The sequence below is a fragment of the Mya arenaria genome, chromosome 15, assembly GCF_026914265.1.
Source record: "Mya arenaria isolate MELC-2E11 chromosome 15, ASM2691426v1".
Classification (NCBI taxonomy): Eukaryota; Metazoa; Mollusca; class Bivalvia; order Myida; family Myidae; genus Mya; species Mya arenaria.
In genome coordinates this window covers 55385853-55457941 of record NC_069136.1, presented here as the reverse complement: position 1 = coordinate 55457941, position 72089 = coordinate 55385853, and the positions used below count along the sequence as shown (strand labels likewise).

Sequence of the window (72089 nt, the reverse complement as noted above, 5' to 3'; positions counted from 1 at the left end):
ATACATACCTATTTATAAAAAAAACATTATTCCTGATGACTGGAAAACCCGGTTGAAAAATGAAGGCATATCATATAACACACCAACTTACTTTGTAGATAAAATGGAGGAAAATACAAAAATTAGTAAAATAGTCTACAAGAATCTTATTATACAACTTAAACCTGAAAATAGAACTCGAGAAGAAAACTGGGAATCTCAATTTGATCTTAACTCTATACAATGGAAAAATGTGTACACACAGGCGCTCAAACTAACAATAGATACGAAACTTCGGGAATTCCAATATAAATACATAATGAATATCCTTCCAAACAATGATAAGCTTTACACGTACAATATTGTTGCATAAAGGTTATGTGATTTTTGTGTAATGAACATCGACTCAAACATCCATATGTTTTGGGAATGTTATATTTCGCAGACGTTTTGGGGTGAATTTAAAACATTCATAACAAATTCTTTCAATGACGTGAGCTTTAGAGAACTATCATATAAAACCATTAGCTTTTGTGATTTAATGCCAAACAAAGAAAAATTTGGTTATCAAATAAATTTTATGATACTTCTAGGAAAATATTTTATTTTTAAATCAAAATGTGAAGGCAAAATACCAACATGTGCCATGTTTGTCCAATATCTCAATAAACGACTAAAAATAGAGAAAACAATAGCAACAATGAAGAATAAAATCAACACGTACTTTATAAGATCCATTTACTTTATAAGATCCATTTTTTTTAAAGCAAGTAGGTTTTTTAAAGTTAGTAGATGTTGTTTTTTGTTTTTTTCTTCATTTTTAAATTTACCATTTATATTAGGAACACTATTCGGAAACATCAAATACACACCACCTCTCCCATTTTTTTTTATTTTTTGTCTACCTTTTTTATTTGAAAAACAAGTCCCAAACGCTAATAGGAGTTTTCAAACAAAGAGTTATATCAATATTTATTTGTTCACATTGATATTATTTAGTATAACGGTTTGTATTAAATGGTATACATATATAATTATGTCATTTATAAATGTTTGTATGAATGAACATTTGGGCAATAAAAAAACAGAAACCAGAAAAAAACATTTATAAAGGCCATATCAAATTTGTTTCTACTTTAAGCGTTATATTTCAATTTCAAAAACATACATACCAGGCAGGAAAAAAGAAACAAAGGTCGAGAGAAAAAACCCAAGTCCATAAAACTCTCTATAAAAGCACATAGAAATACACCATACTTTGTAAACGTGCATATGGCATATATACTAAAATAGTCGGTTAACAAGGACTCATTTTCAGCCCCGCTAACTTAAAAAATAAAATAAAATATAATTTGTTCTTGGCACATATATTATGATAACTAATGACCCTTGCAGAAATTAAATTTAAATATCGTGTGTTCTGTGTTTAGTTACCAAAGTATTTGCAAAACGGCTGAGAAGGTAGAAAATGTTTTTTGCACATTTTGCCATTGTTCATGAATGGGATAGAAAAAAATGAGCGCTGGTGAAGGATAAGGCCACTTCGAAAATAAGTTTTAATTGACTGGTTAAATTTCATGGTAATTCCATAAACTTGTAAGCCTTCTTCTTTAAATGAGTAGTATGGGAGGCAATTTCTCTGGACTGTTTTGAAAATTAATGAAAAATGGCAAATATAATAGGTATCTAATTTTCATCTGGAATGACTGGCTGTTGAGAGAGAAAATAGTATTATTCATATTGGTTTATGGGAGCCTTACACTTCATTTAAGATATGCTTGTAACGTAACAATGACTTAATATTTTGGAAAGTGTGCTCGGTCCAAAATGTGCCCTCGTTAAATTACCTCTTAAAGTAAAAATAAATACATAAAAACATCATTAACATATGAGGAAACACACATATTATTATTATTCATTTTCTCACTACGCATGTTGACAATGCAGATGGTATAAAAAAATTATAAACATACACTCTTCATTAAAACGCGTAACAAAGTCTGAAAAGCTTCTCCGCCTACCATGACAACTAACATTTTTAGAACGAATGTCACTACACGTACGATATAATCGAGAAAAATCGTCAGCCTGTGCATTTTTGTTAAAGTAATCGTGTTATCATGACAACTTAACACCGTTCGATAATCAAATATATTGGTGAACAGGAACAATTCAGACGCATGATGAAGCCAAATTAAGCAACATATATTAGTATGTGACTTTGTTTTAAATGATGTTCCGAAACTTGTTTCAATTTTTCGAACAGTGACCAAATCATATTTCTTGAGATAATGTCTGGGGTAAGATTGTTTTGTCAAAATGACAGTACATACCCATGTATAATGACAGCTAGACATCAATCCTTGTTTACTTAGTTCTTCATTACTTCCCAAACTGAACATTTCATCACGAATTTTATCTAGTATGTTTTATCGGTCATTTATTTTTGAAAACAGTAACCTATACCTCTTCAAACGATACGTATGTGAAGCTAGCAGTCTGGCAGTACCTCAGTGTAAATTCACTACTATGCGGAAACATATACTCAGAATCATGAAATTAAAACACTAATGGTAATAGTTTTTTAAAGTTTATTACATGTAAACTTATCTAATTATAAAATTTATTTATATAATACTGGCATGCTTTCCAAAACAGTACATGACAATGCAAGGAATATGGACTGCGCTGGTGCTTTGTGTGACTGGGCAGATTTGGGGTGCTTTGCACACACTCTGCAGTTTTGCATTAAACCCGCATTTGAATTACCCAGCGTAGCCAGTGTTCTCAGCAAAGCCCGCAAACTAGTTGGTCATTTCAAGCACTCGACAACCTTGACTGCCAAGATGAGGAAACAGCAGGGGCCACTTAACCTTCAAGATCATGAGCTCGTCCAAGAAGTGATCACACGATGGAATTCTTCCCAGATGCTGCTGGAACGGTTGGTTGAGCAGAGGTGTGTGGTGATGGATATCATGTTAGACAGGAAAGTGAGCAAAAAGGGCGATGCACATCTTTTTCCTAGTGAGAAAGAGTGGGACACAATGGCTGATATTTCGGACGTCCTTACAGTATTTACTAAGGTTACCACGTTTATGAGTGAAGAGAAAAAAGTATCTGTTAGCAGTGTGTAACCTGTGGTATGCGGACTGACTTGCAAACGCCTTCTTCCCAACGCCAGTGACAGCACCACCGTTTCCAATGTGAAGGCCGTTATCAGCAGTGAACTGAGTAGACGCTTTCAGCCTACTGCCGCTGAGACAGCCTCATCACTTCCAATAATGGCATCGTTGCTGGACCCCAGATATAAACGACTACCGTTCCTGACACCACAACTACGTTTAGCAGCAGAAAGTGCGTTGGAGTCCCGTGTCGAAGACATCCCGTTGAAGCTACTGGACAGAGATAACGGAGAGCCCCCGTCTAAGAAAGCTCGAACCGATGACTTGGATTTCCTTATTTACTTCATCGGGGAAAGACAAGTGTGACGATGAACTAAAAGACTATTTGGTGGAGAAATGCGTTGATGTGTCCCCTCTCACATGGTGGAAGGACAATGAGTCCAAGTATCCTCGGATTGCCGTTGTCGCAAAACAAATCCTTTGCATCCCGGCAACATCTGTGCCATCGGAACGAGTGTTCTCAACGGCCAGTATTCTCGTTAGCAAGTTGAGAAACCGCTTGTCACCGTCTTTAGTAGACAACATCATTTTCCTGAACAAGAACATTGTCCCCGAGTTTGAAGTGCTGGACGAATAAGAGCAATTATTTAATGTACAACGTAGTGCTAGTTATTCGAATGTGCATTTCGCTATCATTTGAATACGTGTGTAATGTATTGAACTTCGTAATGAATTTCGTTCACTATTTTTATGTATGCAATTAATTTTCGTTCATTGTCATTCTGAATGTTTTCATTACTGCAGTGCATAATTGTAGGTATGACATCACCATTGCGTCATATGTACTTCCGTTGTGTGGAAAATTCTCAATAAAAAGATAATGTTTTTATGACTGATAGACATGTTTTCACATGCTCAATACACTGTAAATCAAAAATATCATTATTCCTGAAATTTTTATACCTTGAGTATCTATTATTGCTTGATTTATCATTTAGAATAGAGATTTAAGCATAAACTGCTGCCCTATAGTTGAAAGGTCATTTTGGAAGAACTGTCATGGCGTAATGTGCAATTTTTAGAGTTTGTTTTTCAAGTGGAGAGATTTTTCTTAGGAATAACTTGACCCCCCTTTTTATTGGCTTAAAAGGTAATTTATGGCTTGTACTTTAAGAATATTTATGTTTATCATAGTCTGCATTCGCTCGAAATGCCTTTAAATGATGTCTAAAAATAATCATTTCACATTGAATTATAGAGGAAATGACAATGGTGGTGTGTAACCCGTATAAAATGAAACGAATAAGCAAATTAAAAGCCTGAAACAACATTTGTTTTCTTTTTATATCATTTTTTTGTTAAAATACGTAATCGAATTTTACTTTAAAGGTGAAAATGACCAATAATACGACCAACGCGCAATATACGTCATTAACGATACATGTATACACAATCTTGTCTTCGCGAACACATTTCTTTCACAAGTGTTTTCTAATTATTACATACTTGGGTGAACATTATATAAAATATATCGGCTTTCGGCAGTGCATTTTACTGATGACTAATACCACATCTAAGCTAAGTTGTGAATTGTAATGATTAAAGCAGATAGTGACAAATATTTTAACACGTAAACTTTAAAATAAAAATACAGAAAAGCAAGTAAAATTATTATAGATAAAGTTAGTCTAAAAAAGGAATTCATAGTTGATGATTATATCTCTTTTCAAATTGTTGAAATGACGACAACAGATATGACAACTTCATGTTGATATAATTACAGGAAATATATTGTGAATGAAAGTCAACTACGGACTACAGTGCTTGTAATAGATGGTTCTTACATACAGTTTCACATATCATCACTTGATAACAGATGTTCATTTTGCTATGTAGCTGTATTTGAATCTCTAAAAAGATTCTTATGTTCTAATGCACCAACCATTCTCGTTTATACTCTATGTTTTTTGTAATACTTGAAAATAAGTACTTTTGAGTACTTTTCGGGTATATAACATGTCACAGCGAACCTTGCACAAAAAGACGCACATATTTTACTTTCTAGAATCTAAACACACGATGTACCAATCTGCATTTGTTCCACGTTTCCCTACTTGTTAAACTGAAAGAAAGGCTATAATAACCGTTTTCCTTAAACTCCCTATTAGTTAGTTAAGATATTGAAAAATTGTATTTAATTCATTGACTTTAAAAACGGTTTGTTAATACAAAATTCAACTGATGATGATATACGAGTCCAGTAGTACGGGGCGAAAAGGGCCCCAAGAGCCAAAATGCGGGGTGAGTATGGTCAAATTTGAACGTGTGTCACAGCCTTTAACGAGTTTTCCCCCAGCAGTATGATAAACTGGGTGAAAGCCAGTGACTAGTAGAGCATCTGGATATAAGCACATTAGGAATCAGATGATATACGAGTCCAGCAGTACGGGGCGAAAAGGAATTATTATTACTATTACTACTTTTATTATTATTATTATTATTATCATCATCATCATCATCATCATCATCATCATCATCATCATCATCATCATCATCATCATCATCATTATTATTATTATTATTATACTAGTAATAGTAGTAGTAGTAGTAGTAGTAGTAGCAGTAGCAGCAGCAGCAGCAGCAGCAGCAGCAGCAGCAGCAGCAGCAGCAGGAGCAGTAGCAGTAGCAGTAGCAGTAGCAGTAGTAGTAGTAGTCAAAATCACCAGAAAGAAAAGGAATATAATTTAAAAATGTATGTAAAACTGAATTTCACCTCAATGCAGAGATCTATTCTGCATGACAATGGAGAACACAATAGATTGATAAATACCGGCCAGCAGACAACAGGTGTAAAAACCTGCGGATTTATTATTGAGGGTGTGTCCAGCACAGCACAAATTCGGATAAAAAAATAAACAAAACAGTAGGTAAATAGTACCTGTTCAACAAAAACCAATGCCTTAATATATTTTAGAGTGAGAATATATCAAATTTAATTTGAAAGGTCTTATTAATAAAATTTTGGATCCCTGATTCGCATCTGACGATGAAATATCTAATGGTGATCAAACTATTGACTGCTTCGGAACATCCGAATCAACGAAGTATACAATGGGTAACATTTGGGATGGTGTAAGAGTATATCGGAGATTGGTGTATCGGAGAGTAAACAGGGGTTAATTTAAGGGAAACAGAGGGGTTTTCGTTCAGTAGTGTTAAGTATCCTATATGTTTACTTATATTTAAAGTGACGTAACCTTTATGTTTAGGTCTATAAACGTATGTTACAGATATGTAAAATCTTGAATAAACTATACTTAAAAAGAAATAAAATGCGTTTTGTAAAATTAGAAATGTGTTGGTATCATATCCTTGATGTGGCCATTTGAATCGTTATCAAATCTCTGTCATAAATAATCATACATCTAATATATACATCGTAAATATGTATGCATCACAAATCAGCATTGTAATCCGGGATATGGCATGAGAAACGCTAAACATCATTTTCTATCCGGGATCTATAGCGCCTGTCAGATATGTATACATGTGTGCATACATCGTGTCTCTTATTGTACATCAATAAACAAGGAACAATTTGCCTAACTATGAACAAAAATTGTCTAGATATGTTAAAATTAATAGTGTTAAGTTCTCATACCAGTATGTTATTTAAATTCAAATGTAATTATTGAAGCTGAAACGCCGCAATGCGATGTTTTTAAAATGGACAATCAGAAATTTAAGCCAATGATTTACTTGTTTGTGTTATAAAAAGTAGTAGCTTAATGCATTTGTGCGAAAACTATTTTAGATTTTATATTACAATGACCTTGACCTATATCACGCGTGTCCGATCTTGATAGAAAAATCCGACCCCCAGGCACGCTGCGTAGACGGTAAGCCTCGTTACCTGGCAAAGCATGTGCCCTCGGGTTGGATCATTTTCTATCCGGACGGGAAACACATGACAAATATCATCAGTCCATTGGGAATTCGGGAACTCCTTGGCCATTTTGATCGAAAACAATTTAGATGTTTGCCGGTACATCAGAAAAAGTAGTTCGTAAAATTTTAAATTATATCATTATTTGTGAAGAGTTTTAGCTTGTATTTGATGATTTAAGTTAAATCTATAGTAGTATAGATGGTCCTCCGTAGTCAAATTTGCATAATGACATCATCAGTTATAAATAGCCCTGCGTAGTCAATAGTAGGGGTCACGCCAGTCCACAATAAAGTAGGGGTCACGCCAGTCCAACTCTTTTGAGCGGATGATATTGAATAGCAGCAATGAATGAAGAATCTTTACGGGGACTGATTTAATGTATCAATAAAGTAGGGGTCGCCCAAGTCCAGCTTTTTTATTAATGTTAATCATGTGAGTTGTAACACGACGGTGATCTTGATAACATCCTCATATTTGGCGGGAACCAATGAAAATGCAATGGTCAGTTAGTCTTTTCATTAAATAGTTTGCTATATTATTTTGCTGCTCTTCATCATGAAAGGGTGCATATCAGCTCACGTTACTCAAAAACATTTGGTGAAGAATACCGACGCCTCTGTCTTTTTGAATAAGGACATCATGATGTTTTGTATTCGACAATGTTTCAATGATCCAGATAGAGTAAAACTAACATCAAATAAATTCGGTTTCGACCAAGCGTTTTGTATAATTAAGATTTAATCTATTTACATTAATAAAGGTGAAGTAGGTGTCTCGCCAGTCCAGTTTTTTTAATAAACAGCGGATGACAAGTTAATCATGATATTGAGTAGCAGCAACGGCTGAAGAATCACAAAGCTTGTACGGGGACGGTCCGTCTTCATTAATCAAACACTTGATCTAGAGAAAAACACTTGAACTGTCAATGATCACTTAAAAACGTTCGCATGAATTCAGCACTTATGTTAAGAGCTCCTTTATATAAAGTCTTGACCCTTCGCGCCTATCATTGTAGTGAGATCAGTCATTAACACACACAAAGAAGTCAACTTCAGAGGTAACTACATTTATTGTACATACCAATTTGAAAATAAATGAACAAAACCTTTTACACAATTTTCAATAATCATTTTCTCAAGGAAATTCACTAAGATGTATGTTATAAATATGAGTATGTACTTGATAGTTTTAAAAAAAAAAACATTGATAAGAATAATGTAAATTCATAAGTAATAATGTTGGGTAAATGTTTGAAGCAATAAAACGTTATCTAGGCGACCATTTACAAAAGTCTTTGTTACATTTCTACTGGTTTTATAAAACGTATTTCAAACAAAATTTCAGATAATCACTTGAAATTGTTAATCTTTGGAGACTACACGCCATAAGAAAGAAAAAAAACACAGGCACTCTACAGGCAGTTCTTTGTGTCACTACACAGGCACTATACAGACAGTTCTTTGTGTGTATTTTTGATAACAGTAGATGACGGTTAGGGTCAAGTGAGTGTTACTTATTTTGTAGCAGCTGCTTGGTGAATACAAAGCTGGCTAATTGATCTAGAGAAAAAGCGTTTCCTACTGAGATTATTAGACGCCGTGGAATGTATGTTTTATTTTCTTTGTGTGTAACTATTTTTAATAACAGCAGATGACGGTTAGGGTCAAGTGAGTGTAAATTTGTAGCATTTCATAGCTGATTAAACGCACGGTCCGTGTCTCATTGACCACACTTTAACTGTCAAGGGTTTGAGTGGTTGTGTAAATTAACCCTTTGTCCCGTCACTTGAAAAGGCACTTATAAAGTCCGATTCAATGAACGATATCAATTTTCACCTGCCCTATAAATTGGAGAGTAGAATATTGCTCTCATTATTGTGCGAGCCCTGTCAAAACGACCATAATAATTAAAGAAGCAACTCTTGCAGGTAAATCATATGTATTGTACAAACCAATTAATTTGACAATAAATGTACAATGTTAAAATGTTGTATGTATAATATTTACAATAATGAGAGTTAACAAACTTTGAGAGATTATAGTACATTGCATTATTGTATGTATGACATATTTTTAACACATGACTTTTTTAATAGATAGTTTTTAATAAAAAACAACAACAATGTTTTCCATAGGAGAAATGCAAATGTTGATTAAATGAAAGTCTATGAAACAATAACACACTATATTATATGGTGTTTTTTTTTTCCAAACTCTGATCAAATGAGTATGTATCAGTTACATTTCTACTCTCTGGTTATTAAAAAGTGTGCAAAATGAATATTTCAAACAAAGTTAAACGTCAAAGTTTAACGTCCCTAAAAACTTGTGTACATGTCTCTGTAAAAGGTTTGTTAATTATGTTTTTAACTTACCTCCGTTAAATCAATTACGTTGTGTGCATCAGACCGATCTGCAGACATGGCGTAAGTTGAAATTTTAGACCACTGAATGATATCGGTGTTTATCAATGATGACATATGATGTAAAAACAGTGTTTTAACTGCTATAAACAGAGAGTAGAATTCTAACTGATGATGCTCATGATTAAAACCTTCCAGGAAATGGCTAAATTCGTGTAGAAACACACTAATCAACTGATCAGTACAAGAAATATAATCTAAATTCAGTACAATCATAACCGTTGTTGAATCCTCTGTCTTAATTGTAAAGCCAATGGCCTTAGTGTCAGATGAATTTATGAACTTGATTACCAAGGTTTCAAATTCGGTGGACCTTTGACCAATTAATTGCGTATACAAATTGAATATTTCCTCTACTATACGGAATGCTTTGTCAATTGAAAAATTATTTTTTTAATAAATTGTATCGTCAATGAGTGCATACCTAATTTTGTATAAATTATCAGGATACCTGAAACTTATTTTCCGTGCTTTCTGTTTGTTTGGATATTGTTGTCCATCGGGTATCACCTTGATCAGTTTCAATTTCTGGACAACATATTGTCCCATTCCAGTTTGAACCAACATCAATAACATCAAATAGGCACTAGAAAAATATACGCCTTCTGATACATCACATAAGTATGGTATGTGGAACCTTTGAGCGACCTGGAAAAAAAAACCAACAACAATATTTAAAGGTATTATCCTGTTTAGAGACACACGTACACACACACACACACACACGCACGCACGCACGCACGCACGCACGCACGCACACACACACACACACACGCACACACACACGCACGCACGCACGCACGCACGCACACACGCACACACACACACACACACACACACACAAATAAAGAGAGAAAAAACAATGATAAATTGTGTTTTAAAAACCAGCGGTTTGATTATTTACTATGGTTTAAATCAATGTTAAACTTCACTGCACCTGAACAGTCAGATTGACCAGAGACTTAGTAATTGCCAACCGCTGGTTCATTTAAGGACACATTAAGAACTGGTCAAGCGATTTTATGATTTAACAAGCAACCCCATGTAAATATGTTCCTGTCTATGTTCGTTAAGGGAATTGTAGATAAAAAGACTTATCTTATTTCAATTATAGTTTTTTCGTAACATTTTAAGAATGATATTTTCTCTTTATTATGATACACTTTTTGTTTTTATTGAAAGGAATTTTTCTCTTCATTACATAAATTTTGAAAACATCTAATAGTTATCTACTATGACTGTTAAGAATTTTAGATATAAAGCAGCACTCTCAACACAGTTTAACTTGTTTATGTATAACAATACAACCAAACACCGACATACTGGTTGGCTACATTTATTTTGACCTGAGTAGCTTACTGTACAGGGGAATAATCTTTAATGTTTTTGAACATGACATGGTTAACAAAGTATTCTCCCATGATCTGAGTAGCTTACTGTACAGGGGAATAATCTTGAATATTTGAACATGACATGGTAAACAAATTATTCGCCCATTGATTCACCTGTTAATTGAATTTTTGTCTAAATTGGGTCTATTCTTGAAATATTCCTTGAACAAAACACTGAATTTTTCCAGTTTTTACCATTTTCCTTCGCTTGATGAATTATGATGATAGTTGATGTGTAGATGTGGATTGTTAGCTTGTAATTGGTATGCATTAGGGTAGCGAACAATGTCACTTTAACAAAAATAGAAAGAGTTGTTGTTTTACCCAACAACTTTTAGTTAAAATTAATGAATAGTGATGAATCATAGTGTGAATTAAAGCATGCTGATTGGACTTGCTATCAAAGTTGTAGAAGTAGATCAATGATTTCCGTACATGTAATTCATTGACTATAATTCCTGATTGCCCATATTAAAAACATGGTTTTGTCGCATTGTGACGTCTCTTATTCATTCTTTATTTACTGTCAGAATAAATATTTAAACCTAAATTCGCTAATTCGAATATGTCTATTTCGAAATAATATTTTGTCTATAATATCTTTTTATGTGTATTTTATCAATCTTTATTTCCAATTCGAAATTGTACACACTGTCAATTTGTGTCCACTATTTGAAATACCCCCACAAGATAAAATATCAAACCTTACTTCTTTTATCACAACTAGATTTACATAAGTCAACTAAGACTTCATACATATTTAATTTAGTCGAAATAGCAATTTTTTAAATCTTATTTACAATAAAATGTTGAAAACAATTTATTGTTAGACTTTTTGGTGGTGTAAAAATGAGAAGCCATTTGTTTGAAAGCCAAGCTAAGCTTAGTTTAACGTGATTATTTAATTTGCCTTAATGACTTACCAGGTATTTCACAATCGGTATGAAATGATTATATGTATGGTTGAACATGTAAGTCTATAAATAGACCAGTGACTTCATTCATGTTACTATAATTAACTATTCGAGTATGTAAATATACCCACATTTAATCATGTTCATTTCTATTGTGTTGTGTTTAATTATAGTAGTGTTATATATAGAGTGTTACATTTAATAAGGGCGTCCTGTAAACATTGGAAATCATTTTACAGAAACATGGATCTACTGACCTCAACCCTCGAATTCATGCTGAACACCATTTCTAGTGAAGATGAACTGATGAATTTTGCCGCTACATGGGGTATTCAAGAGTCTTCAACTGTACGGTTACGACTTTTACAGATACGAAATCCTGAGTACGGTGGCACCTTTGTCAATGAAGAACTTGACCTCATACTTCAACATTTTGGGGGAGCATCTACATCAACTGATCAACAAATTTCTTCTGCCATGAATGCCGATTTAGACTTGGCATTTGATTATGTTCAAGAACAAGATGAAGTGGAGGGTGCCGTTCAAGCTATTTTGTTTGACGATGAAATAGAAGAGGCATCACATGCTTGTGTTGAAGACGGCCCCTGGAGTCCGACGCCAGCTGTTCAAGCTACTTTGTTTGACGATGAAGTGAAAGAGGCATCACATGTTTGTGTTGAAGACGGCCCATGGAGTCCGGTGACAGCTGTTCAATGCGGAGCAGGAGACGAACCGGGTCCGTCCAATAGATCCGACCATCTCCCACAAGGCCCATCACATGAATTGGATACACCTAAACTAAAGTATACTATAAGAAAGAAAGGTGTGCGAACCTTTGCCAAAAATGCGGCAAAGGATACGACCTATGAAGTCAAGATAGATGAAGAGTATCACGGTCAACGTCTCCACGATGTACGAATTGGTCTTCACCAAATGTTTGACGATCTGTTAGGTCAGGCGCGGGGGAATTTAGCGGGAAATGATTTGGGTAGGGTCATCATTCATCACGGGGGACTCCACGATCCGATCATTATTCCATTACAGAAATGGAGTGAACTCTGTGCCGATGTGGTCATGTCTACTATCGAAAAGGTACTTAATAGTAACCAGGGGTTGGCTATTGACTCAAGTTTTGAAATAACTATAGGATCGATCAATTTACCCAAAGGAGGCACTAGACAAAGAATCATTAAACTTAAAGGAAAAAATAATTCTTTACAACTCAAAACTTCCATCGTGACTATAGAAAATGAAGATCAACTGTGTATGGCCAGAGCTATAGGGGTCAGCTGGGCAAAATTAAATAGATGTTCACCGGAAGAATGGAAAGAGATTGTCAAAAACAGAGGAAAGAAAAGTAATTTGGAACTGATTCTGAAACACAACAAGGTTCCAAAAAGTTATTTTTCGAATTTGCTGAAAAACAAACGAAATGAGCAGAGACAGCTTGCAGTCATACTCAGTCGAATGGCGAATGTACCTCTGGATTGCCCAGCCAGTCTCAGTAACATAGAAGCGTTTGAAGAAGTTCTCGGTGAGAAAATAATGATAATCAGCGCCCGATTAGGTAACAAATTTATCACCAACCCTAATACAGGCGAACACCCGTGTATATATCTGTATTTGGTCGACGACAATCATTTTAACGCCATAACCAGTATCACCGGATTCTTCAACGCAAGCTACTTTTGTGACAAATGTCTCAAGCACTACAGCAATCTAGGAAGACATGAATGTGAGATTAAATGCCGTGTATGTAAGAAGGACAACTGTCTCATGTCAGAAAACACCGTGATATGTAAAGACTGTAACATAAAATGCCGATCGCAAGAGTGCTTCGATAGACACCGTCAAGGACCAGAGGGACTTAACCGTCAGCGAGATGACGACCAAAGTAAAGAGGTGTCACAGTGTGAGACATTCTGGAAATGTCGTACCTGTTATAAAGTCATAAATAGGACAAAGCGTAATATAAAAGATCATAGATGTGGAGAATACTTATGTAATTCTTGTAAAACATATGTGCTCGAAGATCATCTCTGCTTCTTGAGAGCTACACCATACAAACAAAACGATTCTAAATTTATCTTTTTTGATTTTGAATGTACTCAAGATGAAGTATTAGAATGTCAAGAAGGATACCGTCCAGTTGAGTGTGAACACAGTCAACCAGATTGTAATACTTGCCTTAAATGTCAGAACTGTAAGTCTTCTTGGTGTGGAAAGTCGACTCATCGACCCAATTTTGTTGTCGCCCAAACAGCATGTGATGAATGTAAAGACGAGGCGCCAGACACACCGTGTAAAAAATGTGGAGATCGTTGCGAAAACTGTCAGAAAGAGGAAAAGGAACCTTGTTTGCCGAGTTGCGGACAGCGTGAATTTATTTTTGAAGGTTGTGAGACGTTGGAAACCTTTGGGACCTGGTTATTTTCACCTCAACACAAACACTATAAAGCCATTGCTCACAATATGAAAGGATATGACGGTTATTTTCTACTTGAGTATCTCATTGACCAGTCCATACGCCCGAACAAAATCATTTACAGTGGTTCCAAAATTATGTATATGACGATAGAAAAAGGTCTTAACATTACAATTATAGACAGTTTGAATTTTCTCCCCATGAAGCTTGCTGCCCTGCCAAAGACGTTGGCTTAACAGAGATGAAAAAGGGTTGGTTTCCTCACTTATGCAACACTAGGGAAAACCAGACTTATATTGGACCGTACCCAGACGCTAAATATTACGGATATGATTTCATGAGTGCCAGAGAACGAGAAGAATTGTTGGCTTGGCTCGATTCTAAGAAAGAAGAGACCTTTGACTTCCGAAAAGAAATGCTTGAGTATTGTCGTAGTGACGTTGATATTTTAAGAAAAGCTTGTTTAACCTTAAAAGATTTGTTGAAAACCGCCACGCAGACTTCTGCCTTATTAACGAAAAAGAAAAAGGGCAAGATTGTTAAAGAGATGTGTCCCGTCTCTGTTGACCCCTTTAACTATTCAACCATCGCTTCCGTGTGTATGGGTATCTTCAAAACCAAGTTTTTTGAAGAAGAATGGGAGGTCAAAATCAATGACGCCAAAGAGTGGACACCTGCCCGATACATTGACGGTAACTTAGAAATTCTGAAGAACGATACTTGGATTAAAGAAGGGCATCTAGAAGACGACATTATCAAAACTAAACGGTTTATAAAATCTCCTATTGCTCAAATTCCGTCTGTCAGAAAAGACAGTTTCAGTCGGATGTCTCTACAGTGGCTGGAGTTGATGTCCAAACAAGATGGTATCACTATTCAACACGCTCTCAATGGCGGAGAAAAGACATTACCGGGAACACGGTACAAATTGGATGGCTACTGTGCCGAAACCAATACGGCTTACGAGTACCACGATTGTGTCTTTCATGGTTGTCCCGTCTGTTACGCAGAGGACACAATTCACCCATTAACTAGCCGGTCAATGCGAGAACTCTACGTCATGACCCAGAAGAAAAAGACGTATATTGAGCGTCTAGGAATGACCTACAAATGTATTTGGGAACATGAATTTCAAAATCAACTCCATTCTGATCCGAAACTTCAACAATATGTGACCTCTTTGGACTTTACTGACCGACTGGATCCCCGAGATAGTTTCTTTGGTGGTAGAACCAATGCCAGTCGGCTTTACTATAAAACTACAGGTGATGAACAAATCAAGTACATCGATTTTACTTCACTCTATCCGTGGGTCAATAAATACTGTCAATACCCTGTAGGACACCCTGAAATAGTAACATCAAATTTCAAAACAATCAGTGACTACTTTGGTATTGCCAAAGTAAAAATACTACCGCCTAGAGGACTCTATCACCCAGTACTTCCTTACCGTTCAAATGGAAAACTCAAGTTCCCACTATGTAAAACATGCGCCGATACAGAAACCAAAATGATTGCATCTGCTCGAAAGATGAAAGGGCGATAATTGGAACCTGGTGTACACCGGAACTTCAAACGGCTGTACAGCAAGGATACACAATCATTCAAATCTACGAAGTGTACCATTGGTCTGACACGACAAAATACAATCCCTCTTCACAAGAGGGGGGTCTGTTTGCCAAGTACATCAACACCTTTCTCAAGTTCAAACAGGAGGCAAGCGGCCCTCCCGACTGGATCAAAACTGAGGAGGATGTCCTCAAATATATCAATGACTACTTTCAAAAGGAAGGCGTCTCGCTACAGAGTGATATGATCCTTAAAAATCCCGGATTGAGGGCGTTGGCCAAGTTGTGCCTCAATAGTTTCTGGGGTAAATTCGGACAACGTCTTAACATGCGACAAACACAGTTTTTCCACCAGTCGGAAGTGGACAAGTTTTTTCAAATATTCACTGATCCTATGAAACAACCGCAGAACTTTCACATCGTCGCTGAAGACACACTTCAAATGGAATGGACGTACAAGAATGACTGTCTACCTGTGGATAACAAAACCAACATTTATTTGGCCACATTCACGACCTGTTGGGCCAGACTTAAACTCTACAGTGTATTAGAAGATTTGGATCGTCGAGTAATCTACTTTGATACCGATTCTATTATCTACGTGAGTCAACCCGGTCAGTACGATCCACCACTAGGTGACTATCTGGGTGAACTCACCGATGAGCTGAGTGAAGGTGAACACATTGTCGAGTTTGTGTCTGCAGGTCCAAAAAACTACGCATATAAGACCAATACAAACAACGAAACCTGCAAAGTGAGAGGTTTCACTTTACATTTTACAAACAGTCAAATGATCAACTTTGACAGTGTGAAACAGATAGTTACATGCCCAGAAGCGCTATCAGCAGTAACAGTAGTTAATCCGAGAAAAATATGTAGGGACAAAAGAAAACGAAAGCTCTACAATAGAAAAGAAGAAAAAAACATACCAAATGGTATACACGAAGCGTAGAAGAATAGACAACTTTGATACGGTACCTTATGGTTACTGAAAGTAATTAGTTTTGGATTGACCTTTGTTTAACATTGTAAATAAGATATGTACGTGACTATTTGTTTTTTATATGGTTTTGGTATGTTTTTGTACTGTTATTGAATAACCATTTTATTACCTGATTGTACATATCATATTTGATATTGTTTTACTGTGGCATGTGTTGTTTGAAATAAAAGAACATATACGATATTTCTCAGCTTTTTTTTTTAGTCACACAAATTAAACATTATAAGGGTCAGTTACAATGTACAAGGACCATCGTGGACAAATAAGACGTGTTTGAATAAACCATGAGCAGTAAACATGACCTGTCACATGAAGTACCGACACCACCACTCCAACCATTACCAACACCACCACCACAGAACAACAATATCCACCCCCACTCAGCGTCCAGTGAAATACCCTTACTTCCGTTCAAACCGTGTTCTAGTATGACTGTAGTGGGGCCAACCGGAAGTGGAAAAACTCGGTGGGTGAACCGGTCGTTACATCATCTTGATATGATGTATGGAACAGAGCCACCCCAGAAGATCATGTGGTGTTATGGAGTGTATCAGTCTCTTTACGATGAGATGGACAAGACTATACCCCATTTCGAACTTCATCCGGGACTTCCGACACAAACAGAAGTGGAAGAGTTTGCGAATGGAGACCATTGTTTGATTATCATAGACGATCTCATGCATCAGGTGGTTGAAAGTAAAGAGACACAGTTGCTGTTTACGCAAGGGTCATCATCGCCGTCTGAGTGTCATCTACTTGTCCCAAAATATTTTTCAACAAGGTAAATCAGCCAGAACAATCGCTTTAAATAGTTGGTATACTGTGCTGTTCAAAAATGTACGGGGTACGTCTCAGATAATGACCTTGGGACGTCAATTGTTTCCAGGTAAAGCCAATGCGTTATTGGAAGCTTATCAAGACGCAACAAATGACGTCTTTGGTTATTTAGTTTTGGACTTAACGCCAATGGGTCAAGATAAGTATAGAATGAGAACAAAGGTGTTCCCCCGCGAGAACCCTATAATCTACACACTATTATAAGGGGGATAGAGCACTTTACCATTAAAGATGAGTCGACTTGTCAAAAAACATTGGAGCTACTTACAGCTTCTGATGAATACCTCGTCCAAACAGCAACGAAAAGTACTGTTGGATACCATTACCAACGATCAGTTGCGAGCGTTGACCCAGGTCGTGGTAAATTTGCTTGGAAGTATTCTCCCTATCACACCGTCAAAAAAACAGAAGCTTAAGAAACACAAAAACATTATTCGCCGAATTGGAGATACGAAGCTTGGTAGTAAGAAGAAAAAAGAACTACTGTGTAGACAAAGTGCGCTTATTGCTCAACTGTTGAAATCTGTGGAACCCGCCCTACGGGACCTTATAAAATGAAATTTATACAAAAATCAGTGCTGTTAAGTTACGACAAATACCAAAGGTTACTGAACCGTCCTATCACAACCCCTACATCACAGACAGGAGGAGTAGCTGAGATTGAAACCATGGAACATGTAGAAACATCAAAGGACTCTGGCTTGACCATTTCAGAAATCTTGGAAGTGATACCAAAACGGTATCGGTCTAAAGTAGAAGCGATACTGACCTTTACGTCACGAGATCCAAATGACACAATAGGGTGGAATTCAAAGGGAGAACTTATTTATAAAGGGTCCACAATTCTTGGATCTCATATAGTCGACTTGCTGAAAGACACACAGTATCAACACAAAAGTTACACGCCCGTCGGTGCCACACAATTTTACCAGGGACTGAAAGAATTACATATACCCGTCACTCTCATTGTTAAAAGTGATATAACATTGCGACCCCCAGGACGCCCAGTTGAAAAGAAAGAAAGACAACCTAGAAAAAAGTGGATACATGTATAATGAATTGGAAAGACTATTTAGCCACCATCTACTTCAACCCCAACCATCCTGCCAGTTTTTCGGGACCAGACAAAATCTATGAGGTCGTTAAATCAGAGTCCAAATATAAAATTGGGCGTTACAGAATCCGAAAATGGTTACAAGACCAAGAAGCTTACTCACTCACTCGAGGGGCGAGACGGCATTTTCAAAGATCAAGAGTTATTGTGAATGGGATAGATAGCATGTGGGATATGGATTTAATGGATATGGTTTCATTGTCCAAAGAAAACGATAATTTCAAGTACGTACTCGTGGTTATAGATATCTTTTCTAGGTACACTTGGTGTCAACCATTAAAAGTGAAAACAGGGACGGAAGTGATTCGAGCCTTAACAAAAATATTAAATGGAGATAGAAAGCCAAATACCATACGGACCGACAAAGGGAGCGAGTTTAAAAACACACAAGTATCTAAGTTTTTAAAAGGACTGAATATAAACCATATTGTGACACAAAATGAAACCAAAGCCAACTACGCGGAACGGGTCATCAAAACCATTAAGCACAAACTGTTTAGATACATGTTAAAAACAAGAAAAAAGGAGTATATGAACAAGTTACAGGACTTTGTCTATAGTTACAATCACACCGTGCATAGAAGTCTGGGCAAAAACCCAGCGTCTCTTGGTAAAGACAACGAAAGTGAAAGTAGACTACAACAATACCTACTAAGACAAAAAGGTCAAAAAAAAATGTAATGAAAGAGGTAAAGAAGAAGATAAAAAGAAAAATAGGATATAAGTATAAATTAGGTCAAACGGTACGTATTTCCTACGTCAGAGGAATATTTGATCGAGAATATTCCCAAAAGTGGACAGGGGAACTCTTTAAAGTCAAGTCACGATATAAAAGAGAGGGAATACCTGTTTATACACTCGAGGCTTGGGATGGTGAGAGTATAAATGGAACTTTTTATGAACCAGAGTTACAAGCGGTAAACATCAATGAAACCACTGAGTATCATATCGAGAAAGTGCTGAAAAAGCGAACGCGTTACAAACAAAAGGAAGTCTTAGTGCGTTGGTTACATTGGCCAAAGAAATACGATTCGTGGATTCTAGCAAAGGATGTGACAGATTATAGTTTATAAGGGTTGAGGACGGTCTTGATTTTTTATACCATAATCATGACGACCAATGCTCTTATTATGGATTGTTTGGAAGAAGGCGAGGAAAGGGTGAAAGGCACTTTTAATGTCATGAAAGGAATAGGAATTGTACTGATTGCCTTAGTATGTGTCATACCGGGTATTGTGATGATAAGTGTGTCTGTCTCACATCACCCCCTAGACTATGAAATCAAACCCATAGATCTCAACCATACATCGTGTCTGTATGTAAAACAATACCACCTTCAGGAGAATGTGTACGGAACCCTATGTAACCAAAACGGACTGATATTTCTGGACATTCGACGCTTTTTGAACGGAACTGCCACACCTATAGGAATTCAATTGGAATTACAACAATGGCTCGCACTAAAACAGTTGACTCCACTCATCGACGAAGCCATATCCGAAGCGCGTACCTATTGGAAAACGCTGAAATCGTATAAGGGGCGCTAGGTTGACACTACTGATAATCACCATGGAAAGTCACTACCTGTTTCTGTCTAGTCAAGATTCTAAAGAACAATACCCGGCTAATACTGCTACCGATTTTACTATAGAATTACCTAAAGTGTATAACTTGGAAGGACGCTGGGAATGTGCCTTGGTAGAAATTGACCCTGGCGTCAATGCAAACACATTGTACGTATGTACCGATCTTTGTCAAGAATCTTATGTAGAAAACACAATGGCTCCCATATTGCGACGATTAAGTAATATTAAAAAAGGAAAGAAACAGTTTGAATATTCTGTACCCTTCTATGTAGAGGTTAAGAAAACACAAGTCGATCGAATTCGAATCTTTATAAGGGGAGGAATAGACACGAACAATACTATCACGCGTTGTGTTCTTCATTTACGACGATGGATGTAAACAAGTGGACACAGCATTTCAAAAGTATGGCTGAAGGAAAGCTTAGACCTAATTATAAGGGACAGTACATTGTGGGAAAGGAACAGTCTGGTGGTACTGTAAGAGAACCTACAATACAATTTGTCACACCCATTGCCCAAGCGGTAGAATTAGCCAAGTCGGAACTTAAAGAAGTTTATAAGGGCAGGTCAGAAAAAACTCAAGACACGAAGATCAAGACAGGAACTAAACGTCCTGTAAAGTCGAAGATAAAAAATACTAAAAAACGTTCCAAGATACACTTTAAAGATCAACTGTCCTAATGGAAAACATTCACGGTGACAATTTAGCTTTATTTCAAAACCCTGAGGTCCACGTGGGGTCACAAAAAACGGAATGGCTTATCTATAGACCTATAAATCAACTGACTGAAGGTGCCGCTATCGAATTCAATGTGCCGGGGACATCCACGAGCTATATAGATTTGGCTAATACCTTGCTACATGTAAACTTTAACATTGTTAAGGCCAATGGTGAGGTCTTAGAAGTAAACGAGAAAGTGGGCGTGACCAACAACATTTTACATTCTATGTTTTCCCAAATCGATCTTCATATTCAACAACACCCTACCAGCGAAGTGGGTAATAATTATGCTTACAAGGCTTACTTGGATACGTTATTGGGTACGCCGACCAAACACGACTTAGATTGTATAGGATTCATCAAAGACGATAATGATTGGCCCGATGACACTGATCCTTCGGGAGGAAATACAGGATTGTATATGAGGTCTTTTTGGACGGTACAAAGTAAAACGGTTGATGTCATAGGTCATCTACAGGTAGACATGTGTCAACAAGACCGTCTTCTCTTAAATGGAGCACCAGTCAACGTCAAATTATGGCAGAGTAAGGACCCCTTTCGTTTAGCCGCTGCCCCGGACACCGAAGCGTACAAATTAGTAATTCGTGACGCTGCTTTAAAAGTGGCAATGGTAAAAGTTGACCCTGAATTGATTATCGGGCAAGCCAAAACACTTAAGAACTCAGAGGCTCTATATCCCTATACCAGATCCATCGTCAAGACCTTTGCGGTGCCGAGTGGACAATACTCCTTTATTACCGATGACCTATTTCAGGGTGAGGTTCCAAGACAATTGATTGTAGGATTAGTGTCTTCCTCGGCCATACACGGAAAGTACACAAAGAATCCATTTAACTTTCAACACTTTAACTGTAACTATGTGGGGTTCTTTGTTGATGGACAGTCAACCCCTTCTTCGCCGTTACAACCCAATTATAACAGCGATACCTACGTAGACGCTTTTAAGAGACTGTATAGCGATAGGATTCAACGTGTTACTCACTTGACTAGAAGAGATTTCAAGTCAGGAAGCTGCTTATATGTGTTTAACCCCGAGGGGGATTTGAATGATCGATCGTCTCAGAGAGCTCATACACGTTTAGAACTTAAATTTTCCGAAGGTCTATCTGAAACGTGTACAGTCATTGTCTACGCCAAGTTTCCAGCACTCTTGAAAATTGATGCCAGTCGAAACGTTACGTTGGAATCATGAACTCGTCAGAGATAAATTATCGCTTAAGACACGTGAACCAGTTTGGCGGTGTGAGACCGGCTGACAAACTTCCAAGTAAGATCAAGAGGAGACCAAGAGCGTATATTGTGAACACGGACAAAAGTCATCAACCAGGTCGACATTGGGTCGCCTTCTACTTTCCCTCGAGAGGACCTGCTGAGTTTTTTGATTCCATGGGACGCCCTCCTGATTTTTATCACAAACGTTTTAAAAACGTATTACTAAACAATTATATCTACAATGATAAACGTCTTCAACAGTACGGAACAAGGACCTGTGGACATTTTTGTTTGTATTATGTCATTCTTAGATGTCGTGGATGGAGTATGAGACGGATTGTTAATACGTTTGACTTTGTGAACTTGAACTATAATGAACGAATTGTAAATAATATATGCTAATGTGTTTTAAAATAAAATTGTAAAACTTTTATTGGTTTGTTTTCTTTTTCACAACAAGAAGAATTGGTTTTATATTTTATTGACCCCGCTCAACACAGTACGCCAGGGATTAGGGTAGTCCCCGGAACGCACTTTACAATAATGGTAGTTCAATAAGAACAGGTATACAAACATTGTACATTTGTTTCTCAGTTTTAATCCCCGTCATCAAGACGGAACCACTATGGAAGCATGTAAAATGTACAGAGTCTTTGACAAACATGACAGCTGGAAACCGTTCAGGTTCGTAACTTCCACTATAGTAGTTCACAATCTGTGTTAAATTTAACGAGCCTTCCAGTTTGAACGAGGCAGATATGGTGGTGACTTTAATATGTGTTAACTTAACACACCAGCCCGCCTTTTGTAAAAGTCGAGCATAACGTCTAAGACGCCGCTTAGCTTCTTGAAGTGTTGAGACTTTTCCATTGACTATCATTTTTCCGTTGGGGAATAACATACAATGGCCACCGACTTTCTTGTGTTTCCACTGAACTCCGGAAAATAATCTTGGATTGTAGACCATATTACAATTACGTAATGTAAGGTCTTTTAAATCGATGTTACACTGTAAGTCGGCACATACAACAACGTTGTTAATCATCCTCCTTCAGATCTCGTTTTATCGCAAAAATAATGATCAAAGAGGAGTACAAATTGTTCTGCTGCTTCTCTAGCTTCCCGTCGTCTTTCATGTAATGTTAGCCACCAGCCCACTTCATCTACTAAACGGTATACCATCCACAAGAGTCCGAACATAATGAGCGTGTGGTCGTCCAAATCAGTGTTTATATCCAGTGTGTTACAATTGTTCAACAGCATACGTCTTCCGCACTACTACTCGGGCTTGTGTTTGTCTGTCTCACAAACATATTTGGTGTTATTTTACTTTTAAAGCGAAAACCACACTGACCAAGCAAACTCCGTTTCGGAACACCCACCATCTTCAAATATTGACAGTCTGGAGACCATTTTTCATGTTCGTTTAAAGCGTTGTCGCTTTTATCCCAGTCTTTCAATTTAATGTCACATCGAAAACAAATCACCCGATCCGAAAGTCCGGTATAATAAAACCCGGCTTTAGCCAATTCGTACTTGTCAGGAACCATCTGTGGCGGATAGGTGTCAAAGGTTCGTAATCTATTCTCGTAATATTCCATTCCAAAAACTCCGGCTAGCGATGAATCTGATGAGTTCATGTTTTCAAAGTGAAGATCGACTCCAAAATGAGACTGTTAAGCGAGACACACTCCTATATACAAGGAATTTTAAGTCACGTGATGTCTATTAATAGAGTATGAAAGTAAATTCTGTTTTTAGACAGACATGTTGTAACGTGTCCATTTATCTGTCACGTGATGTCTATTTTTGGTGAATGAGTTTATTTCTATTTATAGACAGACACGTTCAAACCTGTCCATGTATCTGTTACTCAGGACTAATGGTTGTGACAATCACAAGGATTACACTCGGAACATTTCAAAGCCCCCAACTGGTTCATGTGGTCACTCTGTAGGTAACAGGGGACCACCCCGTCTAGTTCTGGTAGCGTCCGGCCTACTTCAGGAATCAGTTCCTTTAAACGCTGGTACTCTCCAGGTCTCAAACAAAGACCTTTCTTGGTAGGGACCACTTCGTTCTCGGGTTTCCAAAACTGTCTGATGTCCACACATACGCTTCCCGCTCCTATACATATGTACACATTTCCTCCTAGATGAGTTTTATAGCCGTCGTTGTTTCGAAGTCCCTGATCCACATACTCTATAGCATCGACCAAATTCTTCCATCTCATCAAGGTGAGACTGATCCCCTTCTTTGTCGGTTGGCCATTCTCCCACTCTCGAAGATCAACCCTGAGCTCCCCTTTCCACTCTTTTACTTCAATGTATCGACAGTTTCCCAATTGAAATTTCATTTTGTCGTACAAGAGGCAACACTTTTGTGACTGTTGAAACATTGTGTTTTATACACAGCAACCCACTCCCATTGGTCTAATATTTTATTTCTGATTGGTTGTCTGTATATAGAATTAAGTCATCTTCTATTTATAGTTTGTTCAAACTTGTACTCCACCACCGTCACAGGTAAAAATATATTTGATAGTTATGGATCCCTATAGAGGGACCTTATCCCTAAAAAGGGTAAATGCCTGCGAGAGGCTTGCTTTGTCTACTTTATTGGATACGCTGAAACAACAAAATCCTTTTTCTTATTGCAAATCACCCTGACTTTGTTTGTAAGGGTTTTGGCATACCCTAAAACGCCAATGTTAGACTGCATGTCTTTTTCTAAAACGAATTTATTTGATGTTAGTTTTACTCTATCTGGATCATTGAAACATTGTCGAATACAAAACATCATGATGTCCTTATTCAAAAAGACAGAGGCGTCGGTATTCTTCACCAAATGTTTTTGAGTAACGTGAGCTGATATGCACCCTTTCATGATGAAGAGCAGCAAAATAATATAGCAAACTATTTAATGAAAAGACTAACTGACCATTGCATTTTCATTGGTTCCCGCCAAATATGAGGATGTTATCAAGATCACCGTCGTGTTACAACTCACATGATTAACATTAATAAAAAAGCTGGACTTGGGCGACCCCTACTTTATTGATACATTAAATCAGTCCCCGTAAAGATTCTTCATTCATTGCTGCTATTCAATATCATCCGCTCAAAAGAGTTGGACTGGCGTGACCCCTACTTTATTGTGGACTGGCGTGACCCCTACTATTGACTACGCAGGGCTATTTATAACTGATGATGTCATTATGCAAATTTGACTACGGAGGACCATCTATACTACTATCTATTGCCAGTGAAGTGTATTATTGCAAACATTATTAGGATTCCAAAGAGTTAAGTCATGAAGTATAACTGCCAAATGAAACTACTACTCGATCTACTTGCAGCAGACTTAAAAAGACCCATTGTAACCCTTCCATATACATCCGAGGTTGTTTTCGATAAAAAATAACCGAGGACCTCCGAATGAAAAACATGTATCCCTCAAGACGCGGCCTCGTCGGATGAAATATTAGTTCGAAAGGGAGCTAACTGTTGAAATATACCATTAATGAATGCGGGCAAGAGAAATAAATCTCATTATGATGTACTGTACTGTAGTTTGTGTTTCTTATTGAGATCGATAGGACTTGACGTCAAAGCGATCAACGCGAGATCTCTTATTTCGAAATATCTGTAGATTTAAGCATTTATCAATCATGAATAGCGTAAAGTATAACCATTATTGTATGACATTAAAAATATACATAATTTCAAAATAAGTAAATGTGTTCATTTATCTCAATAAACACAAACTAGGTACATACGGGCACACAATTTGTAAAACACTTTAGTGAAGTTTGACATATATTTATTGTGGAAAATGTTTTTTTCGTCACAAACGAACCGTTTTCGTCACATTAAAAATACTTTTATTTATAAACAGTTATTTTTTCAAATGGTTACAATTAATCAAACTTGGGAAGTACCAATTTTTCATTACATACAAAATGTCCATAATGTTAACAACTCCCTTGAAGTTCTAAATAGTGAGTACCATCATCGACCGGTCCCAGTCTTTATGTTTAAACTTTTTGCTGCTGAGCAGGTTTCTGTAGCTTTTCGCACCAGTCCATTTTGGTGTAGTTCAGATAAACGTCGTAACCATATCCTAGGGTCAACTGCATAGCTAAAACAATGTTGTTTCTTAGTGTATGCTCTTATTTGCTGAGCAATGAGAATCGAGTACAATTAAAATTGCAATAATACAAATAAACTTACATGACGTCATTATTAAGTTCCCTGCCATCTGAAAAAAAACATTATAATCCGATGAGTCAGAAAATATTATATCATTTTGTTTAATTACATTCTCATTAGTTCACAAATAATTGCATCCACTTAACATCACATCTTCGGGCGCTTATATTTTCTGTAGAACATAGATGGTAAAGGGTCCATGTACCCTTTCTGACAAATCCGTTTTGAAAATTAATAACCGCAATTTGCTTTGCTCTGAAATATATCTAGGTTTGAAAAACACGTTACCAAAAGTAATGTATCATATTTCCCAAACTCGCCTTAGAATTTATATAGATCATGTGCAAAACATCCCTAATGACGAATAAAGCAATTTTAGTTTCTTTGCAAGACTAAATATATTTAAACAAAATATTAAATAAAACCTAAAAGTGTAAAAACCAGCTAGAATCGATAGGCCAAGGAGAAAATTTACAATCGCTTAAGCTTATTCCCTTGAGATTTCCCAAATGTTATGATTTAAGATTATAGTCTGACTTCCTGGTCTCGCATGGTTAAAAATCTACCAGAACCTGGTGAGTTGTTATCATCGGTAAACTTTGTCAGAGTTACTCATAGTATTTTTCTACTAGATTATTGCAAGATTCATGTAGTAAAGGGCATGTCTAGTGGTCAGGGGAGCATATTACCATTGATGCAATCTACTGTAGCAAAAAAGTGCCTGGCAACTCGCCCAGTTTCTTAGGGCCTCTTTACTGATGAATCGTTAAAATGTGCAAATGCTACATTCGAGATAACACCATGTAAAACTGAAAGTATAGTCTTCAGGCTAATAATGTGTACCTTAATTTGAACTTGTATCATATGATATCATAATAAACTTTTGTAACGAGGCTTGAATTGTATGGATGTATTTCATTGCATGATCATACTATTAAAAGTCGAACTGTTTTAAAATCGTTTCAACATCCATTGGGAGTTGCGGCGGTAGTTCACTCCCACGTTCACGTCATAAAGTACATACTAGCAGTATTGTTTTTTCTCACTGTACGTCCACATCATGAGAAAAAGTAATATTTATGCAATAAGCTACAGAAACAAGCCCAGTAGCAAAAAGTTTAAACATACACCCAGTTTGGTGGCACTGGGCAAACGTCAAAGACATAGAACACAAAATCACAAACAAGAAACATAGAAGAACAGCACAAAACTCCACAAACAGCACAGTGCATATATGTAATAAATAGGTATGTTTATCAAGAATTGTTAGGTACCGCCTTGAAACGGTCAGTAAAATATAAATTTACTGGGGGTTTAAACCAGTTTATGTGCGCAAACCTCACCCTTATCCCAACAATCCTTAATAATGATAAAACGCAAAAGGTAAATCTTATCAAAGTATGCATTAACTTGAGTAAACTTATCAATAAAACAAATAATAATAAACGCATAGGTAAACCCCAAGTACTTCTATGATAAGAGATCCCAAATCTATCTGCAGACGAAGGGATACAATTCAGAGCACCTAATGCAAAAACTTTTCAAAGATGAGATGCAGTCATTGTTAGAAACTATAAACATCAAACACAGTCTGCCTTAAAAATAAAAGGTTAAAAACTGTGTGATCATAGAGTTTCATAATAGAAAGCATCATTGTACTAAAACTGGTAACAAATAAGAAAAAACATTATTGAAAATAAAAGCAACATGTATTCCCTAATCTTTCCTATCAAATGATTTGAAAATGTAAAATATTTGAAGAAAATGAAGTCACATGCCAAAACACTCCGAGTCAGCCAAAAACGTGTTGTCCAAATACGGTTTTAAAGATAACATGAATTAGCAAAACCTTCAAAAAAAATAAAAGGACTGAAAGCTTAGTTATGAAAGGATGCTATATTAAACCCTATATTTTGTTTCAGGTATTCATCTTCAAAAACTAGAAGGCAAGTGCTCTTCAAAATATTGCCTTTACATCCACGGTTTAAATAAATTCCAAGTAAATCATTAAGTCTCTCTGCCCAACTACCTGCTGGAAACATCTTAATTTTACGAATTCTCTTTAAAACATCACCATAAAAATCCGGATGAGCAATACTATTAGCAATCAGCGATTTAAGACTACTATTGTGCTTTGATATGAGATTATAATGACCATTAACACATTTTGAGAAAGTTTTTCTTAATTTATAATATCTGAAACCCTGTTTTTGCGTCATAATTTTACTGCGAGAGCTGAATATATTTACATCTGTACATATTCTAGCAAATCTTATCAACTGTGCAATAAAAACACCATATGATGGTGAACTAGGAACATCACCATCTAGAAAAGGATGATTAATTATTTTAAAATTAAAATCATCACGTTTATCATAAAGATTGATACTCACTATATCTTCCTTTACTTCGAGTTGCATATCTAAATAGGATGCTTTTAAAACGAATGTATTAAATTTATTAAGTTGCAATTGTGAAGGGTAAATCGAATGAATGTTATCTGTAAACACATGACTATCTAAACATAGAATATCATCAATATATCTAAAAGTGCATTTGAATTTATCAACAAGAGCTAGATCTCCAGATTTAGATAATTTCAGCATATATTTACTTTCATAGCAGTATAAAAAGAGATCTGCAAGTAAAGGTGCATAATTGGCACCCATTGGAATTCCATTCGTTTGATTATATAAACATTTACCGAATTTTATAAAAGAATTATTGAGTACAAAAATTAAAACTTCAATGACATCTGTGCATGTCCAATAGATATATTTATCTGAGCGATCATTAGTAACAAAAATGCTTTTTTAACATTAACTGCCATGTAAATAGTTTTCTCCCTCGCAAAAGTTTTTTCGATAAGAGGAGTCAATTTGTTTGTAACTAAAGATTGTGGAATAGATGTATATAGCGTTGAAAAGTCATAAGTATTAAGCACTGAGACCTTAAACCGTCTATTTTCAAAATCATTAACTAAATCTAAAGAATTATTGATAGACCAAAAGAGATTAATTCCAGAATTCTCATAAACTTTACTGCAGTATTTTTTAACATGAAACTTTATAGCAGTTAAGCAGGATGTTAGTAAAATTGAAACTTGTTTAGTAGAACAAAAAATGGAAGTAACAACAAATCGTGATTTATTTGGATTTTTATGCACTTTAGGCAACCAATGTATTGTAGGAATGTTTTTATGATCATCATTCAAAAGAACTTGAAAATTAGCATTAGAATCAATATGATTTTTAATAACACTTTCTTCATCGAGTTGGCTAGAATTGTAAGTTCCAGAAGATTGTAACTCTTCAATAATAGTATTTCCATAATATAAACGTCAAACTATGATTACATTATTAGCTGCTTTATCAGCTGGTACAAATACAAGTTTTTTATGTAGAGGTTTGATATCCATGATCAGCTTTGGAGTTATCGAAATAGACTTTAGGGGAAGGGCCAACGGATTATTATTGAAAAACTCTTTTCTTATCTACGAGGTACAATATTTTATTCATCCACGGCAATAAGGCATTTGGCTCGACCCCTTCTCTTTTGCACCAGCTTTACCTATATTTGGATCAAGTGTCTGTCAATTCTAATTTACATGTATGGAAATTAATTTCAGATGCTATCCGGTTTTTAGAAATCGTATACAGTACGCCGATAAATGCCTGTAGTTCTATATAACTTGGGCGTGGGTTGCCGCGTAGCTATTTACATGTATTTGCAAATAAATCAACTTCTTTTTGATGCCTTTAAAAACAACCTCGCTGAAATAGTTTTTTTTTTATTTCGATGTCTTTGTGGCTAATAAACCTCCAAGCAGAGTACAACAAATCGAACGTGTAGTTTTTTCTAAAAAAAACTCCAAATGATAACGTATAAATTGGTTGAAATCATATATTTTTAATGACAAAGCACCCCTATTTCAATCGAGCATGTACGGGTAAGAAACAAAACAGTATGACTAGATGCAGGTACTGTGTCTTGTACATTTCAATGAATTTGATTATCTTTACCGCATTTAAGAATGTGGCGTTATGTGTTGTTCTTGTTTGTATTTCTTGTTTGTATTTATGACGTTGTTGTCGTGATGAAAAGATATTGAATCTTAATCAATAACAGTTATTGACAACTACCATGAACGAATACGAAACTTAAGAATAAAACAACACCATTTACATTGTTTTATTATAAGTAATAAGGCCATAAAGATATTGACTAGTGCTACTTGAATGAGGAGCAAGCGTTGTCCTATTCATACAAAGCTTTTGTTTTCGGTGATTCATTCACCGTATTAAAACTCTATTTAAAACAAATCAAAACTTGCATTTTATATTACTGTGTTATCTTTTAGGCAAAACCGCATTATGGCAAATACCGGGGCGTATATTTTACAGCACTGATATAAATGTAAGACGCCTACGTCATAAAATAATCAGGGAACCTATTTCGTTTCATATTATCTAATGTGAACGGCCAATATATAAGCTATTTAAGCAAAGTACGGTACGCAATTCGTCAATCTATATCTATTTCTATAGTCGAATTTGTTCAGGAATGTTTTTAACCAATATTATATAAATAAGGAAAATAATTAACAAATAATAACATTCCATTTTTATACATAAACAATGCATGATAGCATTATCAAATGAATCAACCATCAAATCTCCGCCAAATGAGCTAATTGCTTTCGCGATAGGTTAGTTGCTGATATTTTTTGTTCGTTAATAGGTTTGACATTTACACTTCTGCGTGGCGCTGGCACTAATTATTCATGGTGAAGCGCAGCAAAAAATGCCTTGTTTCTGGTAACATATTGGTTCAATTCCGCAAGCCCTTGATATCAATATTGTTTTAACTTTGTTAAAATTTAGCTATATGACCTTTTATGAATAAACAAAAAAGCGATACTGATTATTATTTTGTAGCCTAAAATCATTCAATTTTTAATACCATTACAATCCCTTTTTTGCAAAACAGAGCATTTCATATCGTATTTCTTAATATATTTTAACAACAGAGCTTTTATTTGAACTTCTGAGCTGGTATTTATAAACCACCTTAAATTATTTCCTAACTTAACTCATACTTTTTAAGTATATTGATTATCATATTATATCATATCATGTAATGTAATCATTTCATATTATGCGTTCTTTATGTTCAATGATTCGGTTTATACTACATACTCTTACGTAAAATCAAACTTAATTCTCACTTAATTTGACTACTGAAGATTTAAAAACAACACATTTTTGGAAATTGACTTTAGATTAAGAAATAACTGAAGGTGTTTTAAGAATACCGTCCCTGAAAATGTTTATCAACATGTTTGAATCCAACATTTTCGTCACATCTCACACGAAATTAATTGCTCGATGTATGGCACTGTGCAACGTCCAGGGATTCTTTGAATGTTGTAATTATCACACCTGTGACCTCGCCACCACCACCACCACCACCACCATGATATCACAAAATGCTCGTCGATTTTATACAACCAAATACGTCCCCAATACACAACAAGCGCCATGTATTACAACAATTTATAAAATACATAGGAATATATTCGGATGGGAACATCCAAGCCGAGGGTACGTGTTGAAACTGGTAGCCGACTCAATGGCTTTCCGATGTGCAATAAAATGCCATAAAAACAAGTGTAGTGATATCAAGGCATTTAAATTTTGTCCTTGTTCCAACGCTTACCTGATATCCTGGAAACGCCACTTCTACTAGCCGTGATCAATGGGACATAAAACCAATTTGTTTATTGTTTACGCCTGATTAATGGATGCTGCAAGTTGATTTTATCATTTGTATAAATACCTAAGCAAATGTCAGAATCAATTGATATAAAACCACGGGTAATTATCTGAACTTTTGTACCACGAATACTATAAATAACGGTAAAAATGTAGTAACAAATGCTTACTAAAGGTGATCCGTGGCACTGGACCTGTTTCATTGCAGTGTTAAAATATGTTTGTAAGTCTAACTCTCACAGTATGTATGCTTTCGGTGTTTTCTGTATGTGGAATAATTGGGAATGTCCTTGTACTTGGAATTTATCGACACAGACGAAATACAACGGCTAGGTTCTTTATCATCACACTTGCAATAGCAGACATATGTTCTTGTTTAATTTTAATACCGTTGACAATTGTTACCGAATCGCTTTTTTATCAATTACAATACGATGCTGTGTGCAAGATGTACAACTTCTTGCTTGTATGCAATGTGCAATTTTCCGTGTTTTTGATGGTGATCATTTCGATTGACAGGTACTTTTGCATATGCCATCCTTTTAAAAATGTGATCAACACATTTCGAGCAAAGGGCATAGTGATTTGCCTGTTAGCTGTTACATCTGTATTTGGAATTTTCGATTCATGGAGTTACTCGATTGTTGACATTAAAGCGTCTCCAGAACCACCAACATCATTTTCATTGTTGAAGAAATATAACAACACGACAAGTTCATCGCAAACACCATCGTTGTTGAATATTTCGTCGTACCAAATCGAGCAAGGGGGCAACGTTACAGTATCAAGCAGAAGCGAGAGGAAGGGAGACAGTTTCTGCATGCCTAATCTTGACAACATGGAGTATTACAGATCAGTGAGATATACGTATGCAAGTTCGTACCTAATATCAGCTGTTACGGTGCTTGTGTTCTATGGACTGATATTCCGTTTTATACACAATCATAGATCTCGAAATAAAAAAATATTACAGCCAGCTTACATCCTTGAAAGCGTAAGTTTTTGTTTTATTTCATAACTAATTGTTTCTTTAAAGTGACACTCTCATTTAAAATCAATACATGCACATGTATAACAAACATCAAATTTGACTGATAAAACTTTAACAACATACTAAATAATGCATTTATGGAAACTATTAATTACTGATAACATTTTGTAACCGTATATTTAATAGCAGGAGGCGCAATAATATTAAATGATTAGTGAAGCTAAACGATTTACTGTGGTCTAATATAGTCTCATAAGGTAGAAATACCTTGTTTTATGCTCATTTCTTTCAAATTAAACTTCTATCCTACATCAGAACCAATGTTTTCGACATTTACTAAGTATTAACCCTGTTTTGAATATTAAAACAATAGTATTAATTGTGGTAAATCTTATTTGGGAGTAATATTGCATCTTTAAACAAAATAAATCATATTCAAACTTCCGGCAACGAGTTACACACAACATCAAAATGCTTAATGTCAGGCGATATAAAAAGGTAGGACAGGTTTTGTGACGTGACTTTTTACTTTTAACTGTTATTTGGTACAAATGGGGAACTAGCTTTTAAAGACATTTACGATTTTATTTTGTTGTTCTTTTCTTAACAGGTATCTAATGCAATAACACAATATATGCAGTCCAAAATATAAGCATGAAATATATTTTATAGCAGCGATAATGTTAACGGTTGCTGGACTGTGGTAAAACCACCTTCGAGCTCAGTCAAATTTTAAGTGTCCATAAAAATACATTTCAACAATTAGCTCCCTTGTGCGTCCCGGGCATGCATACTATTTTAAACAATAGAAAAACAGAACATACATATTAAGAATGACTTGCAGTATAGCTCAAATTAGTAACCTAGGATTTTAATCAATTATATATCAAAAAATATAACACGTTGCTTAAAAAGATACAAAATAAAAAAACAATAAAAAAATTAAGCTTAAGTCAATATCGCTTTGATTGAAACATCATGTGTTTTGCTATTACCAACAACTTAACTTAATTAGCTATTATCTACAGCTCAAAAACACACAGTTAAAAAATCAAAAAGCAGATGTAAAAACACCTAATATATCAACGCTATAATTATGACACTGGTTTCAATTAATTGTACATCTTTTAGACTATCTGCGCATGCGCGCAGGTAGAATTAAGATCTAAAAATCCGAAGAACTACTTCTTTTAATGTCGTTTTAACCAATTTTTTGTCTCAATGCGCTCTATGTTTAGCAGAATGACGTCGACACCATAACAAAAGATTAGTTGTATTGCGGTCCGAGTATGAGTTCTTGCTTGCTCGGGTATTTCAGCGCTGTATTTCTGTATCCCGAAATTTTATTGATAGCAGAAAACAACTATTTTTAGATCGCTATACGTATCAGATTGATGTAGGTCAAAATAATGGAGGCTTTGGTAGAAAGGTAACGATGATGATATTCACTCTGAATTTAGCCCAAGATGTTATAACCGACCACCAGTGTCCCATCGCCTGCAGGGTTTGTTATTAGGACCTGGCGTGACCCTGAAACACGCTTATTTGTAATGGTGTGTTTTTGATATTACTTTTAAGGGATAAGAAACAAAAATGTTTCGCGTTGCTAGTACTTCAAATACTATATGATCTGCCTGCTATACAATACAAAATACTATTTATTCTATGACTTTTAGGCGTATACTTTTCTATTAAGATGTTCTTTTTTCCATAAAAGCTTCGTTCCGGTGTATTCTTGGCATAGTTTTAGACATTAGGCGTTCAATTTATATAAGAACACATGCCCTGATACGACAGTGATCGAGTTATGCATAATTTTGGTCAAGCAAAGTAGTTCTTATTAAACCTGTAAAACATCCAAAGAGTGCGAAGCAATCATAAGAGCACTAGTACTATTTGTACAAAGATACTTACATAAAACATAAATAACATTAATTTATTAATAAAACTTGAAAAAGCAAAATCATGTTTTCATTCTTAGAACAGACAATTTCCGATAATCTAAAAATAATTTCTCCATACATTAACTGACCTATAATCTAAAAATATTTTCTGCATACATTAACTGACCACATGTTTGTCTTCACCGCGTGAAAACGACCATCTGATAAGCTCTGCATTTTGAAGGGAATGATTGCTAAAAATGTTCAGAAAATAAAATTATTGCCCTTAAACAATTTAAACGTGTATGTTTATAAAACTTGCCTATCGTATGATATCTAATCAAAGCATCGAAACTACATTAGAAGCGAATGAAAGGTGCATGCATTATAACCTTAGATACATGGGGATAGGGGTACGTCGACTGAAGTGATAAGCTGTGCATTTTGAAGGACTTTTGCCTTAAGTTGTGCATTTTGAAATGGATTATTGCTCAAGTTGTTGTAAAAACAATGATTTTCCGTAAAAAAAAAAAACGTGTATGTTCATAAAAGAAAATGATATATATGATGTATTATACTTTTTTTCGTATGATATCTAATCAAGCAACGAACCACCTTTATAAACGACTGAAAGGGGCATGCATTGTAACCTCAAATACATGGGGATGGGGTGGGGGACTATAATGTACAACGATTGAAGTGACTTTAGCATAAACAAAATGACACCAGACGCCATAAAATGGATACAGATATGTTTGTTTCCTCGCCAAATGTGGACACACGCGCTCTTGGCCCTCAACACAGTTTTTACTTTTATCCATGTGCCATTCACCAATTTCCCTTGTTCAAATAAAATTTGCAACTCTCACATAATTGCCGGCTGATAGTCTTTTAGCGCGTTCGCGCTTTGATTTAGACTAACGCATGACAAAACACGCGACATAAAAGAGTCGCTAACATTTTATTAGTGATTATTTTTAAAAGCAAAACAAAATTTAATCATAAATTAATGATTTGGTTTGAAACGTTCTGCTTATGTTTCAGGATGCAAGTGCTACAGCGATTCAGGACATTCATATAACGAATGATAACACTATCAGCATAGCTGCACGTACGCCAAGAGATACGGATAGAAACCAAACCTCCAATATTAGAACAGCCGCAATGTTGTTCGCTTCTTCTATTGTTTTCATTACAACTTTTCTTCCAGCGTGGCTCATGGCATTAGATGCAATTGAATTTAATGTTATAATATTTTATATGTACTTCATCAGCCATGCATCTAATCCATTTATTTATGTGTTCATGAGTAGATCCTTTAGGCGTGAATTGAACCAAACTTTAAAATTACCCTTCTGGAAGAGGTAATAAGAGTATGTAACCGTTCTCTCCCAGAAAGTATAACACCCGTTTCTGCTTTTAATTTTTATGGTGAGCACATTTTTTTTCGAGATGGCATTATGAAGTCTTGCCCAGAGCAAAATTTAAGATTTTTTGTGGCATTGTTATAGAGTTATCTACCCATCTTCTTTATTTTTTAAAAGTGCAGCACATGAATCTTAACCGTTGTCACATCCTTGTAAAATCATCTCCCCAAATAAAGCTAGGCTAATTCAACAAAAATAACCATTGCGAACATAATGAATCGGTAAACATTGACTGAAGACTAATCGAAAAAAAAATGAAGGAATAACCATAGCGAACAAAATAAAACGGATAACATTGACAGTGGTACAAAGATGAACAATTGTATATATTTTGTATCATTTTGCAGCGTTTTCTCCAATTAGAATGCAAACATCTTTTAATATGTATCTGCATCACCTCTATATAATAGAAAATTGAAATGATATTGTTTTTATTATTGCCTTTCTTTCAGCATGCCGATTATTACTGTACAAAAGAAATCATTATTCACGTAGATCTTTACATACTGGTAGTCGGGAACCTTGCTTGTCGGTATATAGAAAACGTGCATGCATATTTTGGTAGCATAGACCCACTTGTATGTGTTGGATGCGATTGATGGCTTCAAACAAACTTTTGTAAAAACGGGATATTCAAGGTGGAATAAAACATTCCCGCCACTGGTTTTAAATGTACAATATTAGTACAATCATGATATTGACCATAACATTTAGTCGTAACATATTCCATTTTCAGTTTCAAATATAGGAAATGTGTATTTTTTAGAAATCTTTCATGTGATTATTTACCAAAATGGCCTCCACAATGGCTGCCGCATACACGCTTATTTTACAGTTTTACTACACCTTTTGCTTCGATGATTTGTCAAACATTATCTGAATGGCAATATTGGTTTAACTATTCAAACAGTATTAGAGATGAGAGTGTCATCAAAATATCCGCACAATGGGAAATTTCTTTCAAAATTTAGCATTAACTTTGATGTTTGTTCATCGTAGTGTTTTGTTAACATTGAACAAATATACTTAAATATGCCGAGAAAATATATACAATCATATAAAGTTCATAAAAGCGTCCAACTTAGTCAAAAAGACTTCACCATTTTTATTTAAGTCATTATAAATATTTATCTAATTATTATCAAATCAATATTTACTAACATTACACCAATTTTATAGTCAATTTGCGCCAAAGATGGCCGTTATATACTAGCTTAATAATATGAAAATTGCCCCTTTCCCATTATATCTAATTATTATTACCGGTCATGTCAGATCTTAATTCATTTTGAAATTATAAAATTCTCACAGAAAAAATGTATTTTTTTTCATAATTAGTCAGCAGAAAATATCGCTAAAAAGATTTTCTGGCAAAAACAAGTGAACATTGTGAAAATAAATAAACACTGATAATAGGTTCATTGTATTTTTGTCAATTAAGCTAACTGTCCCTAGTTTGTATCGATCGGCTCCGATGCGGAAAGTCAATTAACTACGACTACTTGACGTCCGTAACTGTGGAAATATCTCAACGCTGTCTTATTTGGGTCGTGCTAGGCCTTAACAAAGAAGTGAAAAATGGTTACGTGACGTGTGTTGAAGAGTGTTGCAGTTGTAATTATTCATTAGCATTCATACTTTAGTCGTAGAATAAACGTGACCGTTGGCGTGGTCTTTGCTACTCTTTTGTTACGATTCGAGCAACGATCTATCCTTATCAAAACCAAAATAGTGAATTGAGTATATCAATGTTAAACTGGTTAGTTGTCTTCAGTAAGCAACCGTAGCTATTTTTTATTCACTCTCAAGTTATTACTAAGGAGCGAAATCATGTACAACCTGGAATTACGTGCGTATGCTGAGCATTTAGTACAAGTATGTCATGTTAAACCGCGCAGGCAACTTTGTTCACTCCATAACGCTTGCTATTTATTGCAAGAAACACAGAAAACCGGATTCCTATGCATGGAATAGAGTGTTATACCTTGTTCCGCTAGATTAGTGTAACAACTGCAGAAAAACTTCACTTTACCAGCCCGAATCAAAGACATGTTTCAGGGTATTACACTTTGTAACCCCTTTGTTACTTCTTTTTTACATTCAATTTACATGTGTTACATGTGTTACAGAATGCCGAAAAAGTCTGAAGAAGTAATATTAGTATGCCGAATACTTTGGGCAAGGTATTCAAAGAAGGATTGTTCCTTAACAAGAAGTTTTGCTAGATTGCAGCTTTGATAATACGTGTGTCAATGTTGATCCAGGTTGCTAGTTTAGTTCGCCTATTAGCCTCTATTTGATTTCTAAGTGGTATTCGTACTTTGTTATTAAACCAGCGAGGTTCGTTGTTGCTATTCGTAACAACACTTTACAGTATACAAATTTCCCAAATGTACATCAGTCTCATTGGGCATATCTTAAGTATAATTTCTTTTATCCGAATGACAACATGTGTTCAAGTCAAATTAGGAGACAAGTTCTGTATAGACCATTTCAGGGGTTTTCCATATTTTCATTTTGATGTTCTTATTAAAGACTTGCTGTTGATTGATTTATTTAGACACATCGGTGAAACCTGTGATTTATTGATTTTTGACATACACGTTATGACTTTAGACAAGCTGCCGTTATAGCAGAAGTTTCTTTTATACCTGAATCAATTGCTAATACAATTAATCGTCAAAAAATACTGTTTGAAGTTTCAGAAGATGTTCCACAGAGACTTGTATTCTACATGCCAGAGGCATTTTAATGATTTTAATTTTAATGATTTCAAAATCCTGCCGTTTTGATACGAAAATGGGGTTCTTAATGAACACGATAAACTACCAATAAGATCAATGGGAATATTTCTTCTTATGGAAAATTGAAGGATGGGTTAAGAAAGTCTGTTAACCAGTATGATTCGTGAGCAATGGCTCAGTAAAAGCAAAACTGTCGGTATCAAAAATGATACTTGATCAGTGCATAATGGCCCGGTTGTTGGAACATTCGCTAAATCATAACGAATCGTTAAAATAACAATCGCTAAATTACCTACTTACCGTTACCTGACGAGTCGTTAAATTTTCGGTTGTTGGAATCAATTTAGCGATTTTCGCTACATAACGAAATTGTTAAGATATGTAGCGAAATCGCTAAATTTAACGATCAATTAAACTATTGGGTTGACCCATAATGCACTTGACTCACTTCCTCCAAGATGGCCGACGTTAGCAACACATCTGAAAAGAAAAAGATAAAAAGTTTTAATTTCACTGCTACTGAAATAAGTGTTCTTGTGGAACAGTATGAAAAGAATAAAGAAACATTAAAGGTAGTGAAGAAGCCTGAAAAAAGGCTTGAAGTTTGGCAACAAATTGCCAAAGAAGTAAGTAATGTTGGTGTTACAATAAGGACAGCATCACAGATAAAAAACAAATGGGATAATTTGCAAAGAGAGGTAAAGAAAGATGAGGTTGTTAGGAAAAGGTCGATTGCTGCAACAGGAGGTGGACCCCCAGAAAAAAAAATGTGGAGAACTGCACAACAAAGTTGTCGAGTTATGTAAAGATCAGGCTGCTTTCAGTGGGATTCCTGGTGGCCTAGAGACAGTCATTGATCTTGGTATGAACACAATTTCTGATATTATTATTATTAATGAGTTTATTTCTGCTAAATTGTATTACTCTGTAGTTTAAAAAAGCAATACGCTTGCTCATTTTTTACCTGTTAAAATGCAAAAAACAGAGTACCGAATAAATCGTCTGCATTTAATAAGTGAATAAAATAAATGAGTCTAAAAATAGAAACGCTACTGTACACAATCTAAAATTGATTTAATAACAAATGCTATAACAAAATTAGTCTTACCTATTTAAAGTCGCTGATCTTTTCCGATGTAGTTGAGATATTCTAGCATGGTTTAAACATCCGTGATAGTATTATGATTTAATCCATTTTTATCGTCGGACATGCTTTCACCTATGAAGTTAGCAGCCAGTAATTAGGAACGCAGCCAAAAAGTACTTTTACCACGAAACAAGAAATGTTAAAGGAATCTAGCAGCCAATAAGTAGAAAATCAATAGAAGTGTATTCTGCTAAACAACATCAATGTCACAATAAAACAGTATCGTGAATGTAACTCATAAACAAAAATATAACAATATAAAAAATAATTACACTGTATGTATAGATAAAAGTTAACCCTGGTTAGAAGTTATAAACAGAAATGCGCCATATTTTAAAGGAAACTTTTTTAACATTTAGACATTTTTAAACCCCAAATCATCAAAAGACTGTGAAGCGGCTGTTTATATTGATTAGCATTAAAACCTGAAAATAGTTTGATAACACGTTCGTTCAAAATATAACATAAGCTTTAAAAAAATATTGTTACTGGTACAGTTGTACAAATAACAACAACAGTAACAACTGTGTTATATAAGATTTGGTCATTGATTTTTGTCCATACGAAATCGTAAGATTTGATATAAATGTATTATAGCACAAATTTGAGTGACACTTTTGGCAAGAAGGAGATGTTGTGACCCAGATGTTGGGGGTGAGTTTTGGTCAAGTTGACCCCAGATAGAAGTTATTAGGCGGTACTCGTCGAAACCTCTGTTTAATACGATTACGCTACTTTTCTATGAAACTGGAGTACCTAATTCCTTATTTTGTAATAATTCCTTTCTTACTTGCTGCTATGTTATAAAATGTATTTGGTTGCTTTCTCTATTCCGTTGTTTCTATTTAAGTACAAACACTTATTGGCTGCATCTATTGGCTGCTAGCTTCCCATTTAGCCATGGCAAACTTTTGACAAAACGTCCAAAAGTGAAACGGTAATTAAACTGGGTCGAGTTAAAGTGCTGACCAATTAGCTGACGACATGGAAATAAATGAGATTTGCTGACCATATAGATAAAGAAGCGAAAAATATCTGATTGACATGATAAGTTTTTCAAACATATTTTACATTTTTGTTTATTCTTTATCGAAAACCCATTGACGAAAATTGGCGGATTGTTACTCAACAAGTTCCAATGTGAAACGGTAATAGTCGAAGCGGTATAACTTGATCACGAACAACATCATTTGATCTAATCTAAGATATAAAAAAAAATGTTTGAACTGATTAATCGACATGCCTTAGTCATCAAATAATTGACATTTGAGTACAATAAATTTCATATGTGTATTTCATTCGTAGGGCATGCACCGGTAGATGATGAAATGATGAACATCCTTATTTCTGTAAGTTTGTTTTCTTATGTGCAAATGTTGATAATGTTAAAACAAAAACTATTTTCAAGAAGTGTAACCTTGAGTGAATAAACATAAAGATGGATAGATACATGAAGAAATATATAATTTTAATAAAATAAATTACGATACAAGTGCAAATGCTAATGGTATATATACATACGAAAAAAAGAGGTAAACATCTACGAAAATAGAAATATGTATAAATAATATAAACATGAGATCACGCATAACAGTATCTTTCAATACGTATTAAACTATCACATTTTTAACTCAAATACTTGGCACTCTTAAAACAAAACAAAAACAACAAAATTAATAAGAAAGTCATGCACAAAATAGATGGTTTCGATAGATAAAAAAGCAAACAAACAAGAAAGAAATACGACTTAAAATGATTGGTAGATACATGTTGAATAAAAAAGGAGGTCGCCCGCGCTCGGAAATATTTTATGCACGATGATGATATTATTTATCGTTTGTTAAATAAACAAATGTATTTAGTCAACAGTTAAGTCCTTTTAATATATCGAGTTTTTATTGCGTAGTCTGTAACCAAAATGACGATTTATCGGAGAAGCATCAACATATATATTTTACAAAAATATTCGATATTTGGTCGTAAGAATGGCATGTTTTTTATCAGTTCACATATTACTCCCAAATGTTACCCACATAGGTATTGTGTTACAGGGAATAATACAGTGTTTGAAGTTTCCAACCTAAAGCCTTTGGCAAGCAAATCGTGTTCCGAGCAAAAACTTTAAAAGAGAAACTTGCGCGGCTACTAAGTGCTCTTGCTAAGATAAATATACTCTGCAACAAATATGTTATACTAGTATAACAGATCCGTTTATAATCGACTATGGATATATTTTAAACATAATGCTAGTGCTTACATATTCACTTACTTATTTTGCAAAAAATAGGACACACTTCTTGCATGTAAACAATCTGCAACTATTATTATTATTAGTTCGGAAAGTAAAACCCTCTGGCATATAAAAACTAGAAGAGGGTCATTTTGACGCGTTCCTTAAAATGATAATGTATAGCTACGTAAATTAAAAACAATCATAAAGGAAGATATTTTCTGTACACAACCAAATGGCTTTTGAATCAAACAGTCACACAGGAAAGTCATGATAATGCATTCAACTAATAAAACAAATGCATCAACCTATAATATGCGCCTCTGAGGCCATATCAAATTTGATTCTACGTTAAGCGTTAGGTTTCAATTTCAAAACCTACATACCAGGCAGAAAACGAATAAACAAAGTTCGAAAAAAACACAAGCACATAAAACAGATTGTCTGTAAAAGCACATAGATAATCCAACATACTTTGTTAACGTACAGTTGTTATACATACTAAACAAGTAGGCTAACAAGGACTCATTTTCAGCCCCGCTTACTTAAAAAATAAAATGAAATATAATTTGTTCTTGAAACACATGTTATGATAACTAATGAGCCTTACAGATGTTAAATTAAAATATCGTGTGTTCTGTCTTTAGTTATAAAAATATAACGAAAATGGCTCAATATGTACGTGAAAAACTACACAAAAAAGCTCAGAAGCCAAAAGTATAAACATAAACCATATTTAATGGCACAGGGTGAACGCCAAAGACATAGAAAACAAAAAAACAAAAATATCGCACACAAGAAACATTGAACAACAGCACAAAACTCAACATACAACACATTTAATATATACTGTAAAAAAAATAGGTATATTTTTCTGCAGCTTTTTGCATAAATATTGTTAGGAACCGCCTTGGAACGATCAGTAAAATGTAAATTTACCGGGGGTTTAAACCAGTTTGTGCGCACAACCTCTCTTTATAATATATAACAATATTTATGCAAAAAACTACAGAAACAAGCTCAGTAGCAAAAAAGTTTAAACATAAACCCGAATTTGTGACACTGGGCAAACGCCAAAGACATAGAACACATTATCACAGACAAGAAACATAGAATAACAGCACAAAACTCCACAAACAGCACAGTGCATACATACTAAATATATACAAAAATAGGTATGTTTATCAAGAACTGTTAGGTACCGCCTTGGAACTGTCAGTAAAATGTAAATTTACTTGGGGGTTAAACCAGTTTATGTGCACAAACCTCACTCTTATCCCAACAATCCTTAATAAAGATAGAACGCAAAAGGTAAATCTTATCAAAGTATGCATTAACTTGAGGAAACTCATCTATAAAACAAATAATAATAAATGTAAAGGTAAACCCCAAGTACTTCTATGATTAGAGATCCCAACTCTATCTGTAGACGGAGGGAAACAATTCAAAGCACCTAATGCAAAAACGTTCCAAAGGTAATCCCGAAAAAAGTAAAAAAGTAAATAGTAAATCTAACGAAAGTATGCATTAACTTGAGGAAACAAAAACTTCGTTTAATGGCAAAGGGTAAACGCCAAAGACATGGAACACATAAACAAAACATCACAAACCAAAAACAACAACACAAAACTAGCTATTTCGTAGATTTGATACCTATATCAATATTGCACAATCTCTAAATTGCATAACTTACACAGACTGAAGACGGTACAGGCGATTTGTTTTTCAAAATACGAAGGTTGTCAAAAAATACCGTACAAAAACAAATAAAGTCCACTTGCTTAAAGAATCTTTGTCGTATACTAAATTATCATTTGTTTATTCTTTATGACTTATCAAAACATAACTTAAAGCAGGTCGTGTTGACCGTTAAACACAGTGAAATCGTGTATCAAAATTATAGCTAGATGTCGGTACATTGTAGATATTTTTGAAAATAATTTGACAAACGCCTTATTCATTTAAACAAATATTAATTTATACGAAATAAAACGTTCTGTTTCTTTTAGATGATATTTAAATTGACATGAGCTAATATTAAAAACAAGTCATAATTGTTGACGTTGGGCGATTGAGTGGCACAGAAAAACTTAAACATTGAATTCTGTACAAAATCGCATTGAATAAATGCAGTAATTAAACCATTGACCACGAAGTATTATATTCAATTTTGCTTACTTGTCTAGTAGCCATATTTTGGCCTGATGGAAAGATGAACCAAATAAATATACTTTAAGATCTAAGGACGCCAGGAAATATCAAAGATTGTTATTGACAGGAATCGAAAATTGACCGTTATAAATGTATATATTGAAAGCGTATTGCTGTATGTAAATGTGCGCATTTTTTGATACCTCATAATACTATATCTATATACCGAGGATTTAACTTGAGACATCTCTGTTCAGTAACTCAGATATCAATAAATTTCGAACAAAATAAGACCTGGTTTGCTTCAACGTTTGTACATATCTACAGCCGGTATGCTTGAGTTTCCGAAGGAAACATTGGCTTTAGAAATTGAAGACTGCTGTTCAGTCTCTTGACTAATTGGGTTTTGTCTTTGATCAATCACACTTACATCTCTACCTCGCTCAACTTCAAACGGAATGTTTGCTGTAGGAATATCAGCGTTATCAGCTAAAATGGTGGCAACTGGTTCATGTAGACCTTCAGCCTCCCTGTCAATATCCCGGGTAATGTCGTTAATTTCATTGTATATGACACTGTTGCTGTCGTTTTCGTTGTCACTGTCATTTAGCAAGCTAATGTCCGGAGCTGATGGTTCACAGCCATCTGAATGTTCAGTTTCCTGTGTGGGATATTGATCATGGTGCACAGGTTGTGGGATATTACCTTCATCCTTGTCATGATCATTGTTCGACTGCTTGTTTTGCTTTGTGGCTGTATCACCATTGAAATTTACAGCTTGGTTATTAGATATATTAACGTCAATACGTAAATCTCCGTCTGAAAAGAAAGAAGACCGATAGTACGATCAGTTCATCTTAAGATTCTGAGAAGATTCACAAATGTTTTGTAAGCTTCCAGGTTTGCTTTTGACCATATTACTATAAATACGTATTTTCAATTGCATTTTATACAATAAAAGGTTAAACTATATCACCCTACGTTTACTTTCAGCCGACACTCTCCTCCTGTTATCGCTTCCTTTGTGACTGGATTCGTCGCTCAGTTGGCTTACCTCGTCTCTTTCTAGAAGTTAAACAAATGTAACTAGACGGAAGAATTTAAAAACGCTTACTAGTAAAAAGCAAATCACTAGAATATGTTTGTTTCAATGGCGGATAAAACATGGCCACACTTCACAATACTATCGAAGTTCCTTTTTACGGTTTAATACGACGAATAACGAGAATATATTCTTTACTACCTGTACCAATGATACCGACCTGATTTTACCAGTTTAGTTTCTTCCGTTGTTTCTAAGAGCTTTGCTCTTTCATTGACATTGTCATACTCTTTGTCATGCTGAACATTATCTTTCTCAATGTGTACATAGCCTGTTTCAACGTCTCTGATTTTAGGCTTTCGTTTATCATAGATCATCATCGGTATTTTTTGTTTGAAGCAGCATAGACATACTTGCGAAACGACAAGAGCTGTAGCCAAAACACCAGATACACTAACTAAAACAAAGCACAATGATAAGCATGTAGTTTTAACATTTATATTTAAAGATAGTTAATTTTAGCAAACAAGCTTATATCGAGGTGGAAGATTTGAATCGTTGATTTTTTGTCAATTATTTAATAACAGGAACCCGAAGTTAAGTTCGTGTAGTCAGAGTTAATAAGACAAGTTTTATAATGAATTTAAGAAAATTAGACTTTAGAATAAAAGTTATGATATGTATTAGTTTTTATTTTTTTGTTTAACTTACCAACTATATAAAAGATAACTTGATTCATCTGATGTTTCTTCTGACAAACTGGAAAGATTGTCCCGAGCCCTTTTGATACTGGCTCCAAGGTACCTTTCAAGGAACATTGCCCTTCTTTTGGTCCAACCAAATCGAACTCTGCATTACACTGGAAACGCGCGACATATGTGTTTTGGGCGGGATCATCAATGAACCACTTACCATCCATCAACGCAGGTGGATCATCGCAGGTGACTCCTTTAAAAAAGAAGGCACTTTAAAATACCACTTTATATCTTGAAAAAAAGATAATGAATATATAATTGTGATGTACAGTTTAAGAATCAAATGAAGCTGTTATGAACAATTAAATTTATTTCAATAAATCTACTTTTGTCACAATTTGAAAAAGGTAAAATTAAGTTTTAAATATATTACTACTTTATGAAGTTAATAAAAGCCATTAATGAAGCCATTAAAGATACCACAACACTCAACCCAAATTAAACAAGCAAGTATAGAAATACCATTTAAAGGATTAGGTCTAACATGTATGCATATAAAAACCATTCATAATGAAGTCAAGCATGCAAACAAATAATCAGAAGTAAGCTGGAGAAACGTATGATATGGTCAATTGAATTTCCTTCAAATCTTTCTTTCTAAAATTTATATTGACACACTCTTAAAGTTAATTTTATACTCTAGTTTATATAATTTGAGTTTAGAGCGACTGTGAGGACAGCTATAATCTCTGATTATTATCATATATCACCCTTCAGTTCAACTCCTAGTGGCTAAGAGAAAGTACCCTTGCGGATATTAGAACCTATGCTCGCTCAACAATACCACATTAAAACACATACATGTGTATATATCGAATTCAAATAGCTTTAACCGTTTCAGCAGACCGACAATGACCATTGAACCATCTATCTACAAAAGAGTACAAACGGCCATCCACATAAAACGGCAATCCAATCTCTCTCTCTCTCTCTCTCTCTCTCTCTCTCTCTCTCTCTCTCTCTCTCTCTCTCTCTCTCCCGTTTATGGTCGAGGTGTTAACTGTACCGATGCCGTATGACCGCCATTTAATTAAACTTTGTTTCTTTTTTTGTTATTTTCTACTTGTGCTATCACCGATTTATTTTGATTTGATTGGTTTAACACAATCATTAAAACATTTATAGTTAACAGGCATTTTACAGACAATGCTTTAAAACAACAGATTGATTAGCTATGTCAAATCCCCTTACTTTTCTTATGATGTTAATGTTTTAAATATCTTAAGCAAGACATATCATTAAAAGAGCAAAGTTGAAGACTATAAACGAGTAAAGAGCATGCCAACTAAAGAGAACAAAACTTGGACAAAATAGTTGTTACAAGAAATAGTGTTCTGTGCATTGTATATTCATGTCACGTCAATCTGAAATAAATGATTCATTCGTCGTTTTACTCCTGCGTTGTTTTTATTTGTTTCATAATATTGTTTACCTGTATCCTATGCAATAAAGTACATATGTCACATTTCTTTCTAAATTTTTGCTTATTTCTCAACGAAACCATTATTATTTTACAACAATATAATTCAACTGTAATAGGGGTAAATATAACATTAAACTGGTTAACTAATTGTGTTGGGCTGCGTTCAATTATCGATATTTTTCAAACGTAATTCGTAACAATTCTTAAATAAGTTTCAATCTGGTCATCTTAATGTTCGAAAAAGGATATTTTCCTGACGGTTGGTTATAAATGACTTACTTGTGCAGACCGGGGGCAAAACATTCCATTCCCCATCGAAACAAAAGAGGCTTTTGTCTCCGGTGAGTGTAAAACCAGGGTCGCATGTTGCAACTGCTACTTGACCATGTTTGAAAGGTCCTTCTTCGTTGTATGATCCATTTTGAAGACTTGGCAAGTGAGGACACTTGATGTCTAAAATTTGTCAATTGATCATGTAACGATATTTTAGTACGTTTAAGATGACAAGCAATAATATTGCTACATATTCATGTTGATGTTTTCAAGAATATTGAATACTTGAATTAATTATTAGGTATCATTTCTTTCTAATGATTTATACACGACAAAACGATTTTAAATCTCATTTGATAAAAAAGAGAATACGTTACTTTTCTAAGAAAAGCGTTGATACTTACTCGATTGTTCTTGCAGCGCTTTTGTTTTCAGAAATTCTGTAAAATAAGCAATATATTTACGTAACTTAAAGGTAATTAATGTTTAATTGTTATTGCAAATTTAAGCCAAGTCAAGTCAAGTCAAAATTTTATTAGCATTATTCAAATTGAACATTGCCAAAAACATATATACAAGATGGCATTTAATGATATCAGTATAACATCAAAGGAGAAAAGTATGTTTTATAATATCATGGTATAATAGAATTTATACAATTAAGCGTTTCTTCTATCTGTAGCAAACGATATATATGTTGCTATGTTATTTAACAGCTTAACATTGTCAGTACTTAACAAAGTATTAAATTTGGTCATATTTGGCCATTGGCAATAATATCTTGGTAAATATTTGACACGAAGGTCTCTATACTTTGGGCATATCAAAAGAAAATGATACTCATTTTCAACAACATTCATATTGCAATGTACACATTTTCTATCTTCACGATTAATATTCCTATATCTCCCTTCTTCAATATTAAGACAGTGTGCTGAACATCTAAATCTAGTTAAACACATCCGTAATTTGTTATTATTTATACAAGACAAGTATTTTTCAATGACAAAATCGTGTTTAAAACCAACATAAGATTGTAATTTATCTGAGTTTCTAACACTCGTATACCATTGTTGCAAATAATTATCATACAACCGTCTTACAACAGCCTCTAATTGCAGTCGTGTAACATTTTCACAATCAAACATAAAAGTAAATCCTAGCTCATCGAGCAGTTCCTTCACTTTTAGTGTCCATGTATTTATATACATACCATTGTTATTTTTCATACTATAAACTTTATATAAAAGTAAATTCTTTCAATGATAGTCTTAAAATTTACGGCCTCCGACAAAACAAGCGTTGGTGCGCAATAGCGAAAGTTAGAATGTTTCAAAATTTAGTTTTGAGAAACAATATTTTCCAAGATGTTAACACACACCCGTTTCAACATGTGTGTTGAATAAGGAATTAATATTAATTAAGATATTCGGAAAAGAAACACAATCAATGCAATTGTGAAACATAGTGACGAAACAAAAACAAATCTGATAAAATCGTCTTTGGTATTCTTTAAATCTCCCAAAATACCTATTCATGGATAAAAGGACTCATATATTGTGTCTGCATTTATTCTGTTTGCTAAATATTGAAACTGAAGTTAGTTTCTTGTTTGCAAATTTGTGTTGAGGTGCTTCAGGCCCACTTTTGCACTACCTATCTACAGTTTCAACCCATGCAGTACGTGTAAGACTTACCGTGGCATGTGTTCGAACAGTTTTTAGGGGCAGTAAATGTGAGACAATCGTCGGTGATATCATTGCAATTCCTGCAATAGGGATAGGCCGCCTGGCAAAACTGTTCCTCACCTTTCCTGTAATTATTAATAGTTAACAACGCCTATCAATAGCTAAAACATAAATTTAAATATCAAATGAATGATAACTAGATGCTACATCAAACAATGGTTGAAATATTGTTTCTTGAACTTTCTTACTTTCACGTTGTATGAAATGATGAGCCATTTAGCAGATTATGATTAAGTGACCAGATAAAAAAGTCATTGTGCATAGTAAAATCATTTGTGATCACAAATAATGAATACAAGTCTATAACGTCGTATCTATGTCCATTGAAATGATCCTAATGTGTACAAAACTTTCAAACCAAATCACACAAATATATTATTTAAGTTTATTTAAAAAAAGGTTGTAAAAACACGACGTGTACGAAGCACCACGTCGATCGTCGATGTTTAACTTGCAGTTGAGTTCAAAAGTCAGGTGCGACATTTCACTGTAAACTTGTACGTGTAGGCTTGCTGTTACGGGCATATGTCACTATTCTCATGCTATCGTATATGGCATTCTTAAATTGTCCAATGTACACATACTTTAATAATGTAGTACACACAAAGTAATGCGCGCTTTAACGTACACGTACCCATGTTCGCAACTGCATTATTATGGCGAAAATATTAATGCTAAATTGTGTTGGTCTACTTACCAGTTGCACAATGTACCGTGGCATTCAAATTTCTCTAGCGCCAAAGTGTGCCCTATTACAGCAATGGTACAAGCAAATTTGTAGAACATTCTGACTGGAAGCATTTTCAAAGTTTTGTAAGCTGAAATAAAAATGTGTAAAATCATGTCATTCTTGAAGTATTTGCCTTCGTAAGACAGATGACTTAATATGATCGTGTTGTATACGATCTGAAAAACACAAGAATGGATTTTATCAATAAACTAATTGTTACCTTGAAACTTAAGTTTTGTTTTCTGGTCTTTCGTGGCTGTTTGTAATATAATTGATTGTTTCCGTTGAATCCTACAATAAATATACAGATGATGAATGTTGGAACAAGTGGGACGTTTAACATACATAAACTAGTTACCGCTCTATCTTTATCTTTGCCTACTTAAATGCATATGCTGCCTTTATATATACAGCATATCATTCTTCAGACGTAAACGTCGTACCTTACTTTGATCGTCAACTTTTATTAAGCTCCACACTTAATAGTCCATCCTTAAACTACTGAAGGAAAAACGCGACTACTAAACGCCATCTTAACCACTTTTCGGTGGTGCAAAGAACACGAGCTGTAGACACTGCCTTTGTGCAGCTGTACCTTTTGTTTATTTGTACATACGAAAATATGACTTATAATTTATTTGCAATCTTTATTAAATGGACATATTTCGAATATATTTAGATATTAGTACCGCGTAAGAAACCTTTTACTACATGTTTGCTACGATTTCGTTTTAATAAAGTATGACCTGTGGTGCAAGGAGCTTCTCTCCTGATTCGGACATTTTTCGAGAGCTGATAGCATTTTAACTACACTTCGGACTTTACACCAGATGACATCAATTGCAAGAAAAAAGAAAATTGTCAAAAACATACATAAAATTGATATCGTGTACAACGCATTGAATCTTACCAACTGGTATACCACATCGCTTACGACACACGCATCTTTCACAGCTTCTGCGCATTTTTCCCATTCGAAATTTACTGGGTTCGTTAACCACCTCAATCCCAGTTTAAAAATAGCGTCGGTATATCGATTTGTACTGAAAAACATATATAATTTAAACTGGAAAACAATTATGCGCTATTTTTAAACATGAGACAGCAACATGATTGTTACGTTTATTCTTTTAATCATGTACAACGCATTGAATCTTACTTACTGATGTATCACATCGCTTACGACACAAGCAACTCTAGCATTTATTGTTTGCGCATTTTCCTATTCGATATTTTCGAGGTTGTCTTCCGCGTAAATCCGAGTTAATTCAAAATATAGCGTCGGTATATATATCTCTGTACTCATTAACAAAATATGATTATAACTGGGAAGCTATTACGCGCTTTTTTTTATACGTGGACACTCAGACGAGACAGCGTCATGATTTTTGCGTTTTGAATAATCATATGAAATCGGCCTCCTACTAGCTCGAATTGACCATGCCAGGCTTGTGTTAAGGTATACTGTGTTTGGGACCATCTTGTGCCTAGTCCCTTTAACACTGTAAGTAAATGCACAAATTGAATCATTTTTGCATCTAGTTGTATCACATTTAAGCATTGCCACACACGAACTTCCCCATAGCATTGCTACGTCTTTTTCAGGTACTCGTGAACGGAATATGTATAAGATAAAAACTAAAGTGATTTCTAACCGATACACCATAACAAAGACTGAAATTAACGCGTGTAACTATAATGACGTTCGATGGATCAGCAGTTGAAGAATTCTGGCACATTTTACACAGCAGGTATCAACAGTTCACACAAAATATATCAAATGATATTCAAAGCTTCGTGAACAATAGAAATAATAGGGAATTAGTTTTGCGGATATGTACTCAAATATGTATATTGCATGATTTCACATTTCCATTAATTGCTTTAATAAACATTCAACTGAAATTGATAATACTAATAATTATAATAATAATAATAATAATAACATAAGTAATAATGATAATAATATAAAAATGATAATAATGGTAGTATTATATAATTATTAAGAAATATTGCACATCTGTTAAAGTGTATATAACGCTACGTAACCTGGGATCCTAGTATTTAATAATGGGACTAGACACTTTGGGATTCCTATCTTGTGCGCTTACCTTATAAATAGGTGTAACTTAAGATAGAAGGTGTGTTCAATCGATGAAATGTTTTGAATGAGTAAACTCAATAACATTTTATCAAATTTAGTAATTATCGATTGACCACTTATGTGGTATCATTATTATCATAGATACGTTATTTGATGATTTATAGAGCTAAATACATAAAACGCGCAAACAACGCTACTAATTCAGTTATCACGTAACAACAAAAGTTATTATATTACAAATATGCCATATCGAGCAGACCAATATCACCAGAAATAACCCCGGGTTAATCCCAATATATACCATGCGTGTATATTTACAATAGTGTGTTGTCTTTATTCGCACCACCCTGAAACTAAACAATTATATGTTTTCAATAAAAAAAAATATATTATATCAAACTGAATACCTTTAGATATGTACTGTTTTCTCGCATTCTAGTCAATGAATGCCTTCTTACGAGAACATCACGTGTAAAAATCATAAACGAATTGGAAATTAAAAGCTTGATTCCCAAATATTCTATTTTTATATATACGTTTGTTCATAATTTTATTTATATAATTATATATATTTATAGTAATGACAATTGTTTAGGGTTTCCGCGATTGATTGCCCTTCTGTGAATCTGGATTCTCTAAAATACCTCAATGATAAACATGTTACTATACATGATAAGAATTTTCTTAGTACATTCGTTCCAACCAAAATGAATGTCGTTTCAAACCGGTGAGAATCTCACGTCACTCTAAGGCGATGATTGATAATGGCATAACTGGTCGACAACGACGATCACGGGCATCACTGACTTATTTTTTACGGAAAGGAAAGGCCGACGGATAAGCAGAACTTGACACAATCAAAGCTTTTAAGAGATTTAAACAGAACCATTAACGAAAAATGAAGTTAGTTTCTCCGTGTTGCAGTAATGAGTGCTACAGGGAAACTTTTCTTACACTTTTGCCGGAAGATTACATCCTGTGGAGCTCACAGGGGGATTCATTCAAAAATAGAGACAATTTTTTTTTGTTTAATTGACCAATTTTAATGGCGAAATAACACTGTTTTCCAGCGTTTCACGAACGCCAACACCATTCATCTGAAGAAAGCAAAAGCAGATCAAGTAGATCTACCATGTTCTGCAAGTATCTTAGGTCACAAACCATTTAGCTTCAAAACATTTAGAGATCAAATATAGCCAGGTTTGAGGTGGTAAAATGGTATAAGAGTTTACCCATTTAAAAAGCCGCATAATGGTTTCCCAGTTAAAATCATATCTGTTTAAAAGTACATATAAATATACCGACGCTATTTTTAAACTAACTGGGATAAACATGGTAGGAAACCAGTACATTTCGATATGATACTTCAGTAACTAAGAGTCAATGCGTTGTTCACAACGATCTCAATGTTATACCAGTTTTTGATGAGACTTTTCTTTCTTTCTTGCAATTGTATCATCTGGTGTTTCGTCCATTTAAACCATGATGACCCAATGCCCTCCCAAGGTTTAACTGAACATTTCAAAATATACAACTTTTAATATTTAAACGCTTAAAACGTTTTATTTTCACAATTCTGTTGTTGGGAGGCAAAAATGGTAAAACGACATATATGTTGGTTTGGGTAGCCCGGATTAACCCTTTAAGGTTGGAGACCACTGAATAAATTTGCTATACATTTTAAAGTCAACTGACCAATTTACACGCGAAATAGTACCTAGCTTAATGACATTAATTCCGGTTAATAGCAATTTTCAATAAATTGGAGGACAATTTTCATCCGTTCTGAAAATTCTATTTCATTTACCAACACGCCCACAGATGGTAACATTTTTATCGGAAATAACTTTGCGTATATATAAATACATACGCAGATAAATCCTTTGTATTATACGCGTGTCCTTACATTTAAATGTTAGGAGTTGTGAAATGCTGAGATAAAAGAAAACAATGAATATATTCATACATTATTAACAGTATGAAATAAAATAAAACGTTTTATGTGTTTTATGTGACTTTTTGTCGTTGTTTTCAATGACCGATTATTATGTTATGAAAGAAACATAAACTGAAATGATTTACACTTTATTGAGTTGTTATATAAATATATCGGTATGAATAAAAAATATTAAACATCAACTTACCTGTTGAGGATTCAATATCACACGCCAATACCTTCTGATCACCTTAAATGTATCTTCTCTTTTAAGCACTGCAACAGTGTTACCTTAACACAAACTTATGGGTTGATAAGTGGGATTGACATGGTTTACCAAAAACAAGCAATAATACACGACTACTAAAAACCACAATCGATATTTTTAATAACAGGTAATTAACGTGCGATAATCAATGGACAGGATTGGTAGTCGAATAGTTTACGATCGCTCTGTTTCAAGCCTAACAGGCAACTCGCGTATCCAGGGGGAGAGAGCGCACTTGGCCCATCCCTAATCATCCAAGTTTACAGTTTATTTCAACATCGGAGACAACGATACTAAAAATGCTTCCTTTCGGATCATAAACTGTAAAAATAAATCACACACCCTCCTGCCAAGAGTTTTACTATATACGCAATAAATTTACGTTCTGAGGGAGGGGCGCAAGTCAAAACGTAACGCCCCTAAGTAACGTCAGATCCTGTATCTGCCCCTGCAGACACATTGTTTAGACAAGATTCATGTAACATATAAACTTCTAAAGTCTGAACGTGCGATAACAAATCGGAAATCATCTTAATTTATATTGTTTTATTGAATGTAAACAGCATTAAAAATCAAAACAGAGCACACATATAAATAGAAATATTTTGAAATTTACACCATGTCATTCTTTCACAACTCGAAACATAAAAGTCGCAAGTATGTGTTAACGAATGTTGCCTTAATTACAAACAAAGTGATAAAACGGTTAAACATAGAAGGAAGTGCACCACCTCCAACATATCATTAATCTTACTAATCTAACAGGATAGGAATGGCATAAATGATCAACAGTATGAGCTTAAACGTTTAGGTATTCTAAGAAATCAGGGAAATATGTTCATAGACTAATGCTTATTCTTGTTTTATTTTGTTGTATTCGTTTTCAAATAATCAGTACTTCAAAACATGCATTTATTAAAGAAAGATATTAACTTGAACTCACAAAATAAAAGAGAGCACATTCGAATAGTAGTTTAAACAATTAATACACACTAACAAAGTTTTAAAGGGATAACTAGAAAAACAACTAGAATTTCGCAATCGGATGTGTCGCCTGTTCGGATCGCCAATCATTTTTCTAGTATATTGGTTAGCAGCGCATTGACTCCGACGGGGTCATCTACTTGCCATGATCTTTGCTAGGACCAAGTTTTAAGACTCTTCAATAATTCGTTCAAACAGTATGTATCAGAAACGAGTGTTACGCACACGACAAGGAAATCCCTATGTGTTTGCCATATTTCCATGGGGACACAAAACAATGCCACTTGAGCAAAAACACACCATCAAACAAATATTATAAGCGAACATAAATTATAAATAAAGGTACCTCTAAGTCACTGCACAATAAAAAATACATCTAGATCTAGTGTTATAATACTGTAACCGAATGATTGTCTGTCTAAATCGCTCATATCACACTTCTCGGCGCAATTTGCAAATACTTGTAACGTTCGTTTGAGCAAAGTGCTCTTTCGGGATACAGTATTAAATAGCATATTCAAGCACAGTTGTACAACAAGGCCAAACTGTTCGGATGTTAAATCTACTGCAGTCGAATGCTTGATATTCCTCTGCTGCAATATTCTACTGTGCATTTCTTTTCAAAGAATATCCGCATCTCCTTGCCGCTTGGTCTTTTATCGGGATCATTGTCCCATCCCCTGGTTATAATCTCCGCCACATCACTAGGTGGTCTATTTGGAGACCGAAAGCTAGGACGCCAGCCCCCACGCGGGTGACCCTGACGCTCCTTGAGCCTAGACATAGCGTCGCCTTGGAAGCCTGCTCCAAGTATTTCATGGTTCATATCGTCGGTGATCTCTTTGCCGAACCACATTTCCCAAAGCACGAGCGAGGTGCTGTAAATGTCGATCTTGTTCGACTGATTTTTTGTGCTCAGAAGGACTTCTGGTGCCATGTACGCCGGGGATCCGTTACACGTACGAACAAGTATGTTTGTTGCTTTTGCAACTCCGACATCAGTGATTTTCGCTGTATTATCATTTGCAATCTAAAACAAAGAGTAAAATGAGAGTTTTACTTTGGTATGCATGCGATATTTTTCGAATTACACAATGAAAACTACCGGGTCAAGACAATTAGCACTAATAGTAACGCGGTTCAGACGCACAGGGTGGAAGACATATAGGTTATTCAACGCGATACACGCAGCGTCACAATACAACAATGTCAGAGCAAATATATACACTGTAGACATATGTATTTACGAATACATTTTGATTGAACCGTTTCGATACGGGTTCGGTCAAATGAAACATAAAACAAGCGAATGTTATTTGAAAGCAGCGTTTCGTTCAAATATCCCGTTCATTTATCATCAGTTTACACTGTTTCAAAAACGAGCCTACCAGCACATTTTCCAGTTTCATGTCCCTGTGTGTGTAACCTTTCTCGTGGATGTATTCCAGACCCTTGCATATATCCAACGCATGGAGCAGCATTCCGTTTACTGCATCTTTCTTCCGTGGATGGTCGTTAGGGATTAAGCCCGGGATTCTCTTTTCACGGTCGATGGAATCTGGTAGTAAAGATTCTATTTTACGAACATGTATAATAACATATAGATAGGTGCATGTATTATTATGTTTCAGTTTTTCAGTTATCGAGTATACCACGATATATATATAGCATATGCATAGTAATAATCAACGAAATAACATGCACTTTTATCTTTTATGTGCAGATTTCCAGAAGATTCTTCAGGACATTGAAACTGCTCGTTCAATTCTTGAGCACCCTACATGCGAGCATACACGATTAATCTATCAATGGAAAACTTTTTGTATGTTGTTTCAATTACTCATAGACTGGATAACAAACATACCGGAGCAGTAATAGCCTTTCAGTGTGTCAGCACACAGCTCCATCACCATGATCCACTTCAATCCCTTGTCATTCTTGAGATTACTCGCCCCGTAATACCGTACAACATTCGGGTGTTTCAGGTCCCTGGAATAGGTTACATTTTTATACATATCATACATCGGCAAACAATACGTTCCTTAAAACATGCTTGTCATTATTCCATTTTCTTATGTCACGTCTTTATAACACGAATTTTGGGGAGAAGTTCAAACGACGTCTCCAACAAAGTTGGTAATATGTCTCCTAAATTGTTATAACCAGTAACGTTTATGTAGTCCTCAGACTGTTTCAAAATTCATTTAAAGTATTGTCTGGTCCATTTCCAATATTTTTGTTGACTGTTACATTTGACGGATATCTGATGTTGTGAGAATAGCTATCCGTATGGAGTGGAGAGTTAAGGCCTATTTTGAGAAATTATTGTTTGTACTTATTCCTAAAAGGTTATATTCGATATCGTGGATTATAGCGCTTCGTTAAATCCTAGTTGCAATACAACCTCCCGGAACAGCATACAGTACGTATGACCCCATTGTATTGTTACTACTAAAATGTTTTAAGAGAGCTACGAGGAATAACAAAACACTCTTGGGGCCATGTCCATATTGGATGTGCTTCCTGCCATGGACTAAGTCTGAATTTACACTTAAGACTCAGTACTACAAAATTTTCGGAAAAGTTCTAGGTGCATATAATTCGATATTTAAATTTGCTGTAGAAGTGGAAAATGAGACGGGTTGCAAATATTAACAGTGAAATAAGGAATAACGTGTAGTCATACGTAGCTGTTTTTCTTTATTTTTCTGAGTTAAACCTTAATTCATTAGTAGATACACATTGTGTGTGTGTCATGTGGACCCCATTACTAGTAAAGGGGTGGCCGTATGAGTGTGTTAGAGGGGGCGTAATCTACAAAGTTTTAAAGCGACTTTAGTCCGACTTATCTTCAAATGTCTTCCTACCTACACCTAAACAATTTTAAAACAGTATCATCTATGCGTTTTTTTACTTGTACGTGAACATTATTTACAGTTTTCGCTCCTAATCAGTATACCTTTTAATATACTGGCTCAAGATAATGTTTACCTCATAGTGCGATCCTCCAGAAGGATTTCGGAGATGTTAGATTTGCGGACAGTCTCGATGGAAACCTGGAACAATAAAACTTTCAAATGAAATAGCTTTCAGCACTTATAATGTATTCCAAAAGAATATATTATCTAGACAATGCATTCGTAAATATTATAAACGAAGTGCATGTTTTTTTTCTGCAAAATGGAGATAACATAATGAGGCAAGCGTTCTACTGTTGTCCCACTGTCACAATATCAAGCGGTTCTAACAGCCCATGATTGTCAATCCTGACAGATAGCCGGGATATTTTGCTAGAAGGAATTCATGCTCAAAGCAGGGTTAAGGGGCTTAGAACCCTTTGAAATTGCTTCATAAGTATGTTTTATTCATTTCAAGGTACTTCCACTGTTTGTCACGCGAATGTCTGAGCAAGAAACACTCTTCACAACTAAACAATAGTCTGAAAGTTAGCGCTTTTAATCCTAATTTCAGGATAAATCCTGAACTTAAGCACCCCAGTATTCACATTGGCATCCGAAAGTATCACACATAGATTTAAGCTTACTTTCACTGCAACAGGTTGACGCTTTCGTTTGAGTTCCGATTTGTACACTTCAGCAAAAGACCCTCTTCCTAGAGGCACTTTGTTGTCCCAGTCCAACTCTTGAATATCAAAGTCAAATTCCATAATTTCATTGATGTAAAAGATATCGAGTGTTCCATGCAGCTCCGTACACTCCATATTCAGTGTTGGAAGGACCTGTTGCATTTCTTTAAGCTCCTGCATGCTGTTCCGCAAAGTTTCGATCAGTTGTTTGTCCGACTACAAAACAATAATACAATGACAAATACAGGGACAAGCCCAGAAGTCGAAAATTTAAAAAAAACGGTTTAGGGTAACAAGGCAATGGCCCAAACGATAATGAATTATAGACACAATCTTATTAACGTCACATACACAAAAGAAATGCAAACAAATTGCTATATATATGTGTTGTATCATATGTTTGTTGTTGTTTGCGTGGCTCCTTGTGCTTTTAAACAGTATCTTGATAACATCATTAGGCTATCGAGCTTATCCCTGTTGTTTCGATAATTTTAATAGGTAAACGAACGATTGGTTATAGTTTATTCCTTTTAACTTTTGTTCACTATTTAACACAACCTGATCGTGAAGTCAAAGAGTCGAAACATAATAGGGCATTGAAATATACATGGACAAGCCCAGGATTTCAGCAATCACTCTGTTTAAAAGCACAAGGCTCTGACCCAAAGGCAACGAACTAGAAAGACAAACGCACACACAGCACAGACAGACCATACTTGCATCAGCATAGTTTTTCCAATCATCATACAATGTGATGTTGTACGAAAATATGGATACATTTAAGGCTGTTAATCGTACCTCAAGGAACACAGGAAGTCGTTTAGCTGCTTCATCGACTTCCTTGAAGTATCTACTGAAATACTTTTTGAGTTTAATACCGATGTCCTTCTGTTCTAAAATACTCTGTAAGTAAAGAGTGGTAGCCTCAGCCATGCCTTGTGTCTTGTTGCCGTCCTTGTAGCGGTCTCTGTTGTGAAAAAGTAAGTATAAGGCTATAAGTAACTATAGCCATACGTCTTTCATGTTCTTACAATACATAATAAGATACAGGTTTAATTTTATCCACAATTAAAACTGCACAATTATTGTTTTCGATAGTTTTGAAAGAATGGTCTTTAAACCTGAACCGAAATTAATGTAAAAATCAGTGTTTTTGGTAGTGAGTGTAATGGTAATGTAGGTGTTTCTGGACTAGCACATTCAAACCAGCCCTAAGTTTACTTAAGGCTTACAGTCGCTCACGTAAGCTAACGTTAGCAAACTGTTCTGTAGAGTATCCCTGTTGCATTGAAGAACTTACACCACAAGCATGGAACCAAACAGAAACGTTAGCCGCAAACATTACAAAACGCAGGGCTGGTTCTCAGTCTTATAATGATATGCTGTCTCGTAAGAAACAAATTATTACTTGAACAATTTCTTCACGCGTTTGTCGCCTGTGTCCAGCATCCCAATGCAAGAGATGGCCCCACCTAATGTGTTGTATGTCCTCTCCATCTTTCCTTTCTTCTTTGAAAATATTCCCTTTACCGGCACAACCTTGATTGTCTTCATCATCGGATTAGTGTGATTGCTGTCCGTCAAGAACTCTAAAAGTTACATTTTAAATTGAAATTGTCAATATTATATCTCAGACTTTTTCTGGTAGTATATACGAGTATTCTATGACGAGTTGCATGAGCTTCACAAGACACATTGCAATATTATAGCGAAGTGACGCCTCTAATGTATTTGTGTTCATGTATTACCCTATGAAGTTTCTATTTATATGTTAATAAATCATACTGGGGTTTGAACGCTTAAAACAACATACTTTCAATGTCCTGTACTTGGTGCCGAAGGAGACCAAACTCGTTTGCGAACACATTGATGATTTCCTGGTCAATGTGTTTAAGTATGTTGTTCTCTCGTTGCCACCCATCCATTACTCGAGCAATCCTCTCTGAGATTTTCACAGCGGCCGTGTCTGCAGTCTGCTTCCACCTTTTTTCCACTCCCGCACACTCCAGTTCATCCCACTCACAAAGCCTTCATACAGCAGAAAATACAATTAAAAAAGCAGAAAATGAAATGCAGGCACCATGGAATAGAATTAAAACAGCTGAAATTACAATTAAAACAGCAAAAAAATCAATGAAAACAGCTGAAACAGCTGAAAATACAATTCAAACAGCTGAAAATACAATTCAAACAGCAGAAATTACAATTAAAACTAGAACAGTCTTGTCTATTTTGGTCATATTGCTCTTTGACCTTCTGCTAAATATATGATGTGTTATGCTCAAATACAATAGGGTTATTTATACTGGGATTTGAATTCAAATCAAGGTTTTTTTGAGGATTTGAATTTCAAGAGAGGCAAACCGAGTGAAATCACAATCCGCCAAAATCCACGATAATAACCCTTTTTATACACATTACTGGTTAAATAACGTAAAGGATTCATGATTTCATATTAAATGTCAATTAATGACGCACTACTTTGATTCATTTTTCTTTCGCTTTAACATCGCGCAATAATACATATTATGACGTGACGTCAGCAGAGTGGAATGCAATCGTAATGCACTGGAGTTGAATACTGACTAATGAAGTACGTTATTTTGCGATATGTATTGCGTGTGGATGTATGATGGACTTCGGACTTGCCCTATCTAGAATGTATTTCATCACAAATGATTAACTGAAATAGCAGCACAAAAAATCACACGGTAAAATGGAACACATAGGTAGAGATTTAGGATACATTTAGGGAACATGCAGACAGCTTAACTCACATGTTTTGTGTTTTTCTGTCACACATTTTCTCCTTGATCAAGTTATTTATTTTGAATATCTCAAACTCGACCTTGTCATTCAGCCTTCCCATACAGTCCTTACTGTTACTCTGAAATGAAACATTTTCTAAACCATTTTTTTTCTTCAAATTTTAAACTATTTAGCCTTCCTTAAAACCATAAGTGCTTTTAGTGGTCCTGTCGAGTCTCTCAAAATCGATTAGAGTATAAATATGTTTGTATGTTTGAAGTACGTAATCATGTTTTAAATCAAACATTAATCATAAAGCGTTAAATCATCATTACTGAATGAAATGAAGTGATCCTCTAGATAGATATGCATTAGCATAATTTCACGGCTAATTAATATTCTTAATGTGTGAATGGTTAAGATGACTCACAAAGAATCAATTTACCGGCTTTAAGATTATCCGTGCTCGAAGGAAAGAAATGTATCGGCTTGTTTTGTCAACATTAAGCATATCATTTTGAAACTAACGTGTATTTTGAGGAGGTTAAATGCATACCTGAAGCTCCTGAACATGTTTCTGCATTTGGTCGTACTTTGTTTTCAGTTCATCTCCTGATAGTTCTTGTTGGACGCCTGTCACTCGAAGTATGTAGGAAGCCCGAGTCAAGAAAGAAGCAAGCCACCTGCGATAGAGCAGTAACAATAATCTTTACAATTCTTCGACAAAAAGCATGGCAAAATCTTGAATAGATAATACTGGTATATAGTATGTATTATCATCCGCTAAACAAAACTATAAAAAACGCTCACCTTTCTTTCTATGGCGAGCGCATATTGTGCCTGCTAATATAAATATATACTAAGATTAATGTGAATGAATTGAAAGTAAAATATCTGCACGACCCAGGCAAAGACGACGGCAACAATATCAAGGCTTAGAATCATTATCTTACAACTTGTTTCGGAAACAGCTGTGTTTAAAACGACGATTAAACGGCAATGGTTTTTTTTTCAGCGCCTTACCAGTAATGGTTCGAAAGACCCTGTCTCAAGGAATTAGGAATAAGCTGTTCCATTTTCTTCAGAAGTTCAGTATGTTGTTCCGTATGACATTTATGTCTTTCATGCACCTCACGCGCCTGGAATATGTGATCAGTGTTGATTGGTTAGTAATAACAATAAGCTATAATACAAAGGAAACTACAGGTACAAGCCCAGTTGTCAGTATTCAAAAATAAACCCTGTTCGGAGGCAAAGGCCAAATCGACACTGAACGAGAGACACATACGTACGAGTACAACATCTCAACCAGACAACACATCCAAAAGATTTATTAATAAATAATTGGAATGCCGCTTTGGAAAGGTACTTTATAACTTAAAGCAACGCACAGAATTCCCTCTCTATATTTAAGATAGAGAATGCTACATCAGATTGATATTTTGTTTAAGCGTGAGTGATGCATATAATCAGAGTTCTGATAATTGTCAGTCCTGAAAAATAGCCGGAGGACTACTAGTATTTGAATTTTAGAGATTTATGCACATCTTCTTAACTGTACAACACTCTGAAGTTAAAAGATCCCATTCCTGATTTGAGGATTATTCATGAACTTCAAAACCCCTGTTCTTATAGTATATGCTGACACTTGAATGCCTAGTTCGAACGTGTTATGTTGTATAGCTACAATAATGGATCAATCCATTTTGAGATGCAATGACTTATCTATATTTGTCTTAGTCTTATCAACTAGATTCACTTACCTGATTCACTGACATGTAGTGCAGCTGATGTTGCCTTACACCAGGATATACGGCCGTCAGTTTCTTAAACACATCTTCTTGGACATCCTTTTTGTCTTTATCCGGCACATTTTCCCATTTGTTACCAATAAAAAGCGACGATTTTGGACTGAATTCGTCACATGAGTTCACGACTGTCTTCAGTAAATGGCCAAGCTTAAAGGAGAAGACGGTCGTGACATAGTGATAAGTTATTACTTTTTAAAAACAAAGTTTTTCTGTAAAGAACAGTTCTTACAAATGTTTATCAATGTAATGCAGCTTAATCTTAGTTTATAATAAAGTGTGTTCAATCAACGAGCTAGTCTGCGAGCCGCGTCGCATGATTGCTTCTGGTGCATATTAGGAAGATACGTATCTTTCCAATGGAAATGGTACCGTTATTTACCCTGCTTTGTTGCACCCCTCCTGCGGTGTTAGTATTAATCACGTAGAGAAAGCCAAACGCCGAGTGAAGGTACTTATCCAGTCTTTGGTCAACGTTGCTACCTCCTTCTATACCAGGCATGTCAACTATTACTATTCCCTCCTGCAAAATAGATCGAGTTTGTTATAATAATTGGAATTTACTGCGTTTTAGTGACTGATTCTCCTTGCCAACCTCCTCCATTTTCGAAACCCCACCCCCATTTGATATCAAAAACATTTGTCAATCATTCACATGAGAAAGATAAAACAAAAACATAGAATATTATATATTGTATAATGTCCCCTTTGCAAACGATTCACATGCTTTTGACATATGAACACTGGTGTATATTACAATATGAACTAGAGATGATTCGTTTTGACAGGTTTTAAATATAAGCCCATAATATCTGGGAGGAGGAATCTTATAAGCCATCGAAACAAATCAAATTAAATATAGATATATATATATATATATATATATGTCAGATATGAGCAAAATATGGGTAATGATATACAGCCTTATCATTTTAAAAACTCCAGTATGCAAGGAATTAAAACGTCAGTCAATGAAATCATTCGATGTCTTTGATAAATTTGCAATTCCCATGATTGAATAACACGTCAGTTGGGAATGTTCAATGCTCACAAATTTGTTTGCAATAATCAAACAAAGAAAACCATTTAAAAACAACTGAATTATGATCAGGTACTTCTATTGTACAACTTAAGTGTTTTTCAATAAGATATTAGTTACTGTATGCTATTGATAAACATAAATGACAAATGTTTAATTGCTGTGTTATTGTACTGCGACTTTATAAATCCAATAATTAATAGCCACTAAATTCACATGGACTATACAAATGTAGAGTATTAACAAATAGTAGTAGCAAATACATAGAAAAGAAGACAATGTATACATTTGACTAAGCAAACTACATTTATGAACATCAAAGAAACAACCAAAGTCGTCTACATAAATACAAAAGGGATTTCACATTAACATGAGTGGAAGCGGAAGAGTCTTAAAAGGTAGTCTGTAAAAATGAAAGTAGTCCCATGTTTGTTTATGGCTCACGAATTAAACAAATATAAACTTAGAAGGGAAAACACCTACGCTGAGCGACTCAAGTGGATAATACACTTCTATATGTTCATACGGGTTATCATCATTGTCATCACTAAGCCGTATAGTCTGATGGAACTCCTGTATTCCCCTATCGTCACCTGAAGATAGCGCGTTTGAATGCCGTTTATTTAGCAAATACTCGACCGAATTTGTCAATTTTTTTAACGTTAATGGTAAGAACATATACATTTTCAAGCAGAGTGTAGTTCAAATATTTATTCAGTGCAAAATTTTAACAGCTCATTTATATTCTGCGCTTGTTCATATTTAACAATACTTCACACAATGTGTCACAAGAACTTCCGTAAACTATCATGATCAGCCTAAAGAAATATATATTTCCTTTAAATTCAAAACGTAGTGTACTTACTAGCATACATGGTTTTGTCAGCGCAAACTGGTTAAAAACCTTGAGCCGTATTCATAAAGCATATCCAGTGAAAAATTTCAGCTTAGAGAAAAAAAATCTAAAAAAACTAATGATGTTTGTAAACTAAAAATATAAAAAATAAGCAAAAATAATATCAAAATGAAGAAGTATGTGAATAAATTTGATGAAAAATAGAGGGTATTCAAAATATTCTGTGTATAAAATGAATATTTTCACTATGTCGAATATTTCACTAAGAAGCTTTATGAATACGGACACTCGGCCCATGTTCACTAATGTATTGAATTTAAATTTGAGACTCAAACTCAACGAGATAAATATTTAAATTTCATATGCATCCATTAATATCATTCCTATGGACAAAACTAAAATATACATGTATAGCATGTACAGCAAATTTTAGCATCAAAGCCTTATTTATGCTGATTTTAAGGAAAAATCAAGGCCTTTTTAGTTGGGAAACTTAAAAGCGTAAACTTTTGAATTTGGAAAATTTAAAGCGTCATCGATTCAAACTAATTTATACAAAATGATTGAAGATAGAAGCAAAATCGAATTATCTCAGCACAAACAACTGTGCTATGTTTTATGGGATTATAAATATCTTATTATTGGTAAATATGCTTCTTTTCAATTCGGAAGTTACTGAATATCGCCCTCTACTAAAGAATGTGGAAAAAGCTCTTACTTAAACTTATGACCGTTTTCCCGCCATTCTTGTTAAAACACACGGCCTCTTTCCTATCGCATTTTCTGATCTCGACAAAGGTGTTGGTGCACTTGAGGGCATCTACGGGAAGAAGGCTCTTTTCAAGCAGCAGGTTGATGATGCTGGACTTTCCCGCACCGACCTCACCTTAGAAGGTATAAATGAAATATTGATTGCCAATTAGTTTAGCAGCGTAAATTGAGTGGTTATTTAGAGGTTAATACACGGCGTAGCCGGGCCGTTGAGTGATAATTGGCCCGAGTGACTCATAATGGTCCGAGACGTAGTCACTCAACGGCGCGGCTACGCCGTGTATTAACCTCTTTAAAACATATGTATGTTGTTGTTTTTTCTTATTTCTAAGTCTACAGTTTGCTTTTTAAAGTTTACCAGCTATCCAATAGTGCTTATTTTGCTCTCGCTTGACAACGATGAGTTAACTCACTCTCAAATTAGATTTACTTTTATTTCGTTTTTGAGAGTGAGCCAAACAGGCAAACAGCATTTTGTTGTCACTTTTATTTTTCCCATTCCAATTTCAATTCACTTTGAACAGTCCACAACGTCTATCCGATTTTTTCTGTACGAATCACTGACATCTTTGTGTTCATAGTCTGAATAACTGAATTCAATTCAATAAATATGAACACCTAGCAAGTAGAACGACTGCTTGTACTCAGATAAACCAATACTTCGTATTAATGATGTCAACATGTATGAACAGTTGCTGTTTTTCAAGTAAATTCAATTTTGCCGCTCCCTTTGTTTTGTATTTGAACGTCAACGCAGAATGAAAAAACGCCCATCTAACGGTCCATCCTGGTTATCAAACACTAGCATATCTTCCTAAACTGCGTACGCGTTTGCCTCCCTTTAAGATTTTAACAATAAATATGTTCAAGCAGATTAATAAATTTTAATTATTTAGTCAAGACATTATTTCACAGTTGAATTCACGTGCGAATGTTCTACGGGCCGCAAAATGATAATCGATAATCGGCTCGGGCCGCAAAACTGATAATCGCTGAGTCATGCAAATAATCGCGAAATCCCTGTACAAATGTGTTACTATATATAGTTATATATAGTAACATATGTATTAATGAGTTATGAAGTATAAAGACAATCAAGAATGACATGCAAAATACTCTGAGAACGACCTCCAAGGAGTAGATACGGATATGGCTTCGTCAGGACTTTACAACAACAACAATAAGCATTTCCTAACCTAAATATCACACTGGTCATGTGATATGATATATTGATGAAATTCAAATAGAAATAATTTTATCAAATTTAATTGCAATTAATAATTTAATGTAAAAAGATACTTATTAATATATTTGATTGTGATTCATTGCCAACGTTGGAGTTTATCAGGCTAACGGCGATCTCCATCGATTTCTCCTTTTTGTGCAATAGTAGCGTTGACACTAGTTTACCAGTTATTGCTGATAAGAAATACAGTTGTCATAAAGTTGACCAGTCTTTATAATATACGTTTCGATGACTATTTAGATTAAGACGATTTTAGTATGAGTCATAATTGAGTAGATCTGTTTTGCAGAGGAAACGTTGGTTGACCTCATTTGACTGTTAATACTGAAATCTCAAATCATCTCTAAATAACTAACTTGTTTTACATCTTTTAATTCGTGCCTCTATGAAGTCTGTAATTGATCGCTTACAAAGACATTTAATTAAAGCCATTTTTCACACCATTATCATTATCAGAGCTTGATATTTTTCTCATAGTAGTGTAAAACAAAATTGCTTGTAATATTTCGGAAAAGAGACAGACAAAACAAAATATAACCTGCAGTTGCTATCATTTAGTTCCGGTCTTTTACGACTTCAAGTCAAAATGTCATTAATGATGATACAGCTTATAAAAAAATTACTACAAATTATATATGAAAGAGAATATTTTCCATAAGTCGAAAAAAACCAATGTTGGGTTGGGTGCATAAACGATAGACCAAAGTGTATGCAATTAAGAATTAGAACTAAGCATAACTAATAAACATGTTGACTCGATGCAGATGTGTAAATTATAATCTCCTTTAATACCCTTATTTATTATGTTTCATATCTCATATGTATTGCTAATATTGCCAATTAAACTTTAACATTTTAAAAGAAAATAAATCAGTTCAAAACTTTATTATTTTATAAACGATATACGTCGGAACTTTTAAACTTATGAATATCTAATAAGAAATAACACCTGTTAAACAAAAATATATTTAACCCTTGACATCGAGTATCATTATTTAAACTAAATAATAATGGTATAAGGAAAGAGGGCAGTCAAGCATTAGTCACAAATTATTTTCAGATCGAACAAAGGAGCAGATAAGTTATCAAATAATTGTATTGCTATAAATAACAAACTTCGTTTTACGTGCCATACCCGAAGTGCCATAACCTTGCCGATGGATAATTCCTACCCCTCTGAGGTCACGCCGCGGGAAGTGCAATACAACCTTTATCGTACAGTTGAACACAAAGTTGCTGAGCATCGTTTTTCTACTTTTTAACACAAATGTTTTTAAAGAACCAAAAGTTATTCTAAATTCATTCGAAAAGTGCATTTGAAAGGGGAAAATAAAACTGCATCGTTATCCGCTGGAAGCTAAGCGATCGGATGACTATAAATTACTTTGAATAACTAAACAAAATTTAGCTCCTTCTTTCTACTACGAGACTTACAAAACGCTTAGGACCAAAATGTAACAATCATAAAATTTAAACAAAATCATCATCTTAGAATGCAAAAAGTATCCCAACATTTATATAGGAAGTAAGTTGATCTGTTGAAAGACTTATTCGTGAAAACTCTTAAACAATATTTTCCTTATATAACTCTATGGGAACTTTCACTACACTGGATTTTTCCATAGTTGGCTATGATGGACATGTTAGGAAAATTGACTTAAGAAATAATGTTTTATAAATACACGTTCAACTGAAATATAGCCAGCATTAGTTTTGCAAAAAATTATATCAACATTTAAATCGAAACAACGTTCAAACATACGATAAGAGGTCGCAAAATTGAGTGTGTTTAAAATATAAAAATGGTACTGTTAGTTTATCCTCACCTGCAACTAAAACGCAGCATTCACCTTTCTTCAACAACTCTCCTCTGTCCTTAAAATCATGTTCTAAACCTAAAAGTACACAAAATAAAGTTCACTCAGGCAATCCTAGTATTGTTTCAGCTATTCATTGCAACTACAATGGGTTAATGCGAAGACTACAATGGCTGTGTACAGTTTAAGGATAATTTTCAACGGTTTTAAGCTTTTTCGATTTGTATTGTCCTTAAAATTTACCCGCTAAATGCATCATAATGCGCAGATATTGCCACTTATAGTTCAACTCTACAAGAGGCAGCATTTATTATGCTCTATTACCATAATTATACTGTTATTCAATCCATTAAACATCTTACTTGGGTGTGATCTTTTCATGTTTAATCGGAGTTTCTTTGGAAATTTCGATATGAGAATCTCGGTCTTTTGGAATTTCTCGCAGAGTTTGTTTCTGACGCCGGCTTGGTCACGAGAGGCTTTAATAATGCCATGGTCAGAGGGCCTTCCTCCTCCATTTATCTAAATATAACAGCGAGCTCAAATCAATAGTTTATTGAATCAAACATCAAGCAAATACACTAAAATGACGAGACATTTAAAACTCTGAAAGAATGAACAAATAAGGTGTGTTTTATACATAAAGTTGTACATTGTACATTGTCCGAGATTATCTTAACATATGTAATGTGTCCTCCCAAACACGAGCATTCGTTTCATTCAAAAATCAAGTGACATAATACCAACTTACGATTTCATTTAATATGTATAATACAAATAAATAATACGTGCAAATAAAAATGAAATCATATTACCTTAATGATTTTAATCCAATGTTCTATCAAAATATTATGAATTTCCTGTAGATTCTTGGCACCTTTAATGTTAACTCCCCATTGCTCAGCAAGGGCTCGGTTGTCTTTTAGCCCTAGTTTCCGTATGTCGTCAATGTTATTGATTGATATCATGTCTAGTTTGAATGCAGACGAAATTTATACTTTGTGCATCTTCTGAAATATATTATAGATTTGCATAATACAGTGGGAGTGTATTATATTTATACATGGTTCATAGCCTATGGTAAGTTTCATCTTACAAACATTATCTCTTTTCATTACATCCGTGTCTACGTGTGCAGTATGTGTACCTGGTTTATAGTTTATCATAAGTCATATCTTACAAACATTATCTCTTTTCATTACATCCGTGTCTACGTGTGCATTATGTGTACCTGGTTTATAGTTTATCATAAGTCACATCTTACAAACATGATCTCTTTTTGATACTTACGTGTCCGTAAGTATTTTTAAAACATACGTGTCTTACAGTGTATACAAGGTTCATAGTAAGTAACTTTAAACAACTTTAACGACTGTTCTTCCTCTATTCAAGTTTTTGTTATAACAGAATAATAACTTATGCATAGAAAACTTACATCGCTTCTATTCTTAACCTCGTAAATAAGTTATTAAGAAAAAATCAATCTAAGAAAGAAATTAAACAAAACATACCTGAGTATGTGTTTTCCTTCTGTAAAATATCCTATGAAGAAATAGAAAATCTTTTTTGTTAACACCGAGGCGAAATCGTCAATATTATTCATTTATTTACACAAAAGAAGACCCACTCCAATGTAATGCGCAGTGAACATTCTGAATAGAACTTCCCTGTTTCATGTTTCAATTGGTTTTAGTTCTTCTGAATGTACTCCGATAGGTTTGTTAAACAATTCACCGAAGACATGAATAGTTGGCTTGTAATTAGAATACACTTCACAATCAGCCCAATTTAAGTTTCATTATTAATCTATTAACTTCTTCCGACGTTAAAGCGTTAAAGTGGAATCAGACTCAGTTACTTATTCCAAAGCTCTTTCAAATGACATATCGGCAAGGACAATCTTTGCTTAATTGATTAATTGAGTTGTACTGGGTATAATGCTACAATGTGCAAAACAATGAACATTTATTACATAAACGGAAGTAACGTAATATACAGTCAAACCCCATTGTATCGAACTCCCAGGGACCGGCGAAAATGCCTCGAGTCTAGGGAAATTAGAGCCAAGCGGAATTGTTCACTTTCAGTATAAAGAAATCGGTCCTTTACATCTAGTTCGAGTCAACGAGTTCG

At 34.8% G+C, this 72089-nt stretch overlaps 3 protein-coding genes across 6 annotated transcripts; 1 reads left to right on the top strand and 2 right to left on the bottom strand.

Annotated features, from left to right (window-relative positions):
- Positions 1 to 32417: 32417 nt before the first annotated feature.
- LOC128220659 (cholecystokinin receptor type A-like) lies at positions 32418 to 37182 on the top strand. The gene is made up of 2 exons (XM_052929141.1): positions 32418 to 33243; positions 36168 to 37182. The coding sequence occupies exons 1-2, from the start codon at positions 32467 to 32469 to the stop codon at positions 36489 to 36491; spliced, it is 1101 nt and encodes a 366-aa protein (XP_052785101.1). The 5' UTR covers positions 32418 to 32466; the 3' UTR covers positions 36492 to 37182.
- A 4706-nt stretch (positions 37183 to 41888) lies between these two features.
- Positions 41889 to 55131, bottom strand: LOC128220814 (uncharacterized). Of its 4 annotated transcripts, XM_052929387.1 has the most exons (11): positions 53305 to 53387; positions 51704 to 51836; positions 51014 to 51084; positions 50761 to 50881; positions 50013 to 50128; positions 48720 to 48755; positions 48322 to 48495; positions 46576 to 46812; positions 46085 to 46321; positions 45804 to 45887; positions 41889 to 45641 (listed from the first exon to the last, which is right to left on the bottom strand). In XM_052929387.1, exons 2-11 carry the CDS (start codon positions 51718 to 51720, stop codon positions 45127 to 45129), a joined length of 1608 nt encoding a protein of 535 aa, XP_052785347.1. In that variant the 5' UTR covers positions 51721 to 51836; positions 53305 to 53387; the 3' UTR covers positions 41889 to 45126. The 4 variants fall into 4 exon arrangements, with proteins under 4 accessions (XP_052785347.1, XP_052785349.1, XP_052785350.1 ...); XM_052929389.1 differs by lacking the exons at positions 51704 to 51836; positions 53305 to 53387 and adding an exon at positions 55042 to 55131; XM_052929390.1 differs by lacking the exon at positions 51704 to 51836 and having other exon boundaries at positions 53305 to 53336.
- A 507-nt stretch (positions 55132 to 55638) lies between these two features.
- LOC128220735 (uncharacterized) lies at positions 55639 to 71798 on the bottom strand. The gene is made up of 19 exons (XM_052929239.1): positions 71468 to 71798; positions 70772 to 70966; positions 70319 to 70478; positions 69966 to 70034; positions 66841 to 67008; positions 65750 to 65859; positions 64610 to 64750; positions 64183 to 64377; positions 63443 to 63558; positions 62976 to 63102; positions 62449 to 62558; positions 61485 to 61699; positions 61080 to 61260; positions 60470 to 60638; positions 59630 to 59887; positions 59077 to 59141; positions 57950 to 58074; positions 57474 to 57643; positions 55639 to 57115 (listed from the first exon to the last, which is right to left on the bottom strand). The coding sequence occupies exons 2-19, from the start codon at positions 70922 to 70924 to the stop codon at positions 56648 to 56650; spliced, it is 3000 nt and encodes a 999-aa protein (XP_052785199.1). The 5' UTR covers positions 70925 to 70966; positions 71468 to 71798; the 3' UTR covers positions 55639 to 56647.
- Positions 71799 to 72089: the final 291 nt, after the last annotated feature.

What these genes read in the sequence shown, in the direction of transcription:
- LOC128220735 (XM_052929239.1), bottom strand. Translation starts at nt 70,924, where the DNA reads ATGATATCAATCAATAACATTGACGACATACGGAAACTAGGGCTAAAA. An exon ending in GGTCTTTCGAACCATTACTG is followed by an intron (nt 63,103 to 63,442) that starts GTAAGGCGCTGA and finishes GCTCTATCGCAG; the next exon opens with GTGGCTTGCTTCTTTCTTGA. An exon ending in CGCGTGAAGAAATTGTTCAA is followed by an intron (nt 60,639 to 61,079) that starts GTAATAATTTGT and finishes TTTTCACAACAG; the next exon opens with AGACCGCTACAAGGACGGCA.
- LOC128220659 (XM_052929141.1), top strand. Translation starts at nt 32,467, where the DNA reads ATGTTTGTAAGTCTAACTCTCACAGTATGTATGCTTTCGGTGTTTTCT. An exon ending in CAGCTTACATCCTTGAAAGC is followed by an intron (nt 33,244 to 36,167) that starts GTAAGTTTTTGT and finishes CTTATGTTTCAG; the next exon opens with GATGCAAGTGCTACAGCGAT.
- LOC128220814 (XM_052929387.1), bottom strand. An exon ending in AGTTATCTTTTATATAGTTG is followed by an intron (nt 46,322 to 46,575) that starts GTAAGTTAAACA and finishes GCTTTGTTTTAG; the next exon opens with TTAGTGTATCTGGTGTTTTG. An exon ending in AGTGTCGGCTGAAAGTAAAC is followed by an intron (nt 45,642 to 45,803) that starts GTAGGGTGATAT and finishes CTTTCTTTTCAG; the next exon opens with ACGGAGATTTACGTATTGAC.